Below are 72,089 nucleotides of genomic sequence, written 5' to 3'. Positions count from 1 at the left end.
GCTTGGCCTTATGGGCCTGGCCCGTGAGTGGTACAACCTGAATACAGTGAGACTCCCTCATAGGGTGATAAACACTATTCAGAGTGCGAGAGATTCCTACACCAGGTCTCTCTAACATAGTGCTGTTACTGGTCCTGGCTTCCGCCAGGCGAGCCAGTAATGTTTTCATGCACTATCTGTACATGTACCCAATGGACATTGAGGCATTTCCTCCGCCGCTGGGTCCCTCCGGGGAACAGCAGCGGGATTTGCTGTGTCCAGTTCATGCTTACGCACCTGTATGGACAGATCAGGGGTACTTGTCATAATGACCAACTCCTGGTGTCCTGGGCTAACGCTTATAAGGGCAAGCCTGTTACTAAGCAACGGCTCTCCCACTGTCTGGTGGAAGCTATTGCTTTGGGGCCCATACGAGTCAGAGTTTGCAGGCACCCTCGGGTCCGCGAGCTCTTTCGACTCAGGGTCTGGCTGCATCCTGGGCTCTGTCCAGGATGTCTCCCATCCAAGACATCGGTGCAGCGGCGAGCTGGTCCTCGCCACTCACTTTTGTCCGCCTCTTAGCAGGCTAGGCGTTCTGCTCCCGGTGTGACTCAAGCAGTGCTGGGCACCTGGTTGAGTCAGAACTCTACCTGTTGAGTTCTGGTTGGTTTGGTGATTTTCGAGATAAGCTCGTCTGGCAATACGGGAGCTACAATTTCCCATAGTGAGACATCGAACGGAGTGTTATGAATGAGAACTATAGGTTACTTACGTAACCCCAGGCCTAAGAGTAACATGAAGTGAGATGTCTCACCAGACGGCCCTCCTTGCTACGGGGAAGCGAGAAGAGGTGCTTATTTTGAATGACGCATGCGTCCTGGCGCAGGCTACTTATAGGGGGTGATTTCCCCTGATGTTGACGTCCTGATCACCAGCCAATCAGGATTGGCGTAATGAGATTGATGCTTCTGTTTGCTCCGCGATGAGGCGCATCCCATAGTGAGACATCTCACTTCATGTTAATCTGAGCCTTGGGGTTACGTAAGTAACCTATAGATTTCGTTGGACCTCTATCACTGACTTCAATTTCCAAATGTGTTAATACTTGTCTTGCTGTAATGATATATTCACTTTCAAATAATATTTTATAAATGTTAAGGTAATGCAAGCACTCCACCTGTCACTGGAACATCATCACCACCAAGCATCACAACTACAAGCTCTCCAACTGCAACTACAACCCCAACAGAGCCAAAAATCAAGTTGGAATTTAAGATGCAGCAAACCTTTACTCCTGAACTTGCAAACACATCTTCACCAGCATTCCTTGAATTAAAGAACACAGTGACTACAGCGGTAAGTTCATATGAATTATTTCTACAGATTTTGTGTCTTCCACTATCCTTTGCTGCTTTTATTAAAAAACACAAATCTCAAATGATAATTGTCTTCTTTCATATTTATTCTGAAATGATTGAATGTTTTTCAACTAAATTCATTCACAGCTCGACATGGTCTATTCAGAACAATTTGGATCCAGCTTCAATCGTACTGTCATCAACAGCTTCAGGTATAAAACAATTGCTTGCCATTACATTTTAAAAATGCCTGTTGTACTTGTTTGCTAACATATACAATAGGACAATAGGGCATCAAATATGACTTAAAGCACTATTTGTGTTACAGTCAAGGATCTGTGGTGGCAGATGTTGATCTGATATTCAATGAAGGGAATACATTACCAGATGCCACTGTTGTGGCTGACACATTGGTGACTGCCTCTTCCAGCTCCAATTTTTCTCTCAGTGTCAACACATCTTCTATTTCTGCAACAGGTAAGACTTGCTGTATCTTCCAACTGTCAAGTTTGATTATTGGGAGGACATACTGACTATCTTATGACAATAATATGTTTATCAAAATCACACAATAACTTATTTGAACATTTGTATTTGTAGTTGTTTTGGCTGCAACTCCAGCCCCAACCACAGTTGCTCCTTCAACACCACTTGTCAACATCACCTCACCTCCAGTCAACATGACTTCATCACCAGTCACCATTACTTCACCCTCAGTCAACCGAACTTCACCTCCAGTCAACATGACATCACCACCAGTCAACATGACATCATCACCTTTCAACATGACATCACCACCAGTCAACATTACATCACCAGTCAACCCAACTTCACCACCAATCAACATGACATCACCACCAGTCAACATGACATCACCACCAGTCAACATTACTTCACCACCAGTCAACATGACATCACCACCAATCAACATGACATCACCACCAGTCAACATTACTTCACCACCAGTCAACATGACATCACCACCAATCAACATGACTTCACCATCAGTCAACATGACATCACCACCAGTCAACATTACTTCACCACCAGTCAACATGACATCACCACCAATCAACCCAACCTCACCATCAGTTACAACAATGCCCTTGCCTGGTAATACATGCTCTCCCCCAATGGATATACAATATTTTGTATGAACTTAATCATTACTATGCCACTAGTCCATAAGTAATTACATGTTTTTATTTTATTAAAATGTACATATACACAAAACATGTAGCATCAATCTTTTTCATTAGTGGACCTCTATCACTGACTTCAATTTCCAAATGTGTTAATACTTGTCTTGCTGTAATGATATATTCACTTTCAAATAATATTTTATAAATGTTAAGGTAATGCAAGCACTCCACCTGTCACTGGAACATCATCACCACCAAGCATCACAACTACAAGCTCTCCAACTGCAACTACAACCCCAACAGAGCCAAAAATCAAGTTGGAATTTAAGATGCAGCAAACCTTTACTCCTGAACTTGCAAACAAATCTTCACCAGCATTCCTTGAATTAAAGAACACAGTGACTACAGCGGTAAGTTCATATTAATTATTTCTACAGATTTGGTGTCTTCCACTATCCTTTGCTGCTTTTATTAAAAAACACAAATCTCAAATGATAATTGTCTTCTTTCATATTTATTCTGAAATGATTTAATGTTTTTCAACTAAATTCATTCACAGCTCGACATGGTCTATTCAGAACAATATGGATCCAGCTTCAATCGTACTGTCATCAACAGCTTCAGGTATAAAACAATTGCTTGCCATTACATTTTAAAAATGCCTGTTGTACTTGTTTGCTAACATATACAATAGGACAATAGGGCATCAAATATGACTTAAAGAACTATTTGTGTTACAGTCAAGGATCTGTGGTGGCAGATGTTGATCTGATATTCAATGAAGGGAATACATTACCAGATGCCACTGTTGTGGCTGACACATTGGTGACTGCCTCTTCCAGCTCCAATTTTTCTCTCAGTGTCAACACATCTTCTATTTCTGCAACAGGTAAGACTTGCTGTATCTTCCAACTGTCAAGTTTGATTATTGGGAGGACATACTGACTATCTTATGACAATAATATGTTTATCAAAATCACACAATAACTTATTTGAACATTTGTATTTGTAGTTGTTTTGGCTGCAACTCCAGCCCCAACCACAGTTGCTCCTTCAACACCACTTGTCAACATCACCTCACCTCCAGTCAACATGACTTCATCACCAGTCACCATTACTTCACCCTCAGTCAACCGAACTTCACCTCCAGTCAACATGACATCACCACCAGTCAACATGACATCATCACCTTTCAACATGACATCACCACCAGTCAACATTACATCACCAGTCAACCCAACTTCACCACCAATCAACATGACATCACCACCAGTCAACATGACATCACCATCAGTCAACATTACTTCACCACCAGTCAACATGACATCACCACCAATCAACATGACATCACCACCAGTCAACATTACTTCACCACCAGTCAACATGACATCACCACCAATCAACATGACTTCACCATCAGTCAACATGACATCACCACCAGTCAACATGACATCACCACCAATCAACATGACATCACCACCAGTCAACATTACTTCACCACCAGTCAACATGACATCACCACCAATCAACCCAACCTCACCATCAGTTACAACAATGCCCTTGCCTGGTAATACATGCTCTCCCCCAATGGATATACAATATTTTGTATGAACTTAATCATTACTATGCCACTAGTCCATAAGTAATTACATGTTTTTATTTTATTAAAATGTACATATACACAAAACATGTAGCATCAATCTTTTTCATTATTGGACCTCTATCACTGACTTCAATTTCCAAATGTGTTAATACTTGTCTTGCTGTAATGATATATTCACTTTCAAATAATATTTTATAAATGTTAAGGTAATGCAAGCACTCCACCTGTCACTGGAACATCATCACCACCAAGCATCACAACTACAAGCTCTCCAACTGCAACTACAACCCCAACAGAGCCAAAAATCAAGTTGGAATTTAAGATGCAGCAAACCTTTACTCCTGAACTTGCAAACAAATCTTCACCAGCATTCCTTGAATTAAAGAACACAGTGACTACAGCGGTAAGTTCATATTAATTATTTCTACAGATTTGGTGTCTTCCACTATCCTTTGCTGCTTTTATTAAAAAACACAAATCTCAAATGATAATTGTCTTCTTTCATATTTATTCTGAAATGATTTAATGTTTTTCAACTAAATTCATTCACAGCTCGACATGGTCTATTCAGAACAATATGGATCCAGCTTCAATCGTACTGTCATCAACAGCTTCAGGTATAAAACAATTGCTTGCCATTACATTTTAAAAATGCCTGTTGTACTTGTTTGCTAACATATACAATAGGACAATAGGGCATCAAATATGACTTAAATAACTATTTGTGTTACAGTCAAGGATCTGTGGTGGCAGATGTTGAACTGATATTCAATGAAGGGAATACATTACCAGATGCCACTGATGTGGCTGACACATTGGTAAATGCCTCTTCCAGCTCCAATTTTTCTCTCAGTGTCAACACATCTTCTATTTCTGCAACAGGTAAGACCTGCTTTATCTTCCAACTGTCAAGTTTGATTATTGGGAGGACATACTGACTATCTTATGACAATATTATGTTTATGAAAATCACACAATAACTTATTTGAACATTTGTATTTGTAGTTGTTTTGGCTGCAACTCCAGCCCCAACCACAGTTGCTCCTTCAACACCACTTGTCAACATCACCTCACCTCCAGTCAACATGACTTCAGCACCAGTCAACCGAACTTCACCATCAGTCAACCGAACTTCACCCTCAGTCAACATTACATCACCACCAGTCAACATTACTTCACCACCTGTCCCCCCAACTTCACCTTCAGTCAACATTACTTCACCACCAGTCAACATTACTTCACCACCAGTCAACATTACTTCACCACCAGTCAACATTACTTCACCACCAGTCAACATTACTTCACCACCAGTCAACATGACATCACCACCAGTCAACATTACATCACCAGTCAACCCAACTTCACCATCAGTCAACATTACTTCACCACCAGTCAACATTACTTCACCACCAGTCAACATTACATCACCAGTCAACCCAACTTCACCATCAGTCAACATTACTTCACCACCAGCCAACATTACTTCACCACCAGTCAACATTACTTCACCACCAGTCAACATGACATCACCAGTCAACCCAACTTCACCATCAGTCAACATTACTTCACCACCAGTTACAACAATGCCCTTGCCTGGTAATACATGCTATAATTAATACTATAAATAATAATAAATAATACTATATTTTATATGAACTTAATCATTACTATGCCACTAGTCCATAAGTAATTACATGTTTTCATTTTATTAAAATGTACATATACACAAAACATGTAGCATCAATCTTTTTCATTATTGGACCTCTATCACTGACTGCAATTTATATATATATAGTAAAGCAGCCTTTTTTTGGTGTAATGTTATATTTATTTCCAATGAATGTCTCCTTATTTAAAGGTAATGCAAGCACTCCGCCCATCACTGTAACATCAACACCACCAAGCATCACAACTACAAGCTCTCCAACTACAACTACAACCCCAACACCTACCACAACAGAACCATCATTTAAGTTGGGATTTAAGATGCAGCAAACCTTTACTCCTCAACTTGCAAACAAATCTTCACCAGCGTTCCTTGAATTAAAGAACAATGTGACCACAGCGGTAAGTTCATATTAATTATTTCAATTTTTTTGTGCATCTTCCACTATCAAATCCTATTGTATAAAAGTTGTAAGAACCTTAATGATGCTGGTTAAAGAAGAATGTTGTAGACAAGATGTTTAAACAACATAAACTTGCTATTTTGCATTGGGTACGAGTTGTCAAGACACTTTTGAAGGCAATAGTGTTAACAAGGTACACATTAATACAGTGAAAACTAATCTCAAATGAAAACTTTCTTGCTTCCTGATATGATATTTCAATGTTTTCATTAAAACTAATTCACAGCTGGACATGGTATATTCAGAACAATATGGATCCAGCTTCAATCGAATTGTCATCAACAGCTTCAGGTATAAAACAATTGCTTGCCCTACATTTTAAACAGTGTGTTTTCATACTTGTCTGCTAATGAATTCCTTTTAATTTAGTTATTTATAGAAACAAAGCGGTGTTTAAAACTTTGTTTTCATTTTGTGTTATTATATGGTGACGTTCAGAATGTTTTGAACAAATTGAAAATGTTATTTTCTTTAAAAAATATATCTGCAATCCCTTGTTATGAAGCCCTAGCTAAACCACCAGGTAACCACCAAAAATGACGTTTCAAAAATATGTTTCTTACAGTCAAGGATCCGTTGTGGTTGATGCTGAAGTGATATTCAATGATGTGACAACATTGCCAAATGCCACGTCTGTGGCTTCAGCTTTGGCAACTGCTTCTTCCAGCTCTAATTTTTCTCTCACCGTCAACATATCCTCTATTTCTACAACAGGTAAGATATCTCCTAATGTACAAATGTCCAATTTTGTAAATTCTTATTACAAGCACAAACTGAATATGTGATATATAATATAATAACTATTTTAAAGCTATGATATCTCATTTGAAAATTGTTATTTTCAGCTGTTTTGGGACCAACTCCAACCCCAACCACAGTTGCCCCTTCAACACCACTGGTCAACTTCACCTCACCTCCACTCACAACAACTGCTCCATCTGCTGCGCCTAATGCAACAGCCGTTTCCACTGCTGCACCAGTTCCTTTAACCACAACGACATCAATCATTTCTACCACATCCAATGAGGGAACCCTTGCACTAACGTTTAGTATTGACCAAACATATACAGCAGATCTCTCAAACTCATCCTCAACAGCATACCAGACCTTGGCTGCAGAAGTGGTCGAAGACGTAAGATAAAATAAAGGTTCAACATGTATTAATTTAACAAATGTATTTAATTCAATCAGCTAACAATTATGCCTAATTTACTTTTTGCAAATATATATACGTATATAATGAAGTCATGTTGTTAAAAGTCCTCCAGTGATCAGATATGACTCCTTCTAAATATCCACATGATTTCAATTGTGGAATCTTAATAATAATAATAATAATAATAATAATAATAATAATAATAATAATAATAATAATAATAATAATAATAATACATAACACTTATATAGCACTTAAAAACTCAAAGACCCTTACATTTTTAACCTTAAATAAAAATAATTCTCCATCCTTATTTGTTCCAATATTTTGATTGTAGAGCCTGGTATTTTGTCTTCATCTTGTAAACATATATACAAAGGATTATTTAGGATAAAAAGCCTAAAAACCCAACAGAGCAACACGTTTTGTGCATTTGTTGTAAGGCATTACAATGTTAATGACATTAATGTCTTCTTTCAGCTCAACAACGTGTGTACAACTCTGTATGGATCATCTTTCGTTCGCTCCGTTGTTAACTCATTCAAGTAAGAATTTATTAGGTTAAGTTACTTCTTTTTTCGGGACATTTGCATGTAACTTTTTAAAAAAAAAGGTTTTACTCTCTCTGTTTTTTCATTCTAGGAGTGGCTCGGTGGTTGCAGACACAACCATTGCATTTAAAGATACAAGCTCAGTTCCTTCATCAAGCACAGCTACTTCACAGCTCACCAGTGCATTAACAAGCAACTCTACTTCCCTGAGCGTTATATCAGGCAGTATTTCTATAAGTAAGTAATTGGAAATTATCAAACTTTATTAATCTGGTCATAAATCCATTGAAATGATATGCATTTTGAAGTGTCAGATTAATTGATAACCCATTTGTATTGGTACAGCTTCTTCTACTGCTTCCACCGCCACACCTACTGCTACAGCTGCCCCTACTGCAGCTCCTACTGCAGCTCCAACTGCAGCTCCTACTGAAGCCCCAACTGCAGCACCCACTGCAGCACCCACTGCAGCTCCAACTGCAGCTCCAACTGCAGCACCCACTGCAGCACCCACTGCAGCACCCACTGCAGCACCAACTGCAGCTCCAACTGCAGCACCCACTGCAGCACCCACTGCAGCACCCACTGCAGCTCCAACTGCAGCACCAACTGCAGCTCCAACTGCAGCTCCAACTGCAGCTCCAACTGCAGCACCAACTGCAGCACCAACTGCAGCTCCAACTGCAGCACCCACTGCAGCACCCACTGCAGCACCAACTGCAGCACCAACTGCAGCTCCAACTGCAGCACCCACTGCAGCACCCACTGCAGCACCCACTGCAGCTCCAACTGCAGCACCAACTGCAGCACCAACTGCAGCACCAACTGCAGCACCAACTGCAGCTCCAACTGCAGCACCCACTGCAGCACCAACTGCAGCACCAACTGCAGCTCCTACTACTGCCACAACAACAGCTTCTACTGATCCTCCTACATCCAGTGAGGGAACTCTTGGCCTTCAGTTCAGTCTCAGCCAAACATTTACATCAGACCTCTCAGACTCATCATCAACTGCGTACAAGACTTTGGCTGAAACAGTGATCAGTGAGGTAAGATCCCTTAGCACTTTGATAGTGTATTGCAAACAAAGTTAGATTTTCTTTCAACAATAAACATAAGAATACTGGAAAACACTTAAAATGTTTTCTATTGTAAAAATTATCAAATGATCCCTACTATTTTAAAGTAACCTGTTAACATTAATGGATATAGACCACATTAATGACATATCCCAGTCATAAGAAGGCAAACAGAAATGTTCAAAACTGTCAATTAAGTTTATTTCGTAGTTAAACCCTTCAGGATCTTTTAAACATACAAACAATATATTTTAATGTACACCAGCCATGTTTAAGGAATATATGCAATGTTATAATCCCTACAGTAATCCTGTATTATATTGAAAGGTGTTTTTTTAAGTTATCTCCGAGTTTGCCACTTCCCCTTAAGTACACTTGAACGCAGATCATAGTGTGTACTAAGTTTGGTAAGCATTGCATTTGGTTGCATTGCAATTGACATTCATGTTTTCTTTCAGGTAACCAATGCGGCTCAAAAACTCTATGGATCATCTTTCCTTCGCAGCATTATTAACAAATTCACGTAAGACTTACTTTCAGTCCCTGACTTTTTTGTTAGACATTTGCCCTTTCTACTGCCTGTCACTAAGTGTCACTTTCTCTCTTTGTCACTCTAGGCAAGGATCAGTGAAAGTTGACATGACCCTTGTGTTCACAAATAAAACCTCAACTCCTACAGCAAGCGATGCAACTTCAAAATTCAGCACTGCTCTTAGCTCTTCATCCCTGGATGTTGTACAAGGCAGCGTTTCTGCACGTAAGTGGTTGTAAACTATAACGTCAAACTATGAATTTAAGGTGTAATTATTTACATAAAATAATAAAACACATGTCACAATGTCATATTTGGGATTCTCTGTTGTATATTAAAGATATAACAGGGCTCAAGATTTGGATGTAGCTTAGCCTTTATTTCCTGCCTCAGAATTCAGTTTTAGTCCAGATAATAACACTGACTACAAACTTTGCTTTTTCTAATATTTCAGAATCAACATCCACTTCAAGCAGTCCCCCTCGGCCCACAATGGGCTCACTGGTCATGTTTTCACTAACCCTGATGGCTGTGGCCCTGACGATGACAAACTAATACCCAACATCAACGGCAGATACACTTGGCTAAGAGCTTTTTCTATGCTATCAAGTGGGAACAAAGCAATGTACCACCAAACTGAAAGCAAGACATAATGTGTGCAAAATGAAATTTACCAATACAATGTTAAATGGTAAAATGATGTGTACTGTGTGTGCAAATGATTTATTTTGTGTGATGTTACAATCAATTGTGATCAATTCAATTTATTTTTTCTTTTCTTTAAAAATAAATTGTTATTGAGATAAGTAATCAAACATACCATAGTTTATACTAATTTGGCTTTTTATAACAGCTTCCATTCAATGTATTTGTTTTGTAAATGCTTATTTTTATGCTATTAGTCACATGTCATTTGTTCCCAAATGTTAAACTGTATAGAAGATAATGTAATACATATTTATTTATAATTAAAAGCATAGAAATATCAAGCAGGACACAAATTACATTAAATGCCATTGTTAAGTGTGAGTGATGGAAGAAGTGGGGCGGTGGTGGCGAAGTCGATAGGGACTTGGCTTGGCAATTGGAAGGTCACCAGTTCAAGTCCCGGCAAGACCAAGTGCTACCGAGGTGTCCCGGAGCAAGGCACCGTTCCCTACACTGCTCCCCGGGCGCTGTTCAAAATGGCTGCCCACTGCTCCTAACACTAGGATGGGTCAAATGCAGAGAAACAATTTCCCCACGGGGATTAATAAAGTATATCAAAATCAAAAAAAAATCAAAAAAAAGTGTGCAGGCGATGTAGCGTGGTGCCAAAAGCTTGTGTTTTTGTAAAATGATCTTGATGCAGAAAAATAATGATTCATATGACTTCTGAGGCAAACTACCAGTGTAGGACATGTTAGACCATGCTAATCTTTCCATTACCCAAACCATCTCGTTTGTGAAAACATTTTAGTTTCCATAGAATGTCATTACAATAATTATCATTGAATTGATTAACACAATTTTTCCTGTATGACTTTGAGAAGGGGAATAATACGTATGTGTATCTTTGTTAATCAATAAAGTAAAATAAAATGTAAATGTTACCTTGGGAGTTACTTTACTTTTTAATTTTTTAATTAATTTTATGTAAACAAGAATATTTTGCCTCTATAGATAGATACAACTTATTGTCATTACACAGTACAGGTACCATGTAACGAAATGGTTTCTCTGCATTTGACCCATCCTAGTGTTAGGAGCAGTGGGCTGCCATTATGTACGGCACCTCGGTAGCACTTGGTCTTTCTGGGACTTGAACTGGTGACCTTCCAGTTGCCAAGCCAAGTCCCTATGGACTTCGCCACCACCGCCCAAAAATTCTCTAATCCAAAGTGTAAATACTTTGTGTGTGTAAAGCAATGATTATGTCGCCCAAATTATTTGGCAGGAAATTAACCAATTGGCGCATTGAGTCTGAAAGGGTTTTAAAAAAACAGCTTCTCACATTCACCAATTTGTTACTTGAACACCTGGTTGTCTGGTGAAGTATACACTGAAAAAAAGGCTGTTGGATTCACATGATTGTAATATGGACATCGGTTGCACATATTAAAAACATGTGTACTCAAAACTATTCCATTATGTTAAAGACACACAACTATGTTATGTCAAAGAAACATGAAATTGTTATATTAATGTGAATATTTCCTTTAATATAGGCAAGGCAAGGCAAGTTTATTTATATAGCACTTTTCAACACAAGGCAATTCAAAGTGCTTTACAAAAAATGAAAGACATTAAGAAAATGGCATTTAAAATCAGTCATTAAAAAGAAAAGCTAATAAATTAAACATTAAAAGAAAAAATACATGGATAAAAGTTACAGTGCAGTCTAAGATATGAATAGTTCAATTAAACATTAAAAGAAAAAGTACAAGGATAAAAGTTACAGTGCAGTCTAAGATATGAATAGTTCAATTAAAAGCAGCGGCAAAAAGAAAAGTCTTCAGCCTGGATTTAAAAGTAGTCAGAGTTGCAGCGGACCTGCAGGTTTCTGGGAGTTTGTTCCAGATATTTGGAGCATAATAACTGAATGCTGCTTCTCCATGTTTAGTTCTGTCTCTGGGGACAGCAAGCTGACCAGTCCCTGAAGACCTGAGAGATCTGGATGGTTCATAATTTAGCAGGAGGTCAGAAATGTATTTTGGGCCTAAACCATTCAGTGCTTTATAAACCAGCAGCAGTATTTTGAAATATATTCTTTGACACACAGGAAGCCAGTGTAAAGACTTCAGAACAGGAGTGATGTGATCCACTTTCTTAGTGTTAGTGAGGACTCGAGCAGCGGTGTTCTGAATCAGCTGCAGCTTCCTAATAGATTTTTTAGTGAGACCTGTGAAAACACCATTGCAGTAGTCGAGTCTACTGAAGATAAAAGCATGGACAAGTTTTTCCAAATCCTGCTGTGACATTAGTCTTTTAATCCTAGATATATTCTTTAGGTGATAGTAGGCTGATTTAGTAACTGTTTTAATGTGACTGTTGAAACTCAGGTCAGAGTCCATGACTACACCTAGATTTCTGGCTTTATCTGTTGTTTTGAACATTGCAGACTGAAGCTCAGCGCTAACTTTTATACGTTCTGACTTGGCTCCAAAAACCATTACCTCAGTTTTATCTTTGTTTAATTGGAGAAAGTTCTGACACATCCAGTCATTGATTTGTTCAATGCACTTACTCAGTGTTTGAATTGGAGCATAGTCTCCTGGTGAAATTGTTAGGTAGATTTGTGTGTCATCTGCATAGCTATGGTAACTTATGTTGTTGTTTTTCATTATCTGAGCCAGTGGTAGCATGTAGATGTTAAAGAGAAGAGGCCCCAAGATGGAGCCTTGAGGAACCCCACATGTCATATTTGTCAACTCAGATGTGTATTTACCTATAGAAACAAAATTGTTTCTGTCCTTTAGGTAGGATTCAAACCAATTTAGAACTGTTTCCGAAAGTCCCACGCCGTTCTCCAGTCAGTCTAGTAATATGCTGTGGTCAACAGTGTCAAACGCAGCACTGAGATCTAATAATACTAACACTGAAGTTCTGCCACTGTCTGTGTTTAAGTGGATGTCATTAAAGACCTTTACAAGAGCAGTCTCAGTGCTGTGGTTTGGACGAAAGCCTGACTGGAACACATCGAAACAGTTATTTAAATGCAAAAAATTACTCAACTGTTGAAAAACAACTTTTTCAATGATTTTACCTAGAAATGGCAGGTTTGATATGGGCCTGTAATTGTTCATTACTGAAGCATCTAGATTATTCTTTTTTAAGAGCGGTTTAATGACTGCAGTTTTCAGGGCCTGTGGAAAAATACCTGAGTGAAGAGATTTGTTTACTATATGAAGTAGATCTGAGGCCATGCAAGGCAAAACATCTTTGAAAAATCCTGTTGGAATAATATCAAGGCAGCAGGAGGAGGATTGCAGAAGTTGTATAATCTCCTCTAGGTTTTTATCATTACTCTGATGGAATTGTGTCATGGTGTTTGAATTGATGTTAAGTGGACACAGAGACAACACATTTGCTGTTCCTGATGCAGAGGCACTGACTGCTTGTCTGATTTTCTGAATTTTGTCAGTGAAAAAGGAGGCAAAATCATTGCACGCCCTGGTGGATAGAAATTCAGAGGCTACTGACACTGGGGGTTTAGTTAGTCTGTCGACGGTAGCAAACAAGGCACGGGCGTTGTTTTTGTTTTGGGTAATGATGTCAGAGAAGAACAATTGTCGTGCGTTTTTCAATTCCAAATTATAAAGGCCAAGTCTCTCTTTATAGATTTCAAAGTGAACCTGAAGATTTGTTTTTCGCCACCTGCGTTCAGCTTTTCGACATTCTCTTTTTTCTGTTTTCACGGTCATGGCCTTTCTCCATGGAGATATTTTCTTGCCAGACACTTCCTTTACCTTAGTTGGAGCAATGGCATCTATAACATTTTAAATTTTTGAATTAAAATGATCTACTAGCTAATTTACTGAGATGTTAGCAGGGGCAAGTGTGGAAGAAAAACTCTGAGTAAACATTTCCTTAGTATTTTCAATTAAATATCGCTTTGTGGTTACCTCTTTTTGAACATTTTTGTGAACAGAAATAGAGCTCTCAAAGAAAACACAGGAATGATCAGAGAGTGCAACATCAGTCACCACAACCTTAGTGATATTCAGACCCCTTGAGATAATTAAGTCCAGAGTGTGCCCCTTATTGTGCGTGGGCTCCGTCACATGCTGAGTCAGTCCATAGCTATCAAGAACACAAAACAGTTCTTGAGCCCCTCTGTCCTGGGGGTTGTCAACATGGATGTTAAAATCACCAACAATGACTAGACGGCCAAAGTCAATACACACTATAGACAGTAGTTCAGTAAAGTCATCAAAAAAGCTTGCACAGTATTTGGGTGGTCTATAGATATTTAGGAACAGAGCTCGAGAGGAGCATTTCAGCTGAAGGGCCACATATTCAAAATAATCAAAGTTTCCATACGATGTCTTCCTGCATTGAAGGGAATCATTGAACAGAATAGCAACTCCACCCCCTTTCTTATGCATTCTTTCCTGACTCATACAACTAAAGTTGGGAGGGGTTGATTCGATAAGAACAGCTGCACTTTTATTTTGTTCAATCCAAGTTTCTGTTAAAAACATAACATCGAGATTGTGCTCAGTGATAAAATCATTGATTAAAAATGTTTTTCCTGCCAAAGACCTGACATTTAATAAAGCTAGTTTAAGTTTGTTAAACACACTATCAGTCATGTTTTTTGTAACAAGCTGTGGCTGACATGGAATCACTGCTAAATTAGATAAACTCACACAAACGTTTGAGCGCTTCCTGTTTCTAAGATGATTCACCGCTCTTAATCTATTACCTATCAACACAGATATCGGCACAGCTACTGGCAGGCAGGGCCCCGGCATGTCCTGGAAAGAGTTGAGAGTGCCATACGCCCTTGAGCCTGGACCCAGCACATATCAGTAAGAGTTTGTTTTGTTTTGTACACACACATCCTTATCAGGCTTCGGAGACTGCAGATGCTTTCTTGAAGGGAGGGGAGGTGGTTGACGTAGGCACGGTGATGGAGACGGGGGAGATGGTGCGGGGGTAGAGGACATGCTGCCAGGGGGGGAGGTGGTTGACGTAGGCGCGGTGATGAGGACGGGGGAGATGGTGCGCGTCTCTGCTTCAGTGATTTTGGTGGGCGTCATTGAGGAGCGGGGGTAAAGGACATGCTGCCAATCCTGCGTATCGCCTTAGTTTGGTCTTTGAACTCCAGGAAGGAATCGGTGCCAACCCTCTGTATCTCCTTTGTGTGTTCAGCGATCTCCAGGAGGGTGGGCGAGGGTGAAGGTGAAAGGGTGAACGGAGTATCCTCAAAGGCGTTGACAGGGGGGGCAGTGGAGACTCCTCCATGTGTCTCAGAGGTCTAACATAATCAGAACATTCCTCAGGCGGGTGCAGTGATAATTCTTCAGGGTTTTCTGCGCAATGTGTTGTGTCTTTCTCCTGTTTGGATTCCTATTGCCGCTTGTCCTTGGCAGAGGGAACAGATTGATGACGCAGGCAGTTGAATATGTTAGAGATCAACAATTTCACTCCTGACTTGTTCAGGCAAACTCCATTTGCCTTGAAAAGATGTCTTCGATCCCAGAAAAAGTTAAAATTGTCAATAAAATGAACAGAATGGTCAGTACAGGCAGTTGAAAGCCACGTGTTCAGTGCAAACAATCTGCTGAATCTATCCTCTCCTCTTCTGACTGGCGGTAGAGGGCCACTGATGAACACCTCTGCATTTAGAGAGCTGGCAGTTTCCAACAAACATTTAAAGTCTTCTTTCAGCACTTCTGACTGTTGTTTCACAACATAATTTGTTCCAATGTGTAGTACCACATTCTTCACAGTCTGATGTTCAGCCCCAATATGCAGGATCTTCTCAGCCAAGTAGATTGATAGGTATATTTATTTACCCTATGTTTAACCAACATGACTTTTTCACGTTCATTTTAGGCTTTTAATATGCTCAGTATAACTTGTACCTGTTAAAGCAACATGATTTATTTATTTAAGCTTCACTGTAAAAAGTCTGTTGGACTTACATAATAAAAAAACATGGACATCGGTTGCACATATTAAAATCATGTGTACTCAAAACTATTCCATTATGTTAAAGACACACAACTATGTTATGTCAAAGAAACATTACATTGTTATGTCAATGTAAATATTTCCTTTAATATTAGGTATATTCATTTACCCTATGTTTAACCAACATGACTTTTTTATGTTCATTTTAGGCTTTTAATATACTCAGTATATTTCTGTACAGAGCCACATGAATGTTTTGTTTAAACTACATGCTATGATTCTGTTTAATCTACCTATGCTCAAGGGGTACATAAGATTATTTATTTCATGTGAATACAGGCATTTCGTACATTCTTCAACAGGATGCATCCTAATCTCTTATATCTACAGCATGTATCATAACTAGTGCTGTCAAAATTATCGCGTTAACGGCGGTAATTAATTTTTTGAATTAATTGCGTTAAAATATTTAACGCATTTAACGCATGTGCAGAATGGCCCGCCCCATACGTGCCACCAGTGGCAGCGCCAGGGTATGGCTGGGGTAGGCTACACCCATACCAAGAAATGGCTTAGCCCCACCATGAAAAATGATGTTAAAGTAAGCAAACTAAAGTCTGCCAACTCGCGCGGAGTAAATTGCACAGACAGCAGTTAGTAAGATTGATTTCAGTAGCCACGGTTTTGAAAACTTTTGTCACGTAGTGATCGTCTTCTCAATAGAACATCTTTGATAACGGCGTCGTGTTGTTGCAGGAAGTCCCGACGGAGAATACTCTTGCTGTAGTACAGGGCAGAGCCATATAATAGTAATAATATGGCTCTGGTACAGGGGTGCACATAACTGGTACGCAGGTTATGTGCGTAATCTGAAATGCGTACCGTCACTTGTGTCAGAAAGCGCATTTGCGTACCGACGTACTTGTGAAGCTTTTCCAGAAGGTGGTTTGATCACCGGACGACAGAGTCGGTCTCCGTGTGCACAGACAGGGCTGCTGTTAACGTCGGTCTGTGCCAAAACTATGCCAACCGGCTGCGGAGGGAGACTCCCCCCCCCTTCACTGGAGAACTGCGCTAAAACAGCTGATCACAACGTTCACACACTGTGGTCACAAAGTACTCCACTAGCCCCCCCCCCTCTGTCGACTTTCCTGAAGTACTCCCCCGTTGATAGAAATCAACACGTAATGAATTAAGACCCCACGGTTTGATGATTGATAGGTGTGTGGGTTGTCTTTCATTTTGACATGCAGAAAAATGTTATAATAAACATACATACTGTATGTTAATGGATATATCCGCCTGCTTTCATTTATCTTTCCATTCCCACAACAATATACATAAATAAATGGCATATTTTGGACATAGTTCGAATGGTGATTAATCATGATTAATTAATTTTTAAGCTGTGATTAATCTGATTAAAAATTTTAATCGTTTGACAGCCCTAATCATAACATTTTAAAACAAAGTCAATAAAGACAAACACATTTCTTTGAACAACATTCATGTATTTTTCTCAAAAAATAAAACAATATTAACAACCACCACACATCCAGATGAGCTTTTGGGTTCTCCATCATGCAGCCCCAGGAGAATTAACAAATACATTGAAAATAAAGAAATAGAATAAATAGAAAATGTTTCTGATGCATGTACATATACATTATTGTGTTAGAAATCAGCAAGGAAGCTTAAAGGAAACTATTCTCCCGACCAAAATAAAGGTTTATTGTGCCAAATGGCAAAGGAAGGCTTATTTTTGTAACTCATTCATAGCAAACAATTAACAGAAAATGTCAACGCCTAGCAGAAAAAAGGAAATGTTCTTGCAAATCCATTATTTAAATAGTAACCTGCTAATATGAAAGTGCACTTTAATGCAAAAAAGCAATGGCATTGCTTTGGAAAAGTACATGAAAGTATAATAATGGCCTGGTTTCTCACCACATATGCACTAAAGAAAGTATTACAAATAAAAACAAGAACTGACATTTTGAAGTAGCGCAATTAGTACATTCTGAAAACACATGACCCCAGGAAAAACCCACATGTCTGAAACATGCAAATCAAGCAAATAGCATGAGCAAAGGAAGTGCAAGACAGTTGTATTGATGAAAGTCCAGTATGAATGCTGTAAAAGTGCACAATGGTCCATGGCAACAGCTCACTCAAATAGTTTGTTTTTAAACGTTTGGGCTTTCTTGGAGAGCATGTTGCCGTCTAGCTCCATTAACAATTGCTGGAGCACTTTGAACGTGCACTTCAGTTTAGGGGGGTAGTTCAGGTTCATTGCATACATTAGTCCACACAGCATGGTAGCAGCTAATGTAATGTTGTCCACATCAGTTTGTACCTGTTGGCCTTCCAGGACAATCTGTCCTCTGGTCTCATCTGCCCTCTGGTCTCATCTGTCCTCTGGTCTCATGGTGGAATTGTGTTTGACAACATAAAGTCCCACTGTAATCCCCTGAATGGACTGCAGAATGACGTCTTCATCTTCTGCCTGCAGAGTGCACAGTCACAAAGGGAACAGTGTGAGATCTAACAAATCAATACATATATATACCCATTACTAAGTCCCTGTGTTTAACAAGTGCATTTTGTCAGATTTCTGTACTTTTAAGCCTCCTTGTTATCTGATATACTCCTGTCTAACCTGATAACAAATGTTTCATTTCCTGTATCCGTTTTAAATTAAAAGCCCTCTAGCTTTTCAGTGTAGTCTGGCTATTAAACAAAAAACAGGGATGTTCACATACTTTAGGCTATATACTATGTGGTGTTTCAATAAATACATATTTTAAAGCCCAACAAAAAAATCAAAAGGTCAAATATTACTTCTACTGACCACAAACTCTCTCATTGAGGTACACACACAGCCCCTTGAGAAGGCAATCCCGGTGTAAATCGACATCATCAGTAAAGGGGAATAAGAAAATAAAGAATCTGTTTTGCTCAATGAAATGTGTACACTATTGACTCGATGTATAATTTCCTTAAAATGAATTCTTACTTGAGTCATGTTTGACATAATACAGTTCAGACTCTGTCCTATCTGTCCTCCTCTCTTCTCAAAAATCTTCAGAAGTTTGTCAGATAGCATATCCAGCTGAGAGAGAAATCTTGATTGGAGGGGCAGGGTTGTTATACGCTTAAACTCCGCATTTATCAAAGAAAACAAAATATCACAGTCATAAAAATCATGAAATCATTTCATTTTCTAATGATGTTATGATTGTAGTTGTGTACTAAATGTATTTACAAAATCACATACCAGGCATATCTTGCCTCAAAACGCTGCAGAGAAACTAGTTCATGCATGTGTTACTTCAAGGCTAGCTTATTGTAACTCTTTATTATCAGGGTGTACCAAAAAGTCAGTGAAGTTGCTTCAGCTGATTCAAAATGTATTGACCAGGGGCTTCATTTATAAAGGGATATACGCTCCAAAAATGGCGTACGCCAGTTTCTACGCAATGTTTGCGATTTATAAAATACTAAATTGACGGGAAAATGTGCGGTCCTTCACGCAAACTCTAACCCATGCGTACGCACTAAGCACAAAAACGGGAGAGACGAGAAACTGCGACACCGCGTTGGCAGAAGGAAGAATGGAGAGAAATATGTGGAAATAATACCATAAATAAAATGTTACCTCTCATTTATCATATAGGAAGAATTCATTTTCAAACATTGATTAAAGACAATCTTAAAAAGATTAAACAAAAGCCTGTTTGCGACTCCTCAGTGCACACAAAAACATAACTTCGAGAAATAAATAAATACGGATATGTTATTTAAAACCACCTCGAATATGTTGTGTTAATGCTATGAAATGTTTTCTCATAAATTATGCGGTAAGCAGGAGGACAGAATTACGTCTAAACTGACGCCGTTTTGCATTTCTATAGGTTGTAGATACGAGTATGGTTTTATATACTATCACGTTTAATCGTGTTTTATGCCGTTTGCCAAGACTTGATACGTCGCTCGTAAAACACAGGAGGTATGGAAACTAAGAACACCATATGTGGTAAATTGTAGAGCAAATATAACACAACACATTGGTTGTATTTCCTTTAACTGGTGGATATAGAGTTGCTGCGGGGAGGGGGGGGGGTTGAGATGCACAGGCTGCAGTGGAGACGCTGCGCAAAGCTGATCGACAGCTGGGACACAAACCACCAAATACAAAAACATAATTTAGATCCAGTCGTCATGACTCCACTCCGGAGGGATTCCCCGATCATTTCTTACAGTTTCTCATCAAGGGGGTGTCTCCTGTCCCCGGTACAAACACACTGCCTGAGGAAGGCTATGTGTATTTTTTTTGTCATTAACCTTTTTCGGACCACTTATTTATTTATTTTGATGACGATCCGACCTCCATGCTGCTACTCTGGTTCAAACTGCATCCACCAAACAATATGATTTATCTCGACCTCCCCAAAATAACCAAAATCTGACGGTGGGAGATGTCTTTTTTAGCTGTTCTGTCGTCATTTCCTGCTATCTTCTTCATAAAGTCAGTCAAAATGAATGAATAAATGGGCGTTTCTTTGACTATTTATAGGCAAATATGGGCGTTACGTGAAGCCCGCAAAAGCGAGATGGGTCTGGCTGCAGACCGCAGCAAGGAGGCGTTTCCTATAGGGGCGTTTCCTAACTTTTTTTATCCAATAGCAACTTAAGGGATTCCAGCTGCTTTTATAAATCCTCGCAGAAGAAGTCATTGTTCTAGTGATGGGAATTCCGGCTCTTCTTGCTGAGCCGGATCATTTGGCTCACCAAGAAGAGCCGGCTCTTTCGGCTCCCAAAGGGCTCTTCAGTTTACCACATATTATACCTTTTAATTAAATGTAGCCCTGTTTTGACTAATGATTTATATGTGTACACATATATTACTTAAATTATTCAAGACATCCTTTGTACTAAAGTATTCAAAAGTAAAAATTACATGTTTAATATAAATTATTTGCTGTGGCCAATTGTTTTCATTGCATTTACAGACCCGTGTAACTCTCTGATACCACCCAATGAATGCATTGACTTGCTTGTAGAACCACGCTACACAAAACAAATGGCAACACCTATAAAAACTATTTAAAAAAAGGGGCTACTGTATCAACCTATATAAAGTATATAAATATAGTTTTTCTCCCTGCAGGAGAGGGGAGCGTGCTTTGAGATCAACTGCTAGGCTGCAGCGGGGAGAAGAGGGGGACAAAAAGAGATCTCCGTCCTCCGTGTTTTATTCTTATAGAAGTAAGAAGAGAAGTAATGGGTCAGAAACCCTCCTTTTTACGCAGCAGTCCAGACATAGACATCATAGCTACGGCGACATATATTCAGTTGCCAGTTACTTTTGGCATTAGGGCAGGGATATCTTTCAAGGTTTGACATAATGAATTGTGCTACTTTTAAAGCAAGCAACAATGTTTTCAAATCTGTAATCAACAAGCTCCTCAAATATACTATAGAAGCAGTTCCTGCCGTTGTTACGTTAGTTCAAACAGTAACAACGGACTACTTTTCTTAGCGGATGCATGTCAATTTAAATCAATACAAAAAACTATTTTTTAAATCAATAAAATCTTTTTCTAAATCCATAAAAGCATTTCAATTATTATTGGAAGTCATGTCGTTACTTTGTTGAGAATGTGGCCATGTGTAATAAGCGGGATAATGTCCACATTGCACATTGCATAATGTGCCTTCATGCCGATCTAGATCCCTCCGCAAAAACAAAACAAAAAACGGCTCGTTCGTGGGCGAGAGCCGGCTCCCGTCGTTCACTATAGGAAACGCCCCTATAGGAAACGCCTCCTTGCTGCGGTCTGCAGCCAGACTCTATTGGCAAAAGCTATTTTTTGGATTTCTACTACGTAAGCAACCTTCCCACGTGAATCCTACGCACAGCGTTATAAATGAGGCCCCAGAGCACGGAAAAGGGACCACATTACTCCATAGTGAGAATAACTTTTTATATCAAGTACGAACAACCAGGTTAGACTACATTACATTTCATTTAGTTTACTTTTTTTACCAAAGCGACTTAAAATAAGTATTACTGTAATGTAAGACTACATATAAGAAACACCCATTCATAGTGTTAGAGCCATTTTTCCTTTTGTTATTATTGTCTGAATGTTAGGCTTAATAATAATATAAATTAGATTATACTGTAAATTATTTAAAATGCATTAATTTACGGCTCACTTATTATTTGTTATATGTGCGTCAGTATCACGTGCATGGCGATGCCTATATATGGTAGATTGATAGGACACAGCTGGGGGTGATAGACGGGGAAACGGAAAAGTCTTTTGACCGTGTTCTTTGAGTTAGTATGAAGAAATGTGTCCTCCTGTATGTACCGTGTGGATCAAGGAATAAAGCTCATCTGATTCAACTACGATCTCGGCTGAATTGTTTGGAAACAAAGAGAGGCGCGTCAAAACCCACAACCCCGATAGAGGTGGCTATTAAAGTGCAGACAAGGATTAAAACGCCACCACATTAGTCAAAAGACTCGGTAAACTGTGGATAAAAACTTCGAAGGACAAGCACAGGATTCGTGTGGATTTCAGCTCTGCTTTGGAAACAGCGAACGGACGTTCTAAAGTGCAGAGGAGGCCGTGAGTAAACCATGCCGGCCCGGAACTTATGAATGAAACGCTGTTTACAACGGGATCGCTTCGTCAAACAATGCAAGTACTGATGTGTGCATAGTTACGGATGTTTGACAAAACTAAACGTGAAATCCATCCAGTGATATCCTGATGCTTACTGAAGATAATCCGCAAACTGTTGGAAGGCTTAAACAATGAAATGCATTAACGAACTATCACGCCGTTAAGGAAGCGGACGTTAAAGGAATATTTGGCACAAAAACAGGATTCGCGAAGAGCTGTTCTTGGAAATATTAATGACTTTATTTCATGTGGATTAAGTGAAGAAAAAATTAAATAAACAATGGATCCTGATATACCTCCAGCTGATGTTGCCGCGGCAGAGGAGAGATTTAAAACTCTCAGCCAATCGCGAAGAGGAAAACTTGGAGCATGCACCGGCAGAATGAATGAAATTAACCCATTACTGGTGCGAGGTGGAAATATGGAAAAGGTGGATGAAGCTGTTGCAACATTCAAGATGTTACTCAATGAATTTATGGTATGTCATGGAATGGTTCAAATGCTTTTATCTGAGGAAATAAGGGAAACTGAGAGAATAGATTGGTATGAACCAAACATTTCTGCATTCACGAATTTCCTTAAGGATGTGGAAGGGTGGAAAAGCTCTCAAATGGATCCTCAGATACTGATTGAACCCCATGACAGTGTTTCCAATGCATCAACCAGGAGGAGCTCAAAAGCAGGATCAGCAACTTCTTCTGCTTCCTCAATCCACCTCAAAATGGCCACAGAAAGAGCTGCCCTCCTTGCCCGGGCAGTAGGATTAAAAGAAAAGCATGCATTTGAAATGGAAAAGGCTCAACTGCAAGCTCAACTGCAAGCTCAACTGCAAGCTCAACTGCAAGCTAAATCCGAACGGATAGAAATGGAAGCCAGCCTAGCTGAATCTGATAAAAAAATGAAAGTCCTGGAGGTGAGACTGGTTCACAAAATCCAACACAAGGCAAATTTGATGGCATGAATGACTATTTAAAGGAGAGCAGATTGAAAACACATATGTCAATGGATGCAGAGCCGTCTCCAATTTCTTTTGCTGAGTTCGGAGCCATTCCCAAGACACCACTTCAATGGCTTCTACACCAACAACCAAGACCACCAGAAAATATTGATAATGCAAATCAAAGCTCTCAACACATAGCTAGAGATGCAGGAATTACAGGGACAAATACTAATGACAATTTCCTGACACTGATGCAAAGACAAAATGACATTGTTAATTTACTTGTACTTCAACAAAAACAAGCATCACTGCCCACTAGGGAAATCCCAGTCTTTGATGGCAATCCCCTGAATTATCAAATATTTGTGAGGGCATTTCAACATGGCATTGAGGAGAAAACCACCAGTAACCAGGATCGATTATATTACCTGTAACAATATACTTCGGGATCCTGCAGGGAACTGGTGAGAAGCTGCCTTCACATGGATGCTAATAGTGGCTTTGCTGAAGCTAAGAGGCTGCTAAAAGTGCATTTTGGAGATGAGCTCAAGATAGCAAGCGCATATATGGGAAAAGCTCTCAACTGGAACACTATAAAGGCAGAGGATGGAAAGTCACTGCACTGTTATGCACTTTTTCTGAGAGGCTGCTGTAATGCAATGAAGGATCTGCAGAACATGGAGGAGCTGGGCCTGCCATCCAACCTACGGCTCATTCTTTCAAAGCTACCTTACAAACTAAGGGAGAAGTGGAGAACAGCAGCTTGTGATATTCTGGAGCGGAGCCATGAAAGAGCAAGATTACCTGACCTTGTTGTATTTATTGAACGACAAGCTAGAATACTTCAAGACCCTCTCTTTGGTGACATTCCCGATCAACTTAACAGTACAAAGACGACTTTTAAGACCAAGACTCTTGTTGATTCATATCGAAATAAGAGCAAAGGGAGCAGTTTTGCAACCACAGTGGCTATAGTGTCAGACAGCCGTGCAGAGCAACTCAAAGAAGACAAATATCCTGTTAAAAGTACATTTCCTCCACTAACAATGACACCTCATGTACTTTTTGTACAAGTACACATCCTTTAGCTGAATGCCATAAAATACATTCAGTATCTCATGAAGCTAAAATGAAGTTTCTGAAAGAGAAAGGACTATGCTTTGGCTGCCTGAAGGTGGGGCACTTGAGCAGGAACTGTAACAGGAGAATGACCTGTCAAATCTGTCATGCTAAACACCCAACTATTCTGCACATTAAAATATCTTCAAAGCCTGAAACTGAGAACTTTAAATATGATAAGGCAGAGCAGCAGAGTGGGGGAGTAAGGCCTGAAGAGACATCCAGCAGCAGTGCTCTTGTTTCAGTAGGAGAAGGTGAAGGAATCAGGGCTGGTAAAGACAGCATACTTGCCATAGTGCCAGTGAAGGTGAAACTCTGCCATGGAAATAAAAGTATACTGACCTATGCATTCCTGGACCCTGGTAGTACCGACACATTTTGCACAGAGGGGCTCATGACGCAGCTTGGTGCTAGAGGACTGTTGAGAGCTTCATAGTATGAAGTGAATACTTAAAACGAAAGTTAATTATAAATCATATATGATCAATCATATTCTTGTATGAACCCATAATGAGAATGCTTCTTGATGGTTTTTGAATATGTATGTATGCTTACAATTTTAGTTGTTGCTGTTTGACAACTTTGCGTTTTAAAAAGAGGGTGTTGAGAGCTTCATAGTATGTTGAATACTTAAAACGAAAGTTAGTTATAATCAATTATATTCTTGTATAACCCACAATGAAAATGCTTCATATTTTAGGTTTTTCTATATTTACAGAATAAACAAAACAAAGTGGTTTGTTAAGTTGAGTGTAAGACCTATAATGATTTATGCCTTACTCTCTGATAAGAGAGTAGGCAGGTTCTTTTCTCTCCTCTCACAGCAGGGAGGGGGGGCTCCTGACTTAAGGAGAAACACATTGAGGCCTCAAAAGGGTGGTTATGTCATAGCCATAGAATATGTCTAGTCATGTTTTGTTTGTTTTTTTACACAAACTTGGGAAGGTGTGTCTTATGCCAGAGCCAATAGAATATGTTGGTTGGGTATAGAGGAGGTGTTTATGGGGTTTTCTATCCGGTTTTTTGAGCATAAAAAGACTGGCTTTTTTGGACCCCTGGTATACTCTCTCCCGGTAAGCTCTGGACCTCAGAGCTGGGTTAGATGGCTCTCGGTAAGGTATACCTGGAAGACGTTGTTCGGACGTACAGGAATCTTATGAATAACACTATTTAGATCGACCTCGAAGACGTTGTTCGGACGTACAGGAATCTTATGAATAACACTATTTAGATCGACCTGGAAGGCGTTGTTCGGACGTACAGGAATCTTATGAATAACACTATTTAGATCGACCTGGAAGGCGTTGTTCGGACGTACAGGAATCTTATGAATAACACTATTTAGATCTACCTGGAAGACGTTGTTCGGACGTACAGGAATGTTACGTGCCGTAGTGTGTGTGTGGTCGTGTGTGTGTGTTTTCCTCTCTCTCCCTCTGATTGTCCCCAGGTGCAGCCTCTCCCCAGGTGCTCCTAATTAACAATCACGGCTTCCATATAGGACCGGAGGAGGACGGCAGTGAGGCCCCTTCTTTCTCTCCTTCTCGTCTGGCTGCATGTGTGCAGCATGTCTCTGTGTGAGACCCAGCTTGGTTGTGTGATGTTTATTGTAGTCTTGTGTTGTAATTTGGCTGGTGAGCCGCCTCACTTATGTTCTTATTAAAACCTCACTTAAACTCCTTGAGCATTGAGTTTCCTCTCCTTTTTCTCTCGTCCAGCTATCTTGGGTGTCGCTACTTCCCTTGGTACCCCTAGATCTACCAGGGAACGTAACATGGGGACTCGTCCGGGATCTTTGAGACAAAGAGTGAGTATTTGGTTGTTGGTTAGTGTTATTGTGTTTGGTGGTGAGCAGTAGTGTATATAGGTGTAGAATTGGCTGTGATATTATTTACTGTTGAACAGCTTCCTCAGTTTAGACAGGGGAGTGTCTAGCTGGACTGAATCAGTCCTTCCTTCGGATACTCATTTTTTATTTTGCCTTTTTTATTTTCAGGGTAATCCTGGGTGGGGATTTATTCCCTGTTGGGGGCAGGCGATTCAGGGTTTCGGCCGCTGATGTTTGCCTTTAAAGTCACCTCGAGCCCGGCACGCTCCAGAAGATAGTTAGGTAAAGGTTGGTAGGCAGGATCTGGGGAAGTTTGTAAATAAATATATAATAATATTTGTAAGTAGCCGTTGCTAAAGATGGCTTTTGTGTTGGAGCAGTTTGTGGCCAGTCCTACTGTGGGTCAGCTAGACGGGTGCAGGAAGGTTGATTTGCGGTTTGTTGCTGACCATTATCATGTTTCTGTTTCCTCGGCTCTGGTAAAAAGTGAACTCAAGGCTACTTTGATAGCTGGACTAGTGGAACAGGGGGTTTTGAGGCGGCCTGTTTTAGTGGAATCTCCTGGCACGGTGGTTCAGAGTGCTACGAAACAGGCAAACATTTTCACCACACCTCAGTTTGACTCGTTTTCGGCAGGATCCTCACCTACGGGGTCTAAAGTAGATGCCAGGGTAAAAGTACGTATGGCTCGTCTCCAGTGTGAGAGGGAGGAGCGTGAGCGTGAGCGAGAGTTTCAGCTCAGGAGGGAGCTGGAGTTCAGGAAGTTGGAGGCAGACACTGCTGTCCGGATGCGTCAGCTAGAGCTCCAAGCAGCTGTGGTGGGTGATTCTGCAGTTACACCTTCTGGTCCTGCTGCCTCCTTTGATGTGAGCAGGCATATTAATTTGGTCCCTGTGTTTCGGGAATCAGAGGTGGAAGTCTATTTTGGTGCCTTTGAGCGCATTGCTGCGGCCCTGCACTGGCCAGAAGACGTGTGGGCTATTCTATTACAGTGCAAGCTAGTCGGCAAGGCTCAAGCGGCTTGCTCTTCTCTTTCTGTCGAGGATAGTTTGGAGTATGACAAGGTGAAAGGTGCTATTCTCAGGGCATATGAGCTTGTGCCTGAGGCCTACAGGCAGCGTTTTCGCGGCATAAAGAAAGCTGCTGGCCAAACATACGTGGACTTCGCGAGGGAGAAGAAAGTCCTCTTTGACAGGTGGTGTAGAGCGTGTAAAGCGGATGACATCGCTTCCGTATGTGAGCTGATGCTGTTGGAGGAGTTCAAAAACTGTGTACCGGAGCGTACGGTAGTCTACCTGAATGAGCAGAAAGTGACTACTCTTCAGCAGGCTGCCACTCTGGCAGACGAGTTTGCGCTGATACACAGGAGCGTTTTTTTTCAGCGGGATCCTCCTCAGCGGGACCCTCCTCAGCGGGACACTTATCGGAGAGCTCCTAATAATGATGTTCCCTGTGCCAGTGTTCCATTGTTAGGTCCCAGGATAGACAGAGCGTGTTATTTTTGTCTTGACCCAGGTCATATGATAGCAGACTGTGCAGCTTGGAAGAGGAAGCAGGCCACCACTATGGCGGATGAGGAAAGGCTTGAGCTTTTGGCTCAGAGCGATTCTCCTCATCGTTTTGGTTTCCGGAAAGCTCGTAACAGGCGTGCCACACATGCTCATTCTGCTGCTCTTCCAGGACCCAAGAAAAAGAGATTGTGTTTCTTTTGTCTTGATCCTGGTCATCTAGAGGCAGAGTGTGTAGCTCGGAAGGAGCAGGTGGCAGCTGCTCTGGAAAAGCCAAAAGCCCGGCACCCGGTTGCGATGCGACAGAGTGGTGAGTTGCAGTTAAGTTCTGCATCCGTCTGACAGTAGTGTGGGTGTTTCCGTCTCTGAAGCGGTTGGTGTGGACCTGGCTCAGAGCGATGTGGAACTGTGTTCAGTGAGTGGTGTGTGTGTTGTGTGTGTTCCATGTGTTGCTCCGGTGTTGGCTGCTGGTGAGCAGTATAAGGTGTGTTTTATGGGGGGAAGTGTTACGTGCCGTAGTGTGTGTGTGGTCGTGTGTGTGTGTTTTCCTCTCTCTCCCTCTGATTGTCCCCAGGTGCAGCCTCTCCCCAGGTGCTCCTAATTAACAATCACGGCTTCCATATAGGACCGGAGGAGGACGGCAGTGAGGCCCCTTCTTTCTCTCCTTCTCGTCTGGCTGCATGTGTGCAGCATGTCTCTGTGTGAGACCCAGCTTGGTTGTGTGATGTTTATTGTAGTCTTGTGTTGTAATTTGGCTGGTGAGCCGCCTCACTTATGTTCTTATTAAAACCTCACTTAAACTCCTTGAGCATTGAGTTTCCTCTCCTTTTTCTCTCGTCCAGCTATCTTGGGTGTCGCTACTTCCCTTGGTACCCCTAGATCTACCAGGGAACGTAACAAGGAATCTTATGAATAACACTATTTAGATCTACCTGGAAGACGTTGTTCGGACGTACAGGAATCTTATGAATAACACTATTTAGATCGACCTGGAAGGCGTTATTAAGAACGTACAGGAATCAAATGAATAACACTATTTAGGTATACCCGGAAGGCGTACGCACGGGAATAAAATGAATATGAATTAAGGTTTTAGATAAAAAATATAACCCCAGCATGATATGTTTTGTATGATTATAATGTGTTAAAAGGTAAAGACTCTGTATTAGTTTGGACCTATTTTTCTTCAAATAAACTGATCTCACCTTTTGGATTGGGACAACTAAAAAGAAAGTCTGTGCTCTCCTCCCCTGCTTCAAAGGTAAGACTGCACCCTGCCACACACACGTAGGTAGGAACACACCCCATTTACTGAAATCAAAGTCCTTCGGGATCGCTTAAACAGATTAAAAAGAGTTGTCTGAATAGAAACAGCAGTTAATTGAACCTGGTTCTTCGGGGAGTTAATAGAGGTGAGATCTTGCTGACGTTGGTGGATCTGAGCCAAGCAGTAAACTTACATAGACTCAATAACTTCGGTCAGGTCAATTAGTAGGTCAGGGTAATTTACCGGAATAAATTATCAGGACCTCACCTACTCTAAACAGGACGGAGAACTGAAGTCCTTCTTCAAACGATGGGAACAGAGAAAACAGTCAGGAGTTTTGAGGTAACAGGTCTAGAAGTGGGACATATGGAAGATGGCACATATATAAACTTGCCCAAGGTTTACACTCAGAACAAAATCCCTGTTACCAAAAGAAACATTCTTACCCAGGCGGACCTCAAGAAATGGCCTTATCTGCAGGACATCCAAATAAAAGAAATAGATGCTGACGTGGGACTTCTTATTGGAGTAAATACTCCAAAGGCTATGGAACCATGGAGAGTTATAAATAGCCAAGGAAATGGCCCATATGCAATGAAAACACTGTTAGGATGGGTCGTTAATGGTCCACTTAATGCTTCCACAGATCTGGATGATGAAACCCCCGTGGCATTAGTGAACAGGATCTCAATTGTTCACCTTGAGAAGCTAATTGAAAGACAATATAGTAACGACTTTCCAGAGAACGAGTATGAAGAGGGAAGACAAATGTCAGCTGATGACCGAAAGTTCATGCAGATTGTATCAAGCTCAGTTTCTCTTAAAGATGGCCACTACAGTTTACCTCTTCCTCTAGATCAGTGCTTCTCAAAGTGTGGTCCGTGGACCACTGGTGGTTCGTGAGCGCCCACTAGTGGTCCGTGAGTATATACAAAAATAAATACATTTAAGTTTTCCGCACTCTCGCGGGAATATCTCCGCAATGGAGGGAGCTTAAGTTTCACTTTCGATTGCATGATATAGCCCAGATAAACACCTTCATCACACATTTGGCCACTTGTTTGTACCATTTTCAGGCGATTTGTAAAAAACGATGTGTTTTTGGATATTTGTGGAGTTAGGTGGTCTGCCAGTGTTTTTTTATTGGTTAAGTGGTCCTTGGTATGAAAAAGTTTGAGAAACACTGCTCTAGATAATCCGAACATTATCATGCCAAACAACCGCCAAATGGCAGTGCAACAAGCAATGTCACTAAAAAGGACCTATGCAGCTGAGTATAAAGGCTTTATGAGTGACATTATCAAAAAAGGATATGCAGAGAAAGTATCATCGGACGATCTACATGTGGAAACCGGCAAAGTGTGGTATATACCCCATCATGGTGTCCATCATAAACGTAAAAAAACGATCCGTGTGGTCTTTGATTGTGCATCATCCTATAAAGGCAAATCCCTCAACAGTGTACTCCTTCAGGGCCCTGACTTGGCAAACTCATTGATTGGTGTTCTCCTCAGGTTCCGTCAAGAGCCCATCGCCATTATGGCAGATATTGAGGGGATGTTTCACCAAGCGTGTGTAAACGAGGAGAACATAAACTTGCTCAAGTCGCTAGCAACAGAAAATCAAGCTATAAGTCTTATTAGGTCTCTCAGAGAAATGTGTTCCCTTGGTGGATTCAAACTGACAAAATGAAAACTGCACAGCTACACACCTTTTGTGATGCAAGTGAAGAAGGATACGGTACCGCAAGTTACCTGAGATTCACCAATGACATGGAGGAGGTACACGTAGCCTTTGTGATGGGAAAATCAAGAGTTACCCCACTAAAAGTCATGACAATTCCAAGGTTGGAACTCACTGCTGCTACATTGGCTGCACGAATGGACAAAATGCTCCGATCAGAGCTACAAGGAGAGCTTCTGGAATCAGTATTGTGGACTGACAGCCAGTCAGTACTGACATATATTCGAAACGGAACAGATCGAGGCCCCCAACTTCATCAGCACACAAAAGGAACTGGAGGAGTCTGTAAAACAACTGGATAACAACAAAATCAAGCAAACACTACTCAAAGAAGGAATTGATTGGACATTCAATCCCCTCTCTGGAGCTCACCATGGCGGAGTGTGGGAAAGGCTAATACGACTGGTTAAAAAGATCCTCCATTCTGTCCTGAAGGAACAAACATTGGATGATGATGCTCTGCACACAGCCTTGTGTGAGGTTGAGGCAATAATGAACGATAGGCCAATCACAACAGTGACAAACAACTCAAACGACCTTGAACCCCTCACACCTAATCACCTACTTCAGTTAAGAACAAATCCAATCTTGCCCGCAGGACTCTTTCAGAGAGAGGATCTGTACTCACAGAGAAGATGGAAACAGGTGCAATACCTTGCTGACCTGTTTTGGAAGCGCTGGACCAGGGAATATCTTCCTTTGATGCAAGAACGACACAAATGGAATACTATCAAAATAAACTTCATCCCCGGAGACCTGGTCGTCATCGTTGATGAGAACGCACCGAGGAACACTTGGCTCCTGGGACGCGTAGTGAAGGAGTTGGGAATACTTTTCTCCGCGCCGTTCCTAATGAGCTTGCTTTAAAAGAAGAAGCACTCAAAACAACCAGGACTGTCACAAGTTAGACACTTCTATTATTGTTTGTTTGATGCCTCATCTAAACTCTCCTGTCATTTCAGATCCCGCTTTACTCCAGGCCCTTGTAATCAGCTCATTTCCCTCACCTGGTCTCCTCAGCCCTTCCCCTCACCTGTTACTCATTCCCTCATCACTCCACAGTATTTATACCACCTCATTATCAGTTGTCCTTTGCCAGATTGTCTTGTCGTTTCTGCCAAGCTCTCCAGTGAGTGTTGTGCTCTAGTCCCGAGTTTTGTCCTGCCCAGTTTTCGATTCCTGCCTGCCTGTCTGACGGATTTACTGGTTTTGACTCTGCTTGTCCTTGACCTGGAATAAACTGAACATTACTACACTGGTTGTATCTGAGTCGTGCTATTGGGTTCTGATCTGTACCTGTGATCGTGACAAGGACGAGGGTTAAACAAAAATCTGTTTTAATCATGAAAGGTAATAATGCAATACCATATAATACATTACCATACAAAGCCATATCATATGCGTAATGTCAGGAGTATGCCTACTCCTGGCCTTGTTCACGGGCTGCCCCGACCTCCCGGTCCGGGCAGCGAGAGAAGAGAGGACGAAGCAACAAGTTGCACGTCCCAAAACCAACAGAAAGGGGTGGAGTTTCATTTGGGAGATACCAACACGCTGTCTCACAGGGAATCAGCGCGGGCAGCTATGAAAGCCACAGGTGTTGAGAAGGCCTGCAGGATGCACATCATTAAAATCAGGGAAAATGTCCCTCCCAATTTGCAAAGCCTATCGATGGTTTAACCCGGAAAAACACTCTGGGATAATCTTTTCACTCAAAACAGAAATCACCATTAATTCTGCATCTTCCTTCTTCACAAATAGCTTAAAACACTTTTTTGATAAACAGGTAAAAAGTCAAACAAAAAGACTATTGCGCTAATCTACTTTTAAGAAAAAGGGAACATTGTTTCAGGAATCTATAAAAAACCTCTCTATATGGTAGAGGAAAAATGTACTTTTTGTTCCTTCAACTATTAACACACAGGAATGTATAAACCCACACATATATTAGAGATGACATGATGTAATACACCTCCTATAGATGGGTGACATTAAAATGAACATACCAAAAATATGCTGCCTCATTTCTTTGGTACAATAACTCACATCAATTTCCACAATTCCCTCTTTTGCACTCTTAAAAAAGAGTGCAACTTACACAAGGCACTTGAAACATAACTATTGTCACTCCTCTCCACTGTGTTCATCTCTCAACATTATATTTAGAGCCCTTTAAACATTTGGAAACAGCCCTTCATAGCAATTTCTTATGGCAGAAGGAGAGGGAGACCAAAACATGTCAAAAAACTGCGTCCTTGTCTGCTGAGTCTCCATACTCGTCCTCTCCCTCCGAGACACATGCCAACAGTGGCAGGAGGGGGAGAAGCAGCTTTTCCCTCAATGGTGGAACTGATTAGTCTGACACATAATGAGCGGATGCACGGCACACAACAACACCCACATGATAGTCTTTGTCCATGGATACAACTCGAATGGTTTCATCAGACCCCTCTGAGGGCAGGATGGGCTGGTTACACGCAGCACATTTAGGCGCCAGGACCCTGTGGTAGTCTTTCAGACAGTAGATTTTATTCTCAGTGTCCACAGTGAAGGGCACTCCGTCCAGGCTCTCGTTGCAGATGACGCAGCAGAAACAACCGGGGCGGTACGACTTCCCCAGGGCCTGCAGGATCATGTCCATGATCAGATGTCCACATGCGTTGCACTTGTCTGCAGACTGCTGGAACCCAGAGTACAGAAAGTCCTCTTCACAGAAAACCCTTCCTCCGACATAGTAGAACGCCTTCCCTCTCAGCCTTCGACTACAGGCGCTGCAGGTGAAGCAGCTGTCATGGTAGAGGCTGCCCATAGCTTGGCAGGCCTGGCTGGCTCCATACACCGTCTTGTTGCACTTAACACACACTCCTGTTTCAGCGGAGAGTGGAGTCCCCTGTGTCGTCCTGGCTTGCCGTGTCTTTGTCCCCCCGATCCGCTGACGGCGGCTTATGGGCTGCCTGCTAGAGAGATGTCTTCCTTCTCCTTCGGCTCGCTGATGGCGGCTTCCGAGTCGATGCTGAATAGATGTCCTCCCGATCTTCCTTCTCCGGTCCGATGATGATGCCTCCCGGGACGACTGCTGGATGGATGTCCTCGAGGTCCTTCTCCTCCATTCCGCTGTTGACAGCATCCGAGTCGACCTCCATGACGAGAGCCAGATCCGTCCTGATGTCGTCTAGGGTCCTCGCAGGTGTTTTCCCCCGCCGCACACTGGCTCCCGTGGTACGAGCTGTCCCCCTTTCCTTGTAGGCGGACGGCATGGGATGTCCGCTGGGTCACTCGGTCGGGGCCGGAGAGCCTGGGGTTGATCCACTTTGTCCTGCTGACAGTCAGCCTCCTGCGTCTCGGGTCCCCCTTTTGGCGTCAACAACCTGTGTGGAGAAATCTGATACAAATCCCTCAAGCCTACGCTCCGGGCTCTGGGGCCCTCGGCTGTTTGACCCACCACTGCGTAGGCCACTTGGAGCCTGGTGGTGGGGTGTCTTAAAACAACAGACGTCTGTGCACAGGTTTTCTAAATTAATTGTGCAGCTTCAGAATCTTAATACTTGGACTGTGCTAACTAAATAAGAACCCCAACATCTTTAGGTAAACTAAATAACATATTTCAATAGCTCTGAATTCCTGACAAGCATCTGTGTTTATTTTTAAATGAAATCCTTGAGATCCCATTAAAAATCTAAATATGATTTGAACTGCTAATGTTTCTGGTAAAGAAACACACTAATGTTATGGATTCAAAAACAACCAAAATCACAATACTAACAAAGTGAATGGCTTCCTGGTGATACTGCTTCTACCCATCAGTGCTTAGATATTATCCCGCTGAAAAAATGAATACAGAATTCCAACAAACTGTCATCAAATGTCTTTCTATTATAAATGTAGATGAAATGTATATCCCCATAATGACCTAAACAATAAAGTCTATGGCTCTTACTTCTTTACCAGGCTAGTTACATGATGGTGTTTAAATTACATTTTGTCTCATTACATTACTATGTTTTAGCTTAACTGTAAATATGTTCTTTCTACATTTCAAACCTCAGTTACTTTAATACCTGTTGAAACATTACTCACAGGTCAGCTTCTTCAGTATTCCATTCTGGACTTACATCTCTCTGGTAGCCCCTTGGCCACTGATTCTTTATCTGTGTTACCTGCTATAACTCAATCAATCTTAGAGACATGTCAACATTCATCAAACAGTGTCTTATCCCCATATATGGAGTAGGTCAATTCTAAAACTGTCAATCAATGATCAGATTGAACAATCGAGTTTGGGCAGCCGGTTCCTTTCAGTCCCTAAATGAAAAATGTACATTGTGAAGTTTACACTCCCCCTTTTTTACACATTAACTCATGTGTAAACAAAATCCTGTATGGGAAGAAAACCTTCAGGTCATAATGGATTATAAGACAATAGCAATTTTTTTCCCAAATGTACATCCATCATTTCCACAGTAAACACTTCAGTGAAATGAAGTGTTTCTCTCCCTCTTTCAGTCCTAAAAGAAACAGAATCCTCATGTCATAGTTTGAGTTTCACATTCTGCAAACTGCCACCTCCTGTGGGAGTGAAATATCATCAAGCAGACTAGAAACGGGTCACATGTGGGCGGTTTCCCCTTTGGTGGAATGTTTAGGAAACCTCCCATTTCACACATTATTATCACACAAAAATAATGTGTTAGTCCAAAAACATGCTTGATTAGTCATTGTTTTAAATCATGCAGTTGCACTGATCAGATGCAGACATACACTCACTCACACTCACACCGTCAGGTTGTAAAGTCAAGTTTGGTCAGGTACACCTCAGAGTCAGTCATTGACAGTGCCTTCCCAAGTTACCCTGTCGGTCAGGGTCAAAGGTCAGTTGGTCTCAGTCTTTTTGGCCATGTGTCGTGCTCTGCAGAGACTCCGATCTTCCAGCACAGGCCAGCATCCTCCGTCTATAAAAAATCTGTATATATGGAGCGCCATCATTTATTAATTCACAATTCCAACTATAATGTTCAATATATCTCCAACCCCTCATTGGAAGAGCTGTTTCCCACATTCCCTGAAAAGTGTTAGCCAAAAAATGTCACTTGCTTATTGTACTAATACTGCAGTTCATTAACACCTAATCAATATCAACATGTCTAATATATGTAATTCAGAAACTTGTGCACACAATTATTATCTTGAGTCAAACCTCTATACTACAACCTGTGTAGCTCTTCATCTCTCACTATACCCATGTATCTTCAATTCTGGTATACCTAAAAAACAATGTTAACGTCTTTAACCGTGCGTGGAACCCTGGGTGTCCGAACATGTAACAATCACTCCTTCCTTTATCAAGGACCTAAAAACAGAAGTAATTTCATCAATGGTTTGTAGCTGAACTTAGGAATTATCCCTCATGGTAGGTATGTTTTTACTTTTTAACATCTGTTAATGTCAGATAATTACTAACTAAATGAATGTCCATTAGGAGGTGGTGACGCTAGTCCTCTAAACTCATAATCTGGTGTCTTGCGCTTCCTGTGAAGCTGCAAGTAAGATTTCAAAACCCACTGCAGGGTGGGTCGAGTGACCCCTCCTCCCTATTGGTCGTCAATAATATGCACCCTTACAATGGGTAATTGAAAGCCCCACATTATTTCCCATTTCAGCATCAGCCTTCTTTACTCTAAACTTACTTTTTAAATAGGAATATGTAGAAATGTAACAAATATTCAATCTTCAGAAAAGTTCTTAACCAATTTCTATCAAGTAAATAGCCAACATATTTTAAAATGTCAGATGTATAAAAATAAGCCTAAATACTCCCTTACCATCAAAGTCCAAATCTAGACACAAGGTGAACAGTTTTGGTAACGGACAATTTAATCTAAAAACAAAACAAAATTGGACTTGTGTCCTTGTTATTTGTTCTTCAAAATACATTAGCAAATATCCTGCGAAGTATTCGCAACCTAACTAACCCTCCCTAGGATATGAAATCCATTAATCCCTTTACTCATAGTTAGTGTATATGTCTAAATCTTTATGTGTGACCTAATAATCAGATGTCTTGTTTGCTCAACAAGGATATTAAACTTTAATCTTTTCAGTATTCCAGACCATCGTTTACACAATCAGCCTCCCTTCTCAAACACTAATGTTATTGTTGTACACCACCCTCTGGAAAACTCTTGCACAGTTATGCTGTCAAATCATCGCATAATTTCCTCAGAGTCTGAACCGTCTGAGACCAGCCTGTCTCAAGATCTTGTCACAATGTGAACAGTCAGTAATGCGTTGTCCTCTGCAGCTGTAGTCAATAGGATCAATGAAACTCTTGCACTGGGATGTCCTGAGGGGGAAGGCACCTCTGGATCAATGTGCTACAATCAGCAGACACACGTTGTCCTCTGCACAGCAGGAATCCCCAAAAACTGCTGTTCCTCTTCCCACCACTGTTGCCTTGGCAACGAGATACACGCAACATGTCAAACCCTCCTCAGATGCGTTCTTTGCACAGTTCTTCTGTTTCTGTAGTGAGAAACTCTTCACCAACACACTGATTCAGAGTACAACCCAAAGGTGGCGCACAACTTTCCAGTGCCGCTGTAATCACAATAAATCAGCAACTGGAGATAAACTCAATTTAAATCTCTCCCCCAAAGGGTTACAAAATAAAACGGCTGAGTGTCTATATGGTCAGGAATGCTGAAACATGTGAATGTTAAAACAAATCAATGGCAGTAGTCTACCCAGATTCTTTACTCCATTAAAAGTAGTAAAACCACATTGTAAAATCTCTTTTGTTTAGTTGAAGTCCTGCTTCTAAAATTCTTAGTCAGAAAAAATAAACTTCATCTTTAAAATCTCCTTCAATTTGAAACCAAAAAAGGTTTTCCTTCTCCACCATGATCCTATCTCTACATCAAAGTCCCTACAAACTGATGATTTATCTTTAGAAACCATGAGGAATGACTCATAAAACACTATTCTTCCTTACTTCAGTTCTAAATTAAATGAGCCAGACAGGAAACCCCCTTTAACCACTTGCTTATTCTATTCTTTTTGAAATTGTTTATCTAAGTTGTGTTACAAGCAGGTTAGATCTGTAACAAAATACAAAACTAACTGTATTTAGCGCTATAATTGAAAAACAAGTAATCTGATCATATTTAATGAATATATATGTTTGAACACTTATTATTGGTGGAAAGGTTTCCTCACAAAATGTAATCTCCATTACTAAAGCTCAAACCTAAAGAAATCATCACGGAACAGTTTTCTGCCCTTATCAGTTAATTGTCTCAATACAAACTAAAAAGCGTTGTGAAAACTCCCACTCTTGAGAACATCTCAACACTTTATTCCATCTGAGCACGAGTGTTTGACAGACACGCCCTATTAATCCAAAACGGTCTTTAATGGTATCAATTGTGAACTTCCTTAATATGAATTGTAAATGCAACATATGTTCTCTTTAGAACACAGATATGACAGTAGCTGCTGAAACTGGTTAATAGCAGTTTTCTGTCAACCTAGTTAAGCATGTTGTTTTTATATCTAGTAAATATATTTTTATTTCATGTTTACTCACAAAACAATATGACATTATTTAGAAACAAGTTTTACTCTCTCTGAACTCTTTAAAACATCTACTTGTCTTTCTCTTTTACTCCCTGTGCCCTGCAGCTGCCGGCTCAAGTTTCCCCTCATCAATCACCTGTGTGTTTGTGCAACACCTCTGTCATGCGTAACCATTTAACAGATTCATTCTGACTGACAAACTTATAACAACCTCTCGTTTACTTTGTACTCTTTCTTCATAAACTTACAAACACAATTAATGTCTACTAATGATATTACAAAAACACTAGGTGGAATAATCCACTATTATGTTCAATTTGAATCAAACTTTAACCTGCTTCATATACTCAGCAAAAGCTATTATTACTTTCCCTCCACGTTACTGTATGCAATAAATGCCTCTGAAATATAAGTAAACTTCTCAGTAAATGACAAATACCACGAAATTCACAATGCAATGTTTCTTATTTATTTAAATATCTACGATACATTGATCTATTAATCTTCAATGTTATTCCCTCCTCTTTCAGAGGAAAGCTGTGAAGTGGGGGCTTTCTCGAACCTACGCCTCCAGCCTGACTTCGCATGTCTTTATCTGACTTTTCTCCCTTATCTTATTAGTAATTATTCCCAGACAATTATTCCCCGTACAGTCTATCGAGCTTTTTTAGATTAATAACCCCACAGAACAAGAGAACGAGATTCCGTTCGTTTCAAAATGGCTTTTTGAAATGTGCTTATCTCTCCCTTGGATTTATAACATATAATACACTCCAGCTTCCTATGAAGCTGAAGAAGTATTATTCAGTTTCGCCCTGGATGGATATCTTTTTTTAAGAAACCCACTGGACTTCCCCGACGGAAATTGCCGACTTGATCTCTGAAAAACCAACGGGGCCTTGCACCTTCGTCTTACATTTCTCGTCGCTTCACGTGTAGCTAATCCCCGAGATCCCTAACCGTTGCTTTATCAATATTAGTAGTCCGTCATTACCTACCTATGCTAATATATGCATTGCATCATTTATCGTAGTCCTTTGTTACCTACCGATGCAATATTAGTTGTCCTTCGTTACCTACCTATGCTAAAATATGCATTGCACTCTTTACCGTAAATGACACCTGGAAATATCTTTGACAACTCTAAAATTGAGCTTGAGCCAATTACAGACCTTCGATAGAAACAGGCGTCCGTTTTACCTTTCAGTTGGATCCATAGTTGTCAAATATTATTCCAGGCATCTCCCTTCTTCCGCTGGCTGCCCGTGCTTCCTCAAAAAACACTCATGACGTCACCACGTCGGAAAGTCCTTACGTCTCCACGTCATGACGTTGTCGGGGTCGCCATTTTTGAAGGAGTTGGGACTACTTTTCTCCGCGCCGTTCCTAATGAGCTTGCTTTAAAAGAAGAAGCACTCAAAACAACCATGACGAGGGTTAAACAAAAATCTGTTTTAATCATGAAAGGTAATAATGCAATAGCATATAATACATTACCATACAAAGCCATATCATATGCGTAATGTCAGGAGTATGCCTACTCCTGGCCTTGTTCACGGGCTGCCCCGACCTCCCGGTCCGGGCAGCGAGAGAAGATAGGACGAAGCAACAAGTTGCACGTCCCAAAACCAACAGAAAGGGGTGGAGTTTCATTTGGGAGATACCAACACGCTGTCTCAGAGGGAATCAGCGCGGGCAGCTATGAAAGCCACAGGTGTTGAGAAGGCCTGCAGGATGCACATCATTAAAATCAGGGAAAATGTCCCTCCCAATTTGCAAAGCCTATCGATGGTTTAACCCAGAAAAACACTCTGGGATAATCTTTTCACTCAAAACAGAAATCACCATTAATTCTGCATCTTCCTTCTTCACAAATAGCTTAAAACACTCTTTTGATAAACAGGTAAAAAGTCAAACAAAAAGACTATTGCGCTAATCTACTTTTAAGAAAAAGGGAACATTGTTTCAGGAATCTATAAAAAACCTCTCTATATGGTAGAGGAAAAATGTACTTTTTGTTCCTTCAACTATTAACACACAGGAATGTATAAACCCACACATACTCTAGGGACCAGGTGGTACACTGGTTGGACATTTACTACCGGCCGCGGTCTGCCTAGTGCCAGGGTAGTTGTGTCCATATAACCGACCGCAATGCATAGCGGGAAGTCGGTTATATAGACATCAACAAAATAAGTGTTTAACGGTGATTTAAACTAGTTTATGCGGGGAAAAGAGTGCTCAAAAAAGGTTTTCCTTCTCCACCATGATCCTATCTCTACATCAAAGTCCCTACAAACTGATGATTTATCTTTAGAAACCATGAGGAATGACTCATAAAACACTATTCTTCCTTACTTCAGTTCTAAATTAAATGAGCCAGACAGGAAACCCCCTTTAACCACTTGCTTATTCTATTCTTTTTGAAATTGTTTATCTAAGTTGTGTTACAAGCAGGTTAGATCTGTAACAAAATACAAAACTAACTGTATTTAGCGCTATAATTGAAAAACAAGTAATCTGATCATATTTAATGAATATATATGTTTGAACACTTATTATTGGTGGAAAGGTTTCCTCACAAAATGTAATCTCCATTACTAAAGCTCAAACCTAAAGAAATCATCACGGAACAGTTTTCTGCCCTTATCAGTTAATTGTCTCAATACAAACTAAAAAGCGTTGTGAAAACTCCCACTCTTGAGAACATCTCAACACTTTATTCCATCTGAGCACGAGTGTTTGACAGACACGCCCTATTAATCCAAAACGGTCTTTAATGGTATCAATTGTGAACTTCCTTAATATGAATTGTAAATGCAACATATGTTCTCTTTAGAACACAGATATGACATTAGCTGCTGAAACTGGTTAATAGCAGTTTTCTGTCAACCTAGTTAAGCATGTTGTTTTTATATCTAGTAAATATATTTTTATTTCATGTTTACTCACAAAACAATATGACATTATTTAGAAACAAGTTTTACTCTCTCTGAACTCTTTAAAACATCTACTTGTCTTTCTCTTTTACTCCCTGTGCCCTGCAGCTGCCGGCTCAAGTTTCCCCTCATCAATCACCTGTGTGTTTGTGCAACACCTCTGTCATGCGTAACCATTTAACAGATTCATTCTGACTGACAAACTTATAACAACCTCTCGTTTACTTTGTACTCTTTCTTCATAAACTTACAAACACAATTAATGTCTACTAATGATATTACAAAAACACTAGGTGGAATAATCCACTATTATGTTCAATTTGAATCAAACTTTAACCTGCTTCATATACTCAGCAAAAGCTATTATTACTTTCCCTCCACGTTACTGTATGCAATAAATGCCTCTGAAATATAAGTAAACTTCTCAGTAAATGACAAATACCACGAAATTCACAATGCAATGTTTCTTATTTATTTAAATATCTACGATACATTGATCTATTAATCTTCAATGTTATTCCCTCCTCTTTCAGAGGAAAGCTGTGAAGTGGGGGCTTTCTCGAACCTACGCCTCCAGCCTGACTTCGCATGTCTTTATCTGACTTTTCTCCCTTATCTTATTAGTAATTATTCCCAGACAATTATTCCCCGTACAGTCTATCGAGCTTTTTTAGATTAATAACCCCACAGAACAAGAGAACGAGATTCCGTTCGTTTCAAAATGGCTTTTTGAAATGTGCTTATCTCTCCCTTGGATTTATAACATATAATACACTCCAGCTTCCTATGAAGCTGAAGAAGTATTATTCAGTTTCGCCCTGGATGGATATCTTTTTTTAAGAAACCCACTGGACTTCCCCGACGGAAATTGCCGACTTGATCTCTGAAAAACCAACGGGGCCTTGCACCTTCGTCTTACATTTCTCGTCGCTTCACGTGTAGCTAATCCCCGAGATCCCTAACCGTTGCTTTATCAATATTAGTAGTCCGTCATTACCTACCTATGCTAATATATGCATTGCATCATTTATCGTAGTCCTTTGTTACCTACCGATGCAATATTAGTTGTCCTTCGTTACCTACCTATGCTAAAATATGCATTGCACTCTTTACCGTAAATGACACCTGGAAATATCTTTGACAACTCTAAAATTGAGCTTGAGCCAATTACAGACCTTCGATAGAAACAGGCGTCCGTTTTACCTTTCAGTTGGATCCATAGTTGTCAAATATTATTCCAGGCATCTCCCTTCTTCCGCTGGCTGCCCGTGCTTCCTCAAAAAACACTCATGACGTCACCACGTCGGAAAGTCCTTACGTCTCCACGTCATGACGTTGTCGGGGTCGCCATTTTTGAAGGAGTTGGGACTACTTTTCTCCGCGCCGTTCCTAATGAGCTTGCTTTAAAAGAAGAAGCACTCAAAACAACCATGACGAGGGTTAAACAAAAATCTGTTTTAATCATGAAAGGTAATAATGCAATAGCATATAATACATTACCATACAAAGCCATATCATATGCGTAATGTCAGGAGTATGCCTACTCCTGGCCTTGTTCACGGGCTGCCCCGACCTCCCGGTCCGGGCAGCGAGAGAAGATAGGACGAAGCAACAAGTTGCACGTCCCAAAACCAACAGAAAGGGGTGGAGTTTCATTTGGGAGATACCAACACGCTGTCTCAGAGGGAATCAGCGCGGGCAGCTATGAAAGCCACAGGTGTTGAGAAGGCCTGCAGGATGCACATCATTAAAATCAGGGAAAATGTCCCTCCCAATTTGCAAAGCCTATCGATGGTTTAACCCAGAAAAACACTCTGGGATAATCTTTTCACTCAAAACAGAAATCACCATTAATTCTGCATCTTCCTTCTTCACAAATAGCTTAAAACACTCTTTTGATAAACAGGTAAAAAGTCAAACAAAAAGACTATTGCGCTAATCTACTTTTAAGAAAAAGGGAACATTGTTTCAGGAATCTATAAAAAACCTCTCTATATGGTAGAGGAAAAATGTACTTTTTGTTCCTTCAACTATTAACACACGGGAATGTATAAACCCACACATACTCTAGGGACCAGGTGGTACACTGGTTGGACATTTACTACCGGCCGCGGTCTGCCTAGTGCCAGGGTAGTTGTGTCCATATAACCGACCGCAATGCATAGCGGGAAGTCGGTTATATAGACATCAACAAAATAAGTGTTTAACGGTGATTTAAACTAGTTTATGCGGGGAAAAGAGTGCTCAAAATCGGATTAAACAGGCCATTTCATCCACACCTCACGACTCCCATTAAAAGTGATTGAAATGTACAGGAATCTGTCCATTTCAATCACATTTGACGACCCGTCCAGGGTGACTTTCTTCCCCAGGAATTAGTGTCTGAAAGCCGGGTAAGATTACTTTAAATGCAGGGTGCACATGGCTGTATTACCCAGCAATCAGTGTGTGATAGCTGGGTAAGATTGCTGTGAATTTAAGGGAGATATGGCCCTTTCAAACACACCTCACGACTCCCATCAAAAGTGATTGAAATGTACAGGAATCTGTCCATTTCAATCACATTTGACGACGCATGCAGGGTGACTTTCTTACCCAGGAATTAGTGTCTGAAAGCCGGGTAAGATTACTTTAAACACAGGGTGCACATGGCTGTATTACCCAGCAATTAGTGTGTGAAAGCTGGGTAAGTTTGCTGTGAATTTAAGGGAGATATGGCCCTTTCAAACAGGGAGATGTACAGGCCTTTATTACCCCGGATTTAGTGTCTGAAAGCCGGGTAAGATTACTTTAAATGCATGGTGCACATGGCTGTATTACCCATGAATTAGTGTGTGAAAGATGGGTAAGTTTGCTGTGAATTTAAGGGAGATATGGCCCTTTCAAACACACCTCACGACTCCCATCAAAAGTGATTGAAATGTACAGGAATCTGTCCATTTCAATCACATTTGACGACCCGTCCAGGGTGACTTTCTTACCCACGAATTAGTGTCTGAAAGCCGGGTAAGATTACTTTAAACACAGGGTGCACATGGCTGTATTACCCAGCAATTAGTGTGTGAAAGCTGGGTAAGTTTGCTGTGAATTTAAGGGAGATATGGCCCTTTCAAACAGGGAGATGTACAGGCCTTTATTACCCCGGATTTAGTGTCTGAAAGCCGGGTAAGATTACTTTAAATGCATGGTGCACATGGCTGTATTACCCATGAATTAGTGTGTGAAAGATGGGTAAGTTTGCTGTGAATTTAAGGGAGATATGGCCCTTTCAAACACACCTCACGACTCCCATCAAAAGTGATTGAAATGTACAGGAATCTGTCCATTTCAATCACATTTGACGACCCGTCCAGGGTGACTTTCTTACCCACGAATTAGTGTCTGAAAGCCGGGTAAGATTACTTTAAACACAGGGTGCACATGGCTGTATTACCCAGCAATTAGTGTGTGAAAGCTGGGTAAGTTTGCTGTGAATTTAAGGGAGATATGGCCCTTTCAAACAGGGAAATGTACAGGCCTTTATTACCCCGGATTTAGTGTCTGAAAGCCGGGTAAGATTACTTTAAATGCATGGTGCACATGGCTGTATTACCCATGAATTAGTGTGTGAAAGATGGGTAAGTTTGCTGTGAATTTAAGGGAGATATGGCCCTTTCAAACACACCTCACGACTCCCATCAAAAGTGATTGAAATGTACAGGAATCTGTCCATTTCAATCACATTTGACGACCCGTCCAGGGTGACTTTCTTACCCACGAATTAGTGTCTGAAAGCCGGGTAAGATTACTTTAAACACAGGATGCACATGGCTGTATTACCCAGCAATTAGTGTGTGAAAGCTGGGTAAGTTTGCTGTGAATTTAAGGGAGATATGGGCATTTCAAACAGGGAGATGTACAGGCCTTTATTACCCCGGATTTAGTGTCTGAAAGCCGGGTAAGATTACTTTAAATGCAGGGTACACATGGCTGTATTACCCAGCAATCAGTGTGTGATGTAAGATTGCTGTGAATTTAAGGGAGATATGGCCCTTTCAAACACACCTCACGACTCCCATCAAAAGTGATTGAAATGTACAGGAATCTGTCCATTTCAATCACATTTGACGACCCGTCCAGGGTGACTTTCTTCCCCAGGAATTAGTATCTGAAAGCCGGGTAAGATTACTTTAAATGCATGGTGCACATGGCTGTATTACCCATGAATTAGTGTGTGAAAGCTGGGTACGTTTGCTGTGAATTTAAGGGAGATATGGCCCTTTCAAACACACCTCACGACTCCCATCAAAAGTGATTGAAATGTACAGGAATCTGTCCATTTCAATCACATTTGACGACCCGTCCAGGGTGACTTTCTTCCCCAGGAATTAGTATCTGAAAGCCGGGTAAGATTACTTTAAATGCATGGTGCACATGGCTGTATTACCAACCCAGTCTCACAAAAAAACGTATAATAGCTACGTTGGTCCACAACGTAGGACGTAGTAGTTCTACGAAAACGCCTCTGAAATCGTAAGATGCCTACGTTTTCTTTCACCATTCATTCCAATGGCTGGCTTCTATGTCACGTGATCTTCAAATTTCTCTCTGCAGAAAAAGAAACATGGCCGACCTCCGTTTTATTCTTGGTGTAAAATGCCTATTTTAAGGTTAGTTAGGTCATTAAAATGCGTTTTGATGTCATTTCATGCGATAAATATGAGTTGTTATTTAAGATTATGTGTGTAGTGGGTGTACATGATCTTTAGTTTGCTAGTTATTACCAAGATTACTTCAGGAAATCGTGTCCATTCAACGTTTGCATTGTTACCAAGGTGGTTGCTAGTGACGCTGCTATCAGTGTATGCTCTGAAATTGTAATATTATAACGTCTTTGCCCTCATTTATTTATATTGCTGTTAGCGCACAATTCGAACGTAGCAGTTTAACAAAAATGCCTCGTATTTTAAGTGTGGCCCGAGCGAGACCTTACGTATATTGTTAGTGTTAGCATCTGGTGCTAGCTAGCTACGCTAACAGATAACGGATAAGGAACTGTACATCCATGTTCGTAATGCGCAGGTATTTGTTGTGTACTTAATGGCAACGCTACAGGCCTGGCATTTCCTGTGAACCCGGAAGTCATAATAGTGTAATATTCCACAATAGGAGTCGAAAACAGGCCTCAAGTTCTTAGGTTTAATAGCTACTTTGGTAGCATACAGGTTCAGAGGTCACAGGTTACAGGTCGCAGGTTTAACGTCACACAACAGGGTCAACGTCACACACTCTCCAGCCCTCCCCCCTCTGCTCCCCCCCAACCACAGGCCCGCACATCTATGCGGCCAGCATTACTGTGCAGCTCTGTGATTGGCAGAGAGACGGGCAGCGTCTATCGGTAGAAAACGGACCTTTGGAGTGCAAAGTGTGTGTTTATATATATATATATATATATATATATATATCAGTATCATTAAATAATGCTGTGTGTGTATAAATGAATGAATACATCTGTGTATATTTATGAATAAATACATGTGTGAGTACATGTACTCACACTTATATGTATATAAGTGTGTGTGTATATGAATAAATGTATATATAAAATAGTATCATTAAATAAATATATATATTATATATATATATAATAAATAATGCTGTCAGATAAATGAAGTAGCCTACACAGTAATAGTCAAGGTTATATTCAATATTCTGCACTTACACCAGCTGATAAGATATTTAAAACGTCTTTTGTTTGTCCTGAAAACGACATTTGAGAATACACACAGGCTAGTTATAGATGATAAAACACCAGTAGTACAATCTCAGGACTCTTCGATATGCCTTTGATTACAGGATCGTTTACTTTTGTCACTACCCGATCCGTCCCCCTGCCCGATCGGTACTGCGCATGTGCGAGATGGTCCGTCATATTGGACAACTCCGGACGGCAACACACGATGGACACTTGACACAGTGGCTTTTAGCAAAGCTCAAAAATAAAACGAGAGAGAGATGAGTTATTGTTATTACAACGTGACTTCACTATTATTTAACAACTCTTTGTATTGGGTTATTTTATTTGGGGTTAAGTACATTGTCAGAATTAGTGAGGAATGAATTTAACTTCTGTTAGACAGCCATATGCCATACATTTGTGCATACATTCACAGTAAATATGTATTCAGTATGATAGCTGTCTAACAGAAGTTAAATTCAATTCAAGTACATTGTCTCCCATTAATTAAATAATAAAGGGCACATTAGCCCATCCCATGCAGTTTAAACATGGTATTTGCTTCTTCTTTTTTCTGCAACTGTTTGATGATGTTCCTTTAATAAAAAAAATACTATTTACCCATTTCAAGTTGTTTATTTATATATTTTGTTGATGTCCATCAAGTGGTTTTAAATTATTATTTCATTTTTATTTGAAGAAATTATACAAGTATGAAAATGAAAAAACAATTTTACAATAAAAACAAAAGGCTTTGAGGTTTTTCAGTTGAATAACATAATTTGTTATTACAAAGTAACATTCAGCAAGTATATACAATAACGGTAGCAAAGGAAGGCATATAACCCAAAAAAACAATCAAAACAGATAAAATAGGGTCAAGCAGCACAACGGTTTTGACAACACGTGCAATTATCAGTCCTGCTGTTCCTCTGTTGTGGTATTGTCCTTCTCCACCCACTGTAGGGGCCACTTCTTCCCACTGTAATACATTGTAAAGATATCAGCCATGAACATAATTCAAAATATGGCAATATATGTTACACCTCTGTCAGATAAAAATGGTAATCAAATGCTTAGACTAATTAGTTATTGGTACATTTGCAGTGCAATTTAAAATACTACATACCACGTGGAACAAGGTTCCCACTCCACCAATTGCATTTGCTTCCCCTAAAAAATGATCGAAAATATTTGTACCATTTCAAGCAAAAAGATGTAAGTTATGTTGCATTCAAATCCCAAAAGTGTGTCTGTAGCATGCTTTAGATGTACATTATATTAACTGACACAGTGACCTCTATTTATGAAGAACAAACCTTTTGCCTTTTGGTTTTTACTACAGTCTTCACTGGGTAGTACTGCTCTCCTCCCACGATCTTATGGCTGCATTCTGAAAGAGCAAAATAATGTAATAATGTAATCGTTTTTTGACCTTATAGATGTTAATGTTACTTTTGCACAATTTGATCTGTAATTTATAAAATCACTTTCAGTTTGCTTTTATTCTCATAAATTATATTTCCACAATTATTTGAACATGTCAACTGTTTATATAAAACTGCAAAAACTTTACACAAAAGGACAATCATAACATATATTGTTTAAAATATATATATATTTGACTGTGGTGAGTCGTTCGTCCACCACCGTGAAACAAATGATGATTTTTAAAAAAAAATTGTTTCTTTATTGATAAATAGTTGTAAAACAAAAATGCCCTCAAAAGTATTTGTTTAGAAAAGACAACAGTTGACATTTTTAACACTTCTCTATACAGAGAAAATATACTAGAGCTAGTGTCTTTACTGTCTAATCCCAATTATAATTGAAGCTAAATAACCTTCAAAGTGTTGGGGGTTCTTCTTCTTGAGCTTCTTCCTTGGAGACACGTCTGTTGAGATGAAAGAAAAGCTTTTGTGAAGAGCTGTTATTATACTGTACACTTGATGTTACTGTTTACAATATATCATTTAGTTTAAAACAGCACTGTTCATTTGGCTAATTGTCAAGACTTACCAGAAATGTTTCTTATTTTTAATATTCATATCATAACAGCAGTAAAAAGTCATCAATAATTAATTTCACCTGGCTCCAAAACAGCTAGTGTGCTACGCATGCTTGGCACCCCGATTTAAAGAGATACCGCTCATCGTTTTGCTTATTGTTGTTGGTGTAGATGGCCCTTAAGGGTTTATTTTTAACCTTTAGTAATGTTCACTTAGTTGTACAACTCCTTAGAAGTAGCTTCACTGTTATCATCAGGGTTAGGAAGTTACTAGAGAAAGATATATATATAGGAACTAGTCATTTGTAACCTGTTACCTTTTAAAAGTGTCCAACACTGGTCATCATCTAACATCAACATGTTTAGAGCGCAGAGAAAATCTTGTTTCGCCCAAAATATAATAATAATATAATAGAGATTGAAGCTGAATATTTGCTTGGATAAAACATGTTGTGACATTTTTTCTTGACTTCTGGGCTTTACAACACTGAAGTTAAAAGTGAATGGTTGAAACGAGTCAAAAAATGATACTACGCGGCCAACAGTGGAATTTTATTGTTTTGAAAGTATAATACTAATAATATTAGTGAAGCATCATTCTTATCTGATATTATGCAAAATAAACAAAAAAAGATATAAAAGCTGCATACTATTCATATGATTTAGTATTGAAGTATCAACATTAAGAATGGGGTTTCAAAGCTTTCCTCTATTCTGTACAGGCCTAGTTATATTTTTAACCCCGCAGGGTTGCAGCTGAAAGACTAAGACTAGAACTGCCATAAAAGCCATGCTTTCTCAAATGGGGATATATAAATTATTTTATATTTATTTATTTAAATATATTAACATATCATATATCAACTTATATGTTACCAACACATTAAATTATCCAAATACACAAATGTTATTAGGTTATATCTACTTGTGCCCTTCATAGAGCAGTCCTATTAATTTAAACATTCACACAGTAAGGTTTTTTTTGTCAGCAGCAACTGTGCTGCTTTTAGTCTGGATTATGAGTTTAAATTCTTCATATTAACAATATTACAGTCTGATTTTCGGTTGTAAAATATGCCTCTCTGCTTACAGTTGACCTAGTATACCTGTCCATGTTTACCATTGGTCATATGGGGCAAACACTTCCCCTTTATGTGAACCTGCTCATGGTGGGAAAACCCTGGGTTATGTGACAATTTAGCTTGATTGCGGCTATTAAGGTTAGTGAAGTAAGGTAACGCAAAAATACCTAAAGTATGTGCATTTGCTTTGGAGTATTGTCCTCTGGATGTATTGCTATTTAAAATTGCCACTAAAACCTACCCTGTTTCTTTTTTGCTGCTGCAGTCCTTTTTGTTTGTGCTGCTGGAGTTGCAGGACCTGTAGAGGGTTGTATGGCAGGACTAGTAGGGAGCAGGACTGCATAAGTACTGCTGGAGGGTCGGTCTTCTGGACTGGAAGAGGGAATGGTGGTAGGAGCACTTGTGTAGTGTTCCGCGTCCAGACTGGGTGAGGGGATGGTGGTAGGAGCACTTGTGGAGTGTTCTGCGTCCAGACTGGGTGAGGGTTGTGGGTTAGTCCAACCTCAATGACACAAAAAGACAAAACTATCAGAGTAATGTTGATTTGTTTTGCATTCAGCAGCTCAATTTCTACTTTGAATATATATGTATACAACATAGTAACACAATTGTTTCTGATGTCAGCTTCTTCTTAACTACACATTTATTTTACCTAGACTGTATAGACTATAATTAAATGAATTGTTGAATCATTAAGAATTGTTTGGCCATAAATTGTTCATGAGCATTTTAGAATAGACTGAGCTATATGGTAACATTTGAAATGACCACAAATATAATTGCTTACCATCTACTAACACCTCATATAAAGCCTTCATCCGGTGAAGGCATTTTGCAGCCTGGTCCGACAGATGCCATCTCGGATGTGCAACATTTGTCTTCCAGGTGGAAGGCTTTTTCCCTGGCTTTGAGAGAAACACCATGGCCCTATACCCAAGGGTGTTCAGTTTCTCAACCTAAAAAAAAAGATTTAAATGTAATACAGAAATATTATCAGACTTAATTTTGTAAACTACAATTACAGACATAAACACACACCAAAACAGATGCCTCATCAAGAACATGTGAGATGGTTTTGTTCTTTTTTTGTTTTTTTAACCAATCGTCTTTTTTGGCCTCAAATTTTTGCAGTTTCTTGGCCAGTCGTTGCTTTCTCGGCTGCAGTGTTTTGCAGTACTTGCAGGTCTTGGTTGACACAGCAATGACTGCTTTGCAGCTGACGCAGGTTGTGTTTGTTGACCCTCTTGGCATCTTGAACCTGCAATAAAAACAAGCAAAAATATAAACACCAAATTGACAAAGGAACTAAATAACTTTAATATGATCAAATTATCAATTTGTCATGTAGGCCTACCCTACTTCAATGTTTCAGTGACATTTCTGCCAGAATACTGGTGGTGGATTACAGGTGACTCTTTCATGCCTTCTGTTACCCACCTCTATAGTACACAATACCAGTATTAACCTGGTTAACCATGCAAAGTAGTATCGGAGAGAACCATCTTGCACCAAGTCTGTACAGGCAGGTCTAGAAGATCCATTCTGAACTATGTACAGACAGGGGGTGGTTGTTTTGTTTTGTAGTGAAAGTTTACACTTATTTTGTTAAAATACCTATGACATATAGATATAGTATGTATTTTTACTATTTCAAATGTTCACTGTAGATGTTCTTATGACTGACAAAAGAGGAATTAAGTATGGACAGTGTTCTTGGACAGACATCAATCGGTACCACATTAGTGTCAGCGCATACATCTTGTGCATGAGATGCAGACTAAATTAAAGACATTGCTTATACTCTGTTCTATTTGTATTGGCCTACTAGTAGGCCTACTAATCAACAGGTTTTCAAATATTGCTCAACTGTTTTCAAGTAATAATATATTTCAGCAATACATCAATACATAGTATCAATACTGACATCATTGTCTTTGGGGATTTAACCTTATCATTAGTAAAACAACAATCTATCTAAAAAATCTCTGGCCCTGTCACCCATATTTAATGCAGTTGTTAAATGCCGCTAACTAAAAATAAAATAAAACCCATACAAAAATAGTTCGATTAGCTGAGGGTATGTTTGAGAGTGACTGCTAGCTGCAACTGCCAAAATTAGATACAATGGATGCTGCCACTTTCATTTTGAGCTATAAAATACAAAATAGCTCCGTAAACAAGTTTAAGGTAGGCCTATTACCGCACGTCCGCACCCTATAGCTTACAGTTTAAGATGCATGTTAATAAATAAGTGGCTGTTTTGCATAAACATCTTTGCGTTTTTTAACATAACGTTACCCGTTATAGGCAAACTAAAAAGTTGGTGTATATTTAGCTTTTTAATGCATAGAAATGTGTGCTCATTACCTACCGTTCAAACTGTCCAGCTTAATAATTGGTACCTCGGAAGCGCGCTAATTTCGCCCGCGCAGCATCGATGTTGACACCTCCCCCCTCTCAGAGGTCCAGCGGCTGAACTCTGTGTGACCCCGGGCAATTGACAGACAGACAGAATTGTATATGTTGTGTAACTATTTAATGGTGTTATCTTTATTGCTACCCCCTTCCCCATCAATGTATAGTGTTGGTCCATAGCGCAAATGCTCCAGAGATCTCGGAAATATGTTGGCACTAAACAATTAGTAAATAAACAAGTAAAGAATTGATGAATATTTCATATTCTCAGACACACACTCACAAGCGCACACACACACACACACACACACACACACACACACACACACACACACACACGCACGCACGCACGCACGCACGCACGCACGCACACACACACACACACACACACACACACACACACACACACACACACACACACACACACACACACACACACACACACACACAGTGTTAGGCACTTGCCGCCAACACTGAATACGTGACGTGGATCATAAATATATCAGCCATTAAACAATATCTTACATTTATTTTCACACAATACGTCTCCTTGCAGTATCAACACTAATTCGGCTCACTTTTATATTTCATCAAATCGGTAGATAGGCTGTATTTACACCATAAAGGTGCACAGATGATATAAAGGGACACCTGGTGGTTAAAGCATGTTATTGAATTTCATTATTTTTATTATTAGATATTAATAGGATCCCTATAAAGTATATTCATTACTCGTTATTCTCTACTAATAGTTAATTAAAGACTGTATATAATGACTATTTTGCACATCCCATATATCCCACATATCATATAGGCCTACACAACTGTGGTGTAGTTCTGCACTGAATGAAAAACTTGGGACGCAGGTTCCTCAATAGTGCATTGCAAGACATCTATCAATATGTGTGCATACCTCCAGCAATGTTAACTATGTTGAAGCACTTATTTTAACTGATATTATACATAATGTATTGTACTCTTATAAGATGTATGTAGATATTTAATCTCCAGCCTTGTCAGGTATTGAACAATCAATAAATAAAGAACACATAATTATTAAATATAAAACACAGAATTTGTGTGATTATACTAAATGATTTACAAATAAACACAACTGCATATTTAACTGTTACACATGCTGATGTAACGCAAATGTTTCCATCTTATCTTAAGATGATCGATGGCTACTGCCATATTGCCAAGTGCATGTTTCAGGCTTATCAATTAATGTAATGTAATCAATTAACAACAGGGGTTACAGACATAAGACCAGGGCACAAGCAATTTTCACCCATGTATTAATTATATGTTTTAAATGTGAGTGTTTCCTGTCCCCTAAACCTCCAGGGATGTACACAGTTTAATACTGGCAACTTCTTATTATGGGAAATACGAAAACGTCTTTTAAAACTACAACTCCCAGTAGAGACGTGCCATATAGAGAACATGTTGCGAAACAGAATAGCCAGCATGTGTAGTTCTGGGGACGGGGTGGGGGAGGGGGGACGCGGTGGACCCCTTCAAATCCAGTTTTGGACAGTCTGCCGTGGTTCCATCCCATTTCAAGTGCTGTTCGACGCTCGGCGTAACCCTCGGAGCACACTCTCCAATCACAGAGCTTGAGGACTATCACAGGGTTTGTCAAGCGAAGCGGAGAGAATACTTACTTCCCGGTGTAATATTCTCAAAAGCAAATGAGCTGCTCCGACCCTCGGTCCTGACGGACTCCAACTTGTGTTTATTAATCAAACAAATAAATAAACACAAGGATAATTATGTGTTGTTGAGTAAATGGAGAATTGCACAGGGGAAAATAACGTGTCGGCTATGCCACAATTTTAGATGCGGATTTTGTTAAACTAATACGTTTGCACTGTGGACCAACACTATACATTGACGGGGAAGGGGGTAGCAATAAAGAGAACACTATTTTACACAACAGAAATAATATCGATAGCAGCGTCCCTAGCAACCACCTTGGTAACAATGACAACGTTGTATAGAAGTAATCTTCGTAATAACTAGCAAACTAAAGATCATGTACATCCACTGCACACATAATCTGAAATAACAACTCATATTTCAATACAATTTCAGAGGCGTTTTTGTAGATAATCACCACTCTGAAATGCACTAACTCTTCCCAAATACTGTGCAATTAACTGATGGACTACACAATATATTTACACTGACATGAATGTACTGGTATGTATGCTGTGTGTCTCTGTCATTGTCTCTCCCTGTGGGTGCCTGCATCTGTGTTATTGCACTTAAGGAACAGTTCTCAGTCATTTCATTACATTTTTGTATAAAGAGAAAGTCAATTCTTATTCCGTTTTTATTAAAATAAAAAATCGGTACAAAAGCAACCAATGACAGGTATGCACATTCTTGCAGCAATGACAACTGTATTCAAGTTTCACCAAGGCATTGTGAGACAGGTTCTTAGGGATTTTTATGATAGCAGATATGTAATTTTACAATGATGGCAAAAGCTTAACCGCTGATGTGAAATCAGTACAGAAACACATACCCTGATTGGTCTAAGGCAATGCATATATCATTTGGTAACCATCACAATACATATGGACGTGAACTGATAATTGTCAGTCACTGGAATTAGATTTACCAATTGGAGCTTCTGATGATGCAGGATGACAATCATTAGTTTATTTAGTCAGTCTGTAGAGGTGTAATTTATCTTGGTTAGTTTGTGAAAGGTCAGTGTGAACAGGACCAGAACTTTAACAAATGCATTTATCTTCCTTTGTTCCAAGGTGTTAAAGCAGCCTTATAGCTTGAAGTCATTCACTGCTGTCAAAGTTCTTCATCAGTAGAGGAGCTACTGTCAGAGGGCTGCTCTTCGGAGGAGTCATCCAAAGACACCGTTTGCTGTCCCAAAATGCATTGGTATGCAATACGTGCCATGGCCTGCTGCGCTTTCACTTTGTGGAGTTGTTTCTTTAGAACACAAAGTAGCCCCTCACGTCCTCTCTCCGTCAACGCCTCGGTACTGCCTGAGAATGTATGACATCAAATAAATAAATCATCAAATAAGCTAAATGTTATTGCCAGACCAAAACACGACCAACAACAATAATCATTTATTGTACTAACTTTGTCCAGTGATGCCTTCATAAAGCTGGGAGGACAGGTGATCAATCTTTCCTGCCACGCTCCTCATGTACTCCCAGTGCTGTTTGACTTCATGAACCAGAATAACAGCTTATTCTTTCAGTCTGGTCAGCAGCATTACCTTGTCGTAAACCTTTTTTTTCTGTACCATATCACCATGACCTGCAAAGTACATCAAAGCATTATCAATTATCTTACATTGGAAATATTACAATTACAACTCCTGGTCCTCACTTTCAAAGCCCTCCACCATCTGCCCCCCCCCCCCTACCTCTCTGACCCACTATAGAAAATAAATGTATTATTATTATTTAACATAAGCACAGAAATACATCATGCATATGTGCCAGATTTAGCCTGGCAGGTTTATGGCATTAAATATATATGCACAGACAAAAGCATTTTAAAAGATATAAAGTCTGCACATTTAATCATGCATTTCTAATATTTAGTTGTTACAATGATAATATGAATTATACCATAACCACTGTTTGCAATTTTGTTTTATTTTGTTGTCGTCCTACACACCAGTTTCCAATATTATAATTTGACTAATTGATTGATACTGGTTCAATCAACAGCTTAAGGCAAGTTTGAAGAACAACTTGAAAACATTGAAAAATGAAACTACCTAAATTATCTTGCAGAGTTTTCAAATGCACAAAATACACCAAATAAATGTATACACATGGTTTTGCTTACATTCCCATTTCCAGGAGTAGTTGTCCTCAGCCAAGAGCTCGTTAGGAGGAGGGAGTTTGTCCGCTTCCCCGGCAACAGCATTGTGTTCAGTGATGGCATCTTCCAAGGCTTTCTTCTCTTCGACAATCTTTTTTCGGAGTTTGTGTCTCCGCTTATTGCCACCTGCCAGAATTTGAACCAACATTTTGTTTTACTTTAATCTTAATTACACACCAACATGTTTCAATAGATCAGCTATTGTTTACCATCTATGAAATATTAGTGAATACATTTAAGATGAACTTTTATTAATCCCTCATGGGGAAATTATTTCTCTGCATTTGACCCATCCTAGTGTTAGGAGCAGTGTGCTGCCATTTTGAACGGCGCCCGGGGAGCATTTGTTTCCATATCTAGGCGTGCGTATACTTAGAACAGAGGGACAGAATTGATCATTTATTTATTCATTTTTATGGCATTTTACGCCTTTATCTGACAGTAAGAGAAAGGATATTTGGGAGGGAAAAATAGGGCAAGGGTTGCCAGCAAATGGTCCAGCCGGCTGAGAAATGATTGGAGATTCGCTCCTCAATGCATTTGCATAGAAGTGGTAACGGATGACCCCAATTAATCTATACCTTAGTTGTTTTTAAGCAGCAACTCCATTGTTTATAACATCAATGGGACTATACAAATTCACTATAGTCACTGGACATTTCTTTTTTATATGACAATAAAATAAACAATATTCCCATTGCTGTAGATCAGTCATTCATCCTATTCTCTGGAGACCTCCTTCCAATGATGGGTGTTACTAGCATCGAGGTACCCCTGATAGAAGAGGAGGGGCTGGTTTGCCTTAGGAGGCATAAGGCAATCAATTCTCACCAGACTGGCGATACAGCTGATATTTTCGCTGCTTGATTCTCAGATACAGTCCTTCAATGGTCTTCTGCAGGTCATTTTGAATGGGTGTTCCTTGTGAAGAGAAGTATAACAATTATTTCACATAAAACTCTAATTAAACCCTTTCACGGCCATATAGCCTACAACAGAATAGAGAAAAATATGCTTTTTTTTATTGTGCAAGAAATTATTTTTTCACAGTACCTGTAGTCCACTGCTGAACATCAGATACCCACTGCTGTACTTGGTCGTCCTGTAGTGACAATTCAGCGGTGATTTTCTCGAGATCCTCTGTTGCTTCTGTAATCTTTTGCACCGTCTGTCAAAACAAAGCAACGAAATGTTGACCGACATTAAAAAAAAAAGTTTTAAATTAACATATTTGTGTAGTCAGTACCTTCATGTATCTTTTAGCCAATGTTTGCTCAAGGTTTGCTGCCTTTCGCTTGTTCCAGCCACTTGCTTGGATTGTAAGCATATCCGTGCGAACTGAAGACAGAATTTATGTTAGGCCAGGAAACCAAAAATACAATAATTGAGTTTGCATGAAAAATACTTACCAGCTTTTGACATGTACTTCGAACATATGGCTGCTCGAGAGAGGAAGCTGTTCACCTGTTCAACCTCCTCCCCTATTGTATTCCCTGCTCCTTTTTGATTCCGTCCTCCCCATCGCAACTGTAAACACATTTAGACGACGGTTACCATTTGGATAACAGAAAAATTAAGAAAATGAGTAATGTTGTCTTCTGCCAATTATTGTATTTACCTCACACAACCATGAATGTGCTTTGGCATGCATGATGGACAGAAATGGACGCATGTTCAAAAGGTTTTGCAGCTCTGGACAGTGGCTCGCAACCCTCTGCAGATATGGCCAGTATTTGCAGACCACATCAGAGCAAAAAAACTGTACATTCCGTGAAGAAAGCTATTTCTGCAGATATAAAGGATATGCAAAAAATTCTCCACGGAACATATTCAATCCCTTAAGCAAGAATCCATGACGGCAGACAGCAACCTCCACGCCTTCCTCATCTAGTTTGCTGGCAGACTTGTTGGCAGTCTCTCGGGCAGCCGACCACTGACCGGAACCACATCTTCCTTTTGCAGGATTCTAAAACAGATGAAAGAATATAGAGACATATAGACAGGAGACTGGAAGTATGCTGAAGACATTGCCTACACAATGGGGACATCATATTAATACACAACAAAGGCGAGAAGCATGCTACAAGTGTTCATTACACTTACAAATGTATGTCTTAAAATATGGGGAATGTAAAATAACTTTACGTGTCTTGTTGTCCCATGGATGTAATCGACAAAGGATGACACTTCAGCATCCTTGGCTAAAAACACTCCGTCGAAAAATCCACAAGGTCTTAAAGAAGAAATGTTTTATTATTGTACAAAAGTACCATAAAAGGCACTCTAAAATTTCAAATCGAGAAAATTCTACACACCCTGGTTGGCTCTTAAAGCGGTAGAGTTTACGGTTCCCATCGACTGCGACAGCCAACATAGAGGGTGTGCATGAAGGGCACTGAAAATGCTGCACCTGAGACAGCCTTTCGACCTCAAATTTGGCATAGGTCCATTCCAGAAAGGACTTCTGCAGTGTGTCGCCACATATCTTACCACTCTAAAAGCAAATAGAAAGGATTTTTTTTATTTTTATTAAAATCATACAAATATATTTTGAACTTACGCAACTACAATTTAAATTGTACAGTTACTTCCATCTTGTACTCACCCGACCGAAGAGCTTTGTACGATGTTCGAGCATGCTGACAAAAGCTTGCCGTGACATTCCAGGAGCAGTGATCTTGAGATCTTCGTAGGTAGTGAACAAATCCACTGCGTACAAGGTCTCAAAATTGACAGTGGCTGGCCAATAGCCACTTTCAACCAGATCACCCATGCCTATCGACCAAGTCTTTCCACAGGTGCAGTTTATTTGTGGAAGGAACAGATTGTATCGCCCTGAAATGTAAAGAGACAAATCATTACTATGATACAGTATCAACTACAAACATTTTTGTTTCATACATTTCTTTGATTTAATTGGTGAGTTTAAATTAAGTGTGACAAAGAGCTAAAATGCATTTGAATCCCTGGCTCAAAAGCGGAATACATAACAGCAAAAAAAACAAATAGAAAAGTCTTGAAATGTTCTTACCATTAATTCCAATCAAAATGATTTCCTTTCCTGCGGAAACACTTGTTTGCCCAGTAGCACAATCGCAGCAGGGATGCATTATAGGTATGAAGCATTCTAGGAAAAAACAATTGAAATAGTCAATTAGATTCATAGGTCATTTATTATTAGCGTCTTTTGATCAAATACATCTTCCCCCAGGAAGTTTTTTTGAACCTAATTTACTAATTGTAGTATATCATATAATATAATCGATATCATATAAAAGTTGTGTGTGATTTGTAGTTTAAAAAGTACCTCTTTCATGATATGAGAACTTTCCTCCCTCATCTTCCGTGATGTGAGTGGATGGTGACAGTGGCCTTAAGAACCCTTCTACCATAGAAGATCTGTTGTGGAGTACACTCGATTGGTGTATGGCAACATCACAGGCAGTGCAGGAAAGAGGTCTTGGCAAACAATCTTGACATGTGACGACTGCAACCTTTTGTCGACAGCGTTGGCAAACCCCCTCTTTAGGTTTCTCAGAAGATAACATCTGATTAACCATAAAAGGCCTTAACAACGTCCACTTTTCCAAGGAGGATGCTTGTCGTTTCTTCCACTGTGAGGAGAGAGGTTCTTCACTCGGAAGTCCTAGAAGTTCTTGTACCTCTTGTATGAGGGAGTCTTAAAAATGAAGTAGAAAAAGTACATATATAAAGCAAGGGTCAATCTAGCTAACCACTACATGATAAGTGGGGAAACAATCATCATTAAGTGTAGGAAAAACATACCTAAGCTTTGGATGGTCCCAGTCTCGCTCTCTTGACCACTAGTAGACGGAGTACATACAAGATCTACACTTCTTGAAGCACCTGCAAAATTGTGATGATGCATTTAATAACTTCCTTGAAGAATATGTGAATGTATTGATCTACAATTAATTGATGTAAACAACAAACAAAACAAAAACACAAACCAGTGGCCGAACTCCGCTTCCGTTTCTCTCCAGTTCGCCTCCTTTTTGGCATTGGTTGACCGTCATGGTCCTCTTCAAGCCAAACTATTGTCCTTGTTTGCGACCCTCCTGCTGATGGTTTACTTTGATCCTCCTTTAAAATCATTATCAGGACACAGAACATATTTCCTTAAAATGTCAATCACCACCTACACATTATGATAATCTGATAAAACTTCACTATCATTGCATCATACTGTAACGTTCCACAATAGGAGTCGGAAACAGGGCTCAACTTATTAGTTTTAATAACTCCTTTGATAGCATACATATATAGGTTCATCTGTCACAGGTTCTACATCACACAGTACTCCACTCCCTCACTCACACACCAGTAGGGTCAACGTCATTCACTCTCCAGCCCTCCCCCCTCTGCTCCCCCAACTACCACACCGGCCAGCATTACTGTGCAGCTCTGTGATTGGCAGATAGACGGGGGATGCTTGAGTGACACACACAGCACCCTATACCGTGGCCGTTTCTCAATATTGAGTAAACCTGCTGCAGAGCAACTATTTCAAGTATACTACGTCATCGAGTGGCGCCGAAGGACTGTTTAAATGCCCAGCATTCTGCGCCACTCTATGACGTAGTATACTTGAAATAGTGGCTCTGCAGTATAAACGGCCCGGGTCGCTACACTACCTTCGGTCAAAAAATATATAGAACTGTGCTTACATTATAGGCCATGCTATTTATAGCTAAAGAGTACGAACAATTATGGAAGAATGTCGAACGAAGCTAATGTTATCAGTGTTTCACACGTGCTAACCAATGCTAACGTTAGCTCTTCACTCGAGCGTTCACATTTCGGCGATACCTTGAAAATAAACTTACCACACAGTCATCCAAGAGCACATCAGCAAGAAATATGGCGTCATTTTCTTCCAGTGGATTCATTGTGCAAATCAGAATGTATATGACGACTTTCCAATTGAACTGCTAATGTCGCTTCTGAGACTTTCTGCCTATTTAAAGAACTTCCTAAAACAGGCTGAAACCGGTATTGTAGCATGCCCGTCTCTCTGCCAATCACAGAGCTGCACAGTAATGCTGGCCGCATAGATGTGCGGGCCTGTGGTTGGGGGGGAGCAGAGGGGGAGGGCTGGAGAGTGTGTGACGTTGACCCTGTTGTGTGACGTTAAACCTGCGACCTGTAACCTGTGACCTCTGAACCTGTATGCTACCAAAGTAGCTATTAAACCTAAGAACTTGAGGCCTGTTTTCGACTCCTATTGTGGAATATTACACTATTATGACTTCCGGGTTCACAGGAAATGCCAGGCCTGTAGCGTTGCCATTAAGTACACAACAAATACCTGCGCATTACGAACATGGATGTACAGTTCCTTATCCGTTATCTGTTAGCGTAGCTAGCCAGCACCAGATGCTAACACTAACAATACACGTAAGGTCTCGCTCGGGCCACACTTAAAATACGTTAAATGTACACAATTTCCTGAGGCATTTTTGTTAAACTGCTACGTTCGAGTTGTGCGCTAACAGCAATATGAATAAATGAGGGCAAAGACGTTATAATATTACAATTTCAGAGCATACACTGATAGCAGCGTCACTAGCAACCACCTTGGTAACAATGCAAACGTTGAATGGACACGATTTCCTGAAGTAATCTTGGTAATAACTAGCAAACTAAAGATCATGTACACCCACTACACACATAATCTTAAATAACAACTCATATTTCTCGCATGAAATGACATCAAAACGCATTTTAATGACCTAACTAACCTTAAAATAGGCATTTTACACCAAGAATAAAACGGAGGTCATGTTTCTTTTTCTGCAGAGAGAAATTTGAAGATCACGTGACATAGAAGCCAGCCATTGGAATGAATGGTGAAAAAAAACGTAGGCATCTTACGATTTCAGAGGCGTTTTCGTAGAACTACTACGTCCTACGTTGTGGACCAACGTAGCTATTATACGTTTTTTTGTGAGACTGGGTTGGTATTACCCATGAATTAGTGTGTGAAAGCTGGGTAAGTTTGCTGTGAATTTAAGGGAGATATGGCCCTTTCAAACACACCTCACGACTCCCATCAAAAGTGATTGAAATGTACAGGAATCTGTCCATTTCAATCACATTTGACGACGCATGCAGGGTGACTTTCTTACCCACGAATTAGTGTCTGAAAGCTGGGTAAGATTACTTTAAATGCATGGTGCACATGGCTGTATTACCCATGAATTAGTGTGTGAAAGCTGGGTAAGTTTTCTGTGAATTTAAGGGAGATATGGCCCTTTCAAACACACCTCACGACTCCCATCAAAAGTGATAGAAATGTACAGGACTCTGTCCATTTCAATCACATTTGACGACGCATGCAGGGTGACTTTCTTACCCACGAATTAGTGTCTGAAAGCTGGGTAAGATTACTTTAAATGCAGTGTGCACATGGCTGTATTACCCAGCAATTAGTGTGTGAAAGCTGGGTAAGTTTGCTGTGAATTTAAGGGAGATATGGCCCTTTCAAACACACCTCACGACTCCCATCAAAAGTGATTGAAATGTACAGGAATCTGTCCATTTCAATCACATTTGACGACCCGTCCAGGGTGACTTTCTTCCCCAGGAATTAGTATCTGAAAGCCGGGTAAGATTACTTTAAATGCATGGTGCACATGGCTGTATTACCCATGAATTAGTGTGTGAAAGCTGGGTAAGTTTGCTGTGAATTTAAGGGAGATATGGCCCTTTCAAACACACCTCACGACTCCCATCAAAAGTGATTGAAATGTACAGGAATCTGTCCATTTCAATCACATTTGACGACCCGTCCAGGGTGACTTTCTTCCCCAGGAATTAGTATCTGAAAGCCGGGTAAGATTACTTTAAATGCATGGTGCACATGGCTGTATTACCCATGAATTAGTGTGTGAAAGCTGGGTAAGTTTGCTGTGAATTTAAGGGAGATATGGCCCTTTCAAACACACCTCACGACTCCCATCAAAAGTGATTGAAATGTACAGGAATCTGTCCATTTCAATCACATTTGACGACCCGTCCAGGGTGACTTTCTTCCCCAGGAATTAGTATCTGAAAGCCGGGTAAGATTACTTTAAATGCATGGTGCACATGGCTGTATTACCCATCAATTAGTGTGTGAAAGCTGGGTAAGTTTGCTGTGAATTTAAGGGAGATATGGCCCTTTCAAACACACCTCACGACTCCCATCAAAAGTGATTGAAATGTACAGGACTCTGTCCATTTCAATCACATTTGACGACGCATGCAGGGTGACTTTCTTACCCACGAATTAGTGTCTGAAAGCTGGGTAAGATTACTTTAAATGCATGGTGCACATGGCTGTATTACCCATGAATTAGTGTGTGAAAGCTGGGTAAGTTTTCTGTGAATTTAAGGGAGATATGGCCCTTTCAAACACACCTCACGACTCCCATCAAAAGTGATAGAAATGTACAGGACTCTGTCCATTTCAATCACATTTGACGACGCATGCAGGGTGACTTTCTTACCCACGAATTAGTGTCTGAAAGCTGGGTAAGATTACTTTAAATGCAGTGTGCACATGGCTGTATTACCCAGCAATTAGTGTGTGAAAGCTGGGTAAGTTTGCTGTGAATTTAAGGGAGATATGGCCCTTTCAAACACACCTCACGACTCCCATCAAAAGTGATTGAAATGTACAGGACTCTGTCCATTTCAATCACATTTGACGACCTGTGTAGAGTGGCTTTCTTACCCATTAGGTACACCGACAAAGGCACCTCTTCGGGGCCGCTCCAAGACCCCCAAAACACGGACTGAGGAGCTCCAGGATCCCTCCCATGTACCTCCAGAACCTCGAGCACCTTGGGTCCCCGGGCCCCCGAACTTAAGTACTCCCCCACGGACTAAACCAAGATGATCACACCCTCAAGAATCTCGTGCCCCTGGGAATCTTAAAGGGGGGTGTATTTTGCGGTGCTTAATCGTCCGCCCATCGGCACCCATAGTCGGCCTTATTCACAGCAGCACCCAACCTCCATGGAGGATTTTTCTCGTGCCCCTGGCAACACTTAAAGGGGGTCTACTTTGCGGTGCTCTATCGTCCGCCCATCGGCACCCATAGTCGGCCTTATTCACAGCAGCACCACCCAACCTCCATGGAGGATTTTTCTCGTGCCCCTGGCAACACTTAAAGGGGGTCTACTTTGCGGTGCTTTACCGTCCGCCCATCGGCACCCATAGTCGGCCTTCTTCACAGCAGCAGCACCCAACCTCCATGGAGGATTGTTCTCGTGCCCCTGGCAACACTTAAAGGGGGTCTACTTTGCGGTGCTCTATCGTCCGCCCATCGGCACCCATAGTCGGCCTTATTCACAGCACCACCTGCCCTGCTGGAGGTTCACACTTTAACTTTTTTTACCCTCTTCTACCTTGAGCACTCCTCACTCGGACTAAACACCTCCATGCTACCACCAGAACCAGAATATCGTGCCCCTGGGGATCTTAAAGGAAAAAAAACCATAGCGGGCTTTAAAAACAGAACACTTAGTAATTTTAACAAACTTTATTTACAGTAATATTGACAGTAATAAATACATTCAAACAGGATATAACGTATTTACAAGGGGACTGATTACAACAACACACTGCATATTTACAAGTTGATCACTGGCAACAGTGGGTGAAGTTGGGGCAGAGTATGGCACCCTCTCTTCACCCATGTCTGAGGGGCTGTGTTCGGCCAGTGACTGGTAGGGAGCCGGGCTGTGCTCCTCTCCAGAGCTGTCACTGTCGATGTCAATACCCGCAAAAGTGTCTTCATTTCCCGCTGCTGCTGCTGTCGATGCCGCCGCCGCTGCTTGCAGTGACTCTGTGAAGAGCAACCGAATGTCCGCAGCCCATATTGATGTAGAAGTCGGAGGTCGTGACCTGAAGGCTTGACTTCATCAGGCTCCGGGACCACCCGCGTATCCTCTTGAGATCCCTCAAAAAGAGCCAGTCAGACAGGCGATTGAAACCGTGTGCCATGAAACTGAGGAACGACTTCACTCTGCTTAGTTTGGAGACTGTGTTTTCCTGGAGCCTCACTGGTGGGTCGATACCTGCATAATGCTCCCGGTATCCTTGCAGATAATCCTCTGTGAAATATAAACAGTACTTTAATGCCAACACAGGGTGTGTTACAGAAACTGCATGTGTCACATAGCCAACACACTTACCCATAATCCGTGGGAATGTGATGTCCCGCATTATATTTCCCCGGCCCCTGCCCCGGAACCAGGGGGAATTTATGGGAGGGGAGGTTGACGAGGCCTCGGTATGCATGGATGCAGGCTCTGAGGAGCTGGATGAATGGGTGTGAGAGCCAGTGGGGGACTTGCTGCAGGCGGGAATGGGAGACGTGCTGCAGGCGGGAATAGGAGACTTGCTGCAGGAGGGACCTTTCGACTTGGACAGCCTCGTTGGTGTCGACTCTGTTCGGGGTCGTTTCTTCAGAATGACCCACTCTCGTTCCTCCCCATCGAACGCGGGCATGTCCCCGGCCCGCTGATCCATCCTCTGTCGCTTGTGCTTTATCCTCTGCTGCAACTTGCAGCGCAGGGATTTCACCTCAGCAGCATATATGTCCCGCTGAGCCCTCACTGCGTTTAGCCTCCAGCCTCCATTCTTTGCAGTCCGGGTTGTCACATTCATTCACCGGGGACAAGGGTGGAGGTTGTGACAGTATATCGTCATCTGCCACCGTGTCAACAGCCCAAGCGGTAATCATTTCTATGGTGGGGTTTGTCATTCGGAGTTCATAAAGCTCCTTCTTGGCCACTGTCATTTTCATTTTATTTTGAACCACATGTAGTTCCTCCTGGGCCAGCTCAACATGGTCTCTGGCCAAGTGGCGATCCAGCCTTGTGCCGCTGGTACTCGCATCCCAGAATGGTACAGGGATGGAGCCTAATGTTGGTCCGTCCGTTGGTCAACAACAGCAGAATTTTTCTTTCATCCAAGTTACGCACACCATGGCGCCTCTGCAGGTGCTTGCTCAGGGCACGGTAGGAACTATTACAGATCGGACAACGGACCGCCATCCGACCTGTATTCTTGAGCATTTCGGTACCGGGAAATGTCACCAGAATCGTGGGTAAAAAAGAAGGAAGCGTGAAAAGACTCACGAAAGGTGCACTCAGCTAATCTTCAAATCGGTGTTTGTTTTCATTTGCATCATGGTGCGGTGTCCCATTTAGGCACTCGTTAGGCGGGCAGAGATCCCTGTAATCTCCCCTCACGTTCCTCCAGAGTCTGGTTCTCCCAAAGGATACCCGACAGTTTCGGGTACGACAACGTGGGGATAACAGTATCCTCCGGGGAGGCATTGAACCCCTCTCACCTGCCCCCAGAGGAGGCAGGGGAGTCAGGTACCCAGAGGGCGCACGGTGGACGGCCAGGGCGAGGCCGCCACACCGCGCTGGAGTCAGGGTCCCGGTGAGGCGCAGGACGGAGCACCCGGCAGTAGCCTCCAGCAGACCCCCGCGCGGTTCCCTCGTCCCTCGGAAGAGGTGGAGAGGCGGAGGGGTGGGTGTTTTCATCTGCTGGCGGGTTGCCGGGATAACAGTATCCTCCGGGGAGGCATTGAACCCCTCTCACCTGCCCCCAGAGGAGGCAGGGGAGTCAGGTACCCAGAGGGCGCACGGTGGACGGCCAGGGCGAGGCCGCCACACCGCGATGGAGTCAGGGTCCCGGTGAGGCGCAGGACGGAGCACCCGGCAGTAGCCTCCAGCAGACCCCCGCGCGGTTCCCTCGTCCCTCGGAAGAGGTGGAGAGGCGGAGGGGTGGGTGTTTTCATCTGCTGGCGGGTTGCCGGGGAGAACGCCCTTAACGTTTTGTGAGAACCATGAGTGGGGGTCATACAGGCAACAATGTTAGCCGAAAATAGTGTCTCGTTATTCCGTGAAAACTGCCCTTGAATTCCTCCAGAGACCAGTTTCACAACTTAAAGTTGTGTGAGAACCATGATTGGGGGTCCTCCAGACAACCATTTTAGCCGAAAATAGTGTCTCGTTATTCCGTGACAACTCCCATTGCATTTCTCCAGAGTCGGAAAAAGTACAACTCAACTTTTGGAAGAACCACAGAAAAGGGTGAAAATGGATATATTGTATCCGAAAATAGTGTTCCAAAAGGCGGGTAGAGTCCCCTGACAACTCCCCATACCTTTCTCCAGGGTGGGAAAAAGTTTAAGTCAACTTTTGGAAGAACCAGAGAAAAGGGTGAAAATGGATATATTGTATCCGAAAATAGTGTTCCAAAAGGCGGGTAGAGTCCCCTGACAACTCCCCATACCTTTCTCCAGGGTGGGAAAAAGTTTAAGTCAACTTTTGGAAGAACCAGAGAAAAGGGTGAAAATGGATAAATTGTATCCGAAAATAGTGTTCCAAAAGGCGGGTAGAGTCCCCTGACAACTCCCCATACCTTTCTCCAGGGTGGGAAAAAGTTTAAGTCAACTTTTGGAAGAACCAGAGAAAAGGGTGAAAATGGATAAATTGTATCCGAAAATAGTGTTCCAAAAGGCGGGTAGAGTCCCCTGACAACTCCCCCTACCTTTCTCCAGAGTCGGAAAAAGTCTAAGTTAACTTTTTGGAAGAACCATAAAAAGGGGTGAAAATGGATAAAATGTATCCCAAAATAGTGCCTCTTGAGGCGGGTAGAGTCCCCTGACAACTCCCCTTGCATTCCTCCAGACACCAGTTTGAAAACTTAAAGTTTTGTGAGAACCATGATTGGGGGTCCTCCAGGCAACAATTTCATCCGATCCAAAGTGCTCATGAGGCGGATACATTCCTCCATGATTTCCCCATCATGTGAAAATAGCTCGTTTTTTTCTAAGTGCTCTCAAAAACCGGGTTTCCGATTTCGTGCAGATGGTAGCTTGGAAAAGATGAATGAAAATTTTGGACGGAGGAGGGGAGCTCTCGTTTCCCCTCTCCGTTGTAAATTGCAACGGGGGAGTGCAAAAGTCTCCGGGGCTTCGTTCCGAAGCGCCGAAGACTTGACCCCCTCCCCCGTTGGCACTTAGCCGTTTTTCAAGAATTTTCAAAAACTTCATTTTTGATTATTTTAACATATAATTGACCGTTTTCTTTACTTTTTTTTGCTTTCCACGGGTGGAGGCGCATGGCAGGCCGCATATGAGCTTCCAAATTCGGCCTGGAACCTCCGGGAATTATGGGATAAGCTCCATATACTGACGACTCCCATCAAAAGTGATTGAAATGTACAGGAATCTGTCCATTTCAATCACATTCGACGACCCCATTAAAAATGCATGAAATGTACAGGAATCTGTCCATTTCAATCACATTTGACGACCCCATTAAAAGTGATTGAAATGTACAGGAATCTGTCCATTTCAATCACATTTGACGACCCCATTAAAAGTGATTGAAATGTACAGGAATCTGTCCATTTCAATCACATTTGACGACGCATGCAGGGTGACTTTCTTCCCCAGGAATTAGTGTCTGAAAGCCGGGTAAGATTACTTTAAATACAGTGTGCACATGGCTTTATTACCCATGAAATAGTGTGTGAAAGCTGGGTAAGTCGGCCTTCCTCACAGCAGCAGCACCCAAACCTCCATGGAGGATTTTGCTCGTGCCCCCTGGCTAAAATTAAAGGGGGTATACTTTGCGGTGCTTTACAGTCACCCATCAGCACCCATAGTCGGCCTCTTCACAGCGCAGCACCCAACCTCCATGGAGGGTATGTTCTCGGCCCCTGGCTACACTTAAAGGGGGTATACTTTGCGGTGCTTTACCGTCCGCCCATCAGCACCCATAGTCGGCCTTATTCACAGCAGCAACACCCCAACCCCAGTGGAGGATGTTTCTCGTGCCCCTGGCTACACTTAAAGGGGGTATACTTTGCGGTGCTTTACCGTCCGCCCATCAGCACCCATAGTCGGCCTTATTCACAGCAGCAGCACCCAACCTCCAGTGGAGGATGTTTCTCGTGCCCCTGGCTACACTTAAAGGGGGTATACTTTGCGGTGCTTTACCGTCCGCCCATCAGCACCCATAGTCGGCCTTATTCACAGCAGCAGCACCCAACCTCCATGGAGGATGTTTCTCGTGCCCCTGGCTACACTTAAAGGGGGTCTACTTTGCGGTGCTTTACCGTCCGCCCACCAGGCACCCATAGTCGGCCTTATTCACAGCAGCAGCACCCAACCTCCAGTGGAGGATGTTTCTCGTGCCCCTGGCTACACTTAAAGGGGGTATACTTTGCGGTGCTTTACCGTCCGCCCATCAGCACCCATAGTCGGCCTTATTCACAGCAGCAGCACCCAACCTCCAGTGGAGGATGTTATCATGCCCCTGGCAACACTTAAAGGGGGTCTACTTTGCGGTGCTTTACCGTCCGCCCATCAGGCACCCATAGTCGGACTTATTCACAGCAGCAGCACCCAACCTCCAGTGGAGGATGTTATCGTGCCCCTGGCAACACTTAAAGGGGGTCTACTTTGCGGTGCTTTACCGTCCGCCCTTCGGCACCCATAGTCGGACTTATTCACAGCAGCAGCACCCAACCTCCAGTGGAGGATGTTATCGTGCCCCTGGCAACACTTAAAGGGGGTCTACTTTGCGGTGCTTTACCGTCCGCCCATCGGCACCCATAGTCGGACTTATTCACAGCAGCAGCACCCAACCTCCAGTGGAGGATGTTATCGTGCCCCTGGCAACACTGGTAAACACTGGTAACATCTGTCTAGCCGCTGGCAGGAACTTGACATCGGAAGTTGACATCGCATTTCCATTGAGCGGACACGCGTACATGTGAAGGGCAAGTCCCACGATACCTCCGTCCATAAGGCTGACATTTGCCTTACATACCCTAGGGACCAGAGGGTACAATGGTTGGACATTTACTACCGGCCGCGGTATGCCTAGTGTACAGGGTCCATATAACCGACTTAATGCATAGCGGGAAGTCGGTTATATAGACATCAACAGAATAAGTGTTTAACGGTGATTTAAACTAGTTTATGCGGGGAAAAGAGTGCTCAAAATCGGATTCAACAGGCCATCCACACCGACTCCCATTAAAAGTGATTGAAATGTACAGGAATCTGTCCATTTCAATCACATTTGATGACCCGTCCAGGGTGACTTTCTTCCCCAGGAATTAGTGTCTGAAAGCTGGCTAACATTACTTTAAATACAGTGTGCACATGGCTTTATTACCCATGAAATAGTGTGTGAAAGCTGGGTGAGTTTGATGTGAATTTAAGGAAGATATGGCCATTTCATCCACACCTCACGACTCCCATTAAAAGTGATTGAAATGTACAGGAATCTGTCCATTTCAATCACATTTGATGACCCGTCCAGGGTGACTTTCTTCCCCAGGAATTAGTGTCTGAAAGCTGGCTAACATTACTTTAAATACAGTGTGCACATGGCTTTATTACCCATGAAATAGTGTGTGAAAGCTGGGTGAGTTTGATGTGAATTTAAGGAAGATATGGCCATTTCATCCACACCTCACGACTCCCATTAAAAGTGATTGAAATGTACAGGAATCTGTCCATTTCAATCACATTTGATGACCCGTCCAGGGTGACTTTCTTCCCCAGGAATTAGTGTCTGAAAGCTGGCTAACATTACTTTAAATACAGTGTGCACATGGCTTTATTACCCATGAAATAGTGTGTGAAAGCTGGGTGAGTTTGATGTGAATTTAGGGAGGGAGAGCAGCAGCAGCAGCCGCCGCAGCAGCAGCAGCAGCAGCAGCAGGCTGTGACCCTGGCGGAAATACATTGATTGTTTTAGCCAGGAATAAGTGTTTAGAAGGCGGGTAAAGTGTTCCTGCAGCTCCTCCATGACGGTAATAATGATTAGATATCATTGCCAGGGCAGAAAGCTCTTTTTAAAAGTGAAAAAACGATTTGAAACCGTTTGAAATGACTGGCGGGTGCTGATGGAAAGCAGGCGGAAATAAATGGATTGTTTACCCAGGAAAAGGTGTTTAAAAGGCGGGTAAAGTGTCCCTGCAGCTCCTCCATGACGGTAATAATGATTAGAAATCATTTACAGGGCAGAAAGCTGTTTTTAAAAGTGAAAAAACGATTTGAAACCGTTTGAAATGACTGGCGGGTGCTGATGGAAAGCAGGCGGAAATACATGGATTGTTTTACCCAGGAGAAGGTGTTTACAAGGCGGGTAAAGTGTTCCTGCAGCCCTTTAAATACAGTGT

General features: G+C 41.1%; 1 protein-coding gene and 2 long non-coding RNA genes across 3 annotated transcripts; 2 read left to right on the top strand and 1 right to left on the bottom strand.

The window, feature by feature from the left end:
• The first annotated feature begins 1,490 nt into the window (after positions 1–1,490).
• On the top strand, positions 1,491–8,843 carry LOC139433412 (uncharacterized). Its single transcript, XM_071202414.1, has 5 exons — positions 1,491–1,549; positions 1,938–2,450; positions 3,492–4,046; positions 5,088–5,678; positions 8,354–8,843. The coding sequence occupies exons 1-5, from the start codon at positions 1,491–1,493 to the stop codon at positions 8,841–8,843; spliced, it is 2,208 nt and encodes a 735-aa protein (XP_071058515.1).
• A 3-nt stretch (positions 8,844–8,846) lies between these two features.
• LOC117442394 (uncharacterized) lies at positions 8,847–10,165 on the top strand. Its single transcript, XR_004551515.2, has 4 exons — positions 8,847–8,967; positions 9,456–9,520; positions 9,615–9,754; positions 9,984–10,165. It is a non-coding gene; the product is annotated as an uncharacterized lncRNA (long non-coding RNA).
• Positions 10,166–48,363: 38,198 nt separating this feature from the next.
• On the bottom strand, positions 48,364–50,892 carry LOC139433413 (uncharacterized). The gene is made up of 4 exons (XR_011642888.1): positions 50,812–50,892; positions 49,324–49,374; positions 48,800–48,873; positions 48,364–48,462 (listed from the first exon to the last, which is right to left on the bottom strand). It is a non-coding gene; the product is annotated as an uncharacterized lncRNA (long non-coding RNA).
• Positions 50,893–72,089: the final 21,197 nt, after the last annotated feature.

The sequence above is a fragment of the Pseudochaenichthys georgianus genome, unplaced genomic scaffold (assembly GCF_902827115.2).
Source record: "Pseudochaenichthys georgianus unplaced genomic scaffold, fPseGeo1.2 scaffold_424_arrow_ctg1, whole genome shotgun sequence".
NCBI lineage: Eukaryota > Metazoa > Chordata > Actinopteri > Perciformes > Channichthyidae > Pseudochaenichthys > Pseudochaenichthys georgianus.
The sequence above is the reverse complement of the archived record's forward strand: the minus strand, read 5'-3'. Positions and strand labels throughout refer to the sequence as shown.

Bases quoted from the DNA above. Each gene is read 5' to 3' on its own strand.
- LOC139433412 (XM_071202414.1), top strand. From the start codon at position 1,491: ATGGTCTATTCAGAACAATTTGGATCCAGCTTCAATCGTACTGTCATC. The intron at 1,550-1,937 runs GTATAAAACAAT...TTGTATTTGTAG, and splicing joins ACTGTCATCAACAGCTTCAG to TTGTTTTGGCTGCAACTCCA. The intron at 2,451-3,491 runs GTAATACATGCT...TTGTATTTGTAG, and splicing joins TACAACAATGCCCTTGCCTG to TTGTTTTGGCTGCAACTCCA.